This window comes from Macrotis lagotis, chromosome X (genome assembly GCF_037893015.1).
Source record: "Macrotis lagotis isolate mMagLag1 chromosome X, bilby.v1.9.chrom.fasta, whole genome shotgun sequence".
In the NCBI taxonomy this organism is placed as follows: Eukaryota; Metazoa; Chordata; class Mammalia; order Peramelemorphia; family Peramelidae; genus Macrotis; species Macrotis lagotis.
The window spans coordinates 332,032,837-332,104,925 of NC_133666.1; positions in this window are offsets into that span (position 1 = coordinate 332,032,837).

Sequence of the window (72,089 nt, forward strand, 5' to 3'; positions counted from 1 at the left end):
TATATTTTCAGTGAGTTTGTTGCAGTGGAATGCCCAAATGCAATTTTTCTTCCATTGCTTGCTAGTTATGCACAAAGAAGTTTATAAGTTTAATCATGTGATCAAAAGATTTACAGTTTAAAAAATTACATCAACAATTTGGCAACCACTTCCAACTTTCTTTTCTTTATCTTGGACTTGACAGGTACTAAAAAAATACTTTCTTTTATAACCCTTCATAACCTTATTTTTATTTTAAAAAATTCACTAACTTATTTTATCTATTTGCTTTCCTTACCTTATCATATTTACTTTGCTTTCCCAGCTACCTTTCCCTTTTTCTTTAGTCCTTTTTACCCCCAAACCTATCCTTTTTCTCTTTAGAACTGAGTCTTTTATTATGAGAGCAAAGATCTGGAGCTGAAAAGGAACATCTGGTTCAACATCATCTTTACCAATGAAAAAACTGAGAAGCCTCTAGTGGTTAAGTGGCTTGCCAAACGTCACACAGGTTGCAGTGGCAATTATAATCCAACCAGTAAGTAAAGATTTTAGTTAGAGATTCTTATTATACCACACTGACTCCTTAAGATTTGAGACCTTCTTCAACTCATTTTTTTTCTTTAGCTTTTCTTGAAGCTCTTTCAAATTTCCCCTCTCCAAATTAAATTTCTTATCTTGAAATCATCTTCACCATTTCTTCTCCTTATTTAGCTCAGTTCAAATCCTGGTTCTGACACTTATTTGTTTTGTGACCTCGAGTAGGTCATAAATTCTCTAAACTTCAGTTTCCTCATTTGCAGTATGACCTTAAAGTCTCCTCTGTATTTATGATCCTGTGATTCCCTCCATTCTCCTGAAAAGACTCTCTAAAACTACAGACATTTATGTGGAGCTCTCATTCAGTCCAATGATATGGATCTCTTTTTTGAACTGGGAACCAAAAGTTCTAGAGAAAATGAAGCTTTTCCCAGTTCACAAAGATGAAAGATGGCATAAAAAAAAGCAAACACTTGTGAATCAGTTCTAGATAACAGCAGGAAGCAATGGGCTAGATTTGAGGATCTGATAATAAAAATCAGCCCTTAGGAGCTTTCACACCATTCTTGCCTTCAGGACAATCATCTTGAATACTAAACTAACCTCTGAGTCACTGCACAAGCCTTTGACTCAGTGTCTGACTTGCTGATGCCATCTGCCTAGAACTTTCCCTCTAAAGTTTGACTCTTCTGTGTCCAGCCCTGCTCTATCTATTTACTGCCTATTATAAACTCTAAACTAAATAACTGATGTGAAACTTTGAAGAAAAGGAAGGAAGTCCAGATTAGGGTCATTTAGTATAGCAATTGAAGTGAGTCTTGGTTTAAAAATGAAAATAAAATGATCATTTCTCCTACCTATTTCTATTCTCCTAATAGCAAATGTTTCTCCTTGAGGTAATAACCCAGTATCCACAGTAGGAAGAGAAATAAATAGGCACCCATGCCTAAGATCCACATATTCCAAAACACTTTATTTAAGTATATTATTTACAAGACTAATAGATACAGGAGTTGGGAAGTATAAATCTCCAAATTCTGTTTCCAGATTAAAGTGATTAGGATGGCAGTTCTATTGACTTCAGTGTATGGCAGCCTTAAAGATGGTTTTCTAGGTTTCCTATTTTGTATAGGAAAGCACTATTTCAGATGTATATTAAAGAGGTTTCCTCTTTTTTGGGGGGGGGAATTCCAGAATGAGGTTGGTGGGGGCCAAGGTGCTATACACATTATTATTATTATTAACTCCATCTTTAGAGCAATTTTTGGATCTTTAGAGCTATGTTTTTGGATCTTTGAGCTATATGATTGCTTGGTGGTGGGGAAGGGTGGGAGTATGAGGAAGGACATGTGAATCACACGAACCTTCATGGATGGGGCAGCATCAGTACTAAGATCTAAAAAAATAAAAGACGAAGTTAAAGAGAGTGTGCTTTTTAGGTATGGGAGATTGTGTAAATTCATGGAGTTGGGAGGGCAGGTGATATTCAGAATGAAAGGGTTGTGAACAATTACATTCTGTGCAAAATGAAGGCAATATCATTATCTGACAAAAGATTGTTTATTTCCCGTTCAGTCTTTTCCTGGCCCTGACAGGAAAGATCTAGACTGATGAATGGGGTATTTAAAATTCTTAACTCCTTTTCCATTGAACTTAAACTGAAAAAAAAATTGTTACCACCACAACAATTGTTTGCAGTTTTGGTCCTAATAGTTCTCATCCAAAGAAATGAACTTTGACCTATAGCCCAAGTTTAATTCTGAGCAAAATTTTGCAAAGGAGACTTTTAACACCTTCTATCTTTTGATGTACTTTTTGTTTTTATTTTTATTGTGTTTTTTTTTTTTTGTGAAGCAATGGGGTCGCTTATCCAAGGTCACACACACATAAGCTAGTAAGTATCAAGTGTATGATTTGAACTCAGGTTCTCCTGTCTCCAGGGCCAGTGCTTTATCCCCTGAACAACATAGAAGCTCCAGTAATTTTTATTAAATATTCTGTCAAATTGGGTACCTTACATCCAAGCTGATATGGGTATATTTTGGGTGAGCGTTTTGCCTATAATCAATATTTACTTGAGTAGAGGCAAGATTAAGGAAAGAAGATTGGTTTTACTGAGGTCTGGATACACATTTCATCTCTGCTAAAGACTAGTTATGTTCTCTTGGATATGCCACTTTTCATTTGTGATTTAGTTTCCCCTCTTTTATATGAAGATGTTTGATTTAATGATCTCTTAGGTCCCTTCCACTTCAAAGGACTAGGATCCTCTAGGACTAATTCCTATGCCTATTATCTGTCTTTGTAGGTGGTACAGTGGATAGAGTACTAGCCCAAGGACAGGAGGACCTGAGCTCTAATGTGACCTCAGACATTTGACTCTCACTAGTTGTGTGACCTTGGGCATGCCACTTAACCCTAATTCCCTCAAAATTAGGGCCATTTCCAGTTATCTTAATCCATATCTGGCCATTGGACTCAGATGACTCCAGAAGAGAAAATGAGACTAGTGACAACACAGGACTCCCCTGCTACACACACACACAAATCCAACTCACAAGCATGTCATGGCATCACCTCTCTGATGTCATGGTTATCTTTGAGAATGAAGCACAAATATCATCTGCCCTAGATGTGATGTGATGTGTCTGAATTAATACACAGTCTATATCCTTTACCTGCCCTGATTTGGTCAAGGCTGGTGATTGGATTCCTGATAGCGTGATGCCTCAAGAAAGCGATCCTGATAATGAAAACAGCAATAATGAAAACAACACATTCACAAGATAGTGTATGTTTCAGTTTATAAAATGTTTTTTTTCACAAGAGTCTGGAAGTAATGTTTGTTAAAATATTTGAATGCCTATTTTGTTGCAGGAAGGTAAGACAGTTTTAATTGTGGAAACATATTAATTCTTGGCTATTTATTTTTCTAACTAGCTGCAACAGTAGTTTTCAACAATCATCTGTTTGCAAGATTTTGAGTTTCACATTTTTGCCTCCCCTTCCCTTCCTTCCCCCATCCTGACAAAAAGCAGGCTATTCATTGCATAACCATGATAAACATAGATCATATTGTGAAAGAAGAATCAAATCAAAATGGGGGAAACAGAGAAAAAAAGAACATAATTCATAAGACTATTTTAAAAAATTGATGATAGTAAGCTTTGTTCTGCATTTAAACTCCACAGTGCCTTCTCTGAATAAGGATGGTACTTTCCATCACAAATCTTTTAGACTTATCTTTGATTATTATACTATTGAAATGAACAAGTCCATTATAATTGATCCTCACCTAATGTTGCTCCTAGTGTTAATGTTCTGGTTCTGGTTCTGCTTACTTCACTCAGCATCAGTTCATGCAAGTCTTTCCAGGCTATTCTGAAGTCCTGCCCTTCATAATTTCTTATAGAACAATAGTGTTCCATCACATTCATATACCACAATTTGTTCAATCATTTCCCAATTGATGGGAATCTCTTCAATTTCTAATTCTTTGCCTCTGTGAAAGGTGTGGCTATAAATATTTTTGTATATGTGAATTTTTTTATCATTTTTTGTGATCTCTTTGGGATACAGACCAAGTATTGCTGGATCAAAGGATAGGCCCAGTTTTATTGTCCTTTGGGCATAATTCCAAATTGCTGTCCAAAATGGATGGATCGGTTCACAACTCCACCAACAATGCATCAGTGTCCCAGTTTTCCTACAGTTTTTCCAACATTGATCATTTTCTTTTTTAGTCATATTGGCCAATCTGAAAAGTGTGAGGTAGTATCTCAGAGTTGTTTTAATTTGCATTTCTCTAATCAATAATGATTTTGAGCATTTTTTATGTGACTAAAAATAGCTCTAATTTCTTCATCTGAGAATTGTCTTTTCATATCCTTTGACCATTTATTGATTAGGAATTCTTGACTATTTTTAATGAAACAGGTCCTCATCTATAGCCACAAGATAGGGCAGGCTAGCAGATTTCTCATATAACTGCTATTTCTAAGTCCTAAGCTCTACATTTAAATGGGTATAAATAACACAGATCATTGGTCTAAGTGAGTGTTTCCAGAGAAGATATCAATCGTGATTTAATTTTCTAAATGGCTTTGAGATTTACAAAGTACCTTTCTCATGATACTCCTGTGAGTGATTCATGTATCCCTATGTTACATGTAACATTTCTATGTTATTTATAAGTTCCTAGTGTCCTTTTGGAATATAATTTCTATTTCTCAGGAACCCTTAGTTTCTTCCAAGTCGTCTCCCTCAAAACTAGAGCTATATTCATACACACACACACACACACACACACACACACACACACACACACACACACTCTAGTAATATAAAAAAGGGAAAGGGTTTAAAAAAAGAAATGCAAATTTATCCTTGAGAATCCATTGCTGGGACCACTGGGTTGGGGTAATTTGCCCACTCCCTGTACTCAGATATGAGGTTTGAACCCACTTGTTAATAATGAGAGAGATGTTTTGTAATTGTCAATTTGTTAAGACCCCAATCTGGCATCTCAAGGAATAATTTTTTTGTGCTTTGTCAACTATGGATTACTCAACGATTTCCTTAAATGGAAGGAATTAGTCATCAAACATTGATTATTAAAAACAAATATCAATCACTTCCAATTTTCTAAGCACTGTGCTCTGTTAGGGGATACAAAGAAAGGCAAAAGCATAGTATTTTGCCCTCATTGACCTCACCATCCAATGGAGGTGATAAGATTCAAATAACTATTCAATGTATAATACAAATAAGGTATTGGGACAGATAGTTTATTTCTACATGCAAAAAGAAATACAAAGGACAATCAAAATTGCATTTTTGAGAAAAATAAGTGTAAAATAGGATTCAGTAGTTCAGTTAGTAACAACTGTTAAAATAGTTGCTATTATTGATTCTTAAACCTAATCATCAAGTTGCAAGGCTGATAATTAGGCATTTTTAAATTTCACCTCAGCTGTGCATTGTACAAACACTCCAGATTCATGAATGCTAATAAAAATGACAAGACCTAGGACAGTCCTCTTGTTGGTAGCTGTTCTCCATAAGAGTGCCAGAGTGATTTCTGGAGATTCTTCAGCTCTGCTGCCATTGCTAGGATTTCCTCATTATCTCTAAATCTGGACATGTTGATATCAGGATAGGTATTTTTTCCTATTTTAGTTTAAGGTTAGAAAATCACAGAACAAGCAGCCCAAACCCAGTCTCAGGCTTGACTAAGCAGGATGTGTGCTTTAGAAGCCATGTGCTCATGACTGCATGGAAACTCCATGGGATAAGAGGAGAAATACAACAAACCATGTCTTTCTCACTCTCCTTTTGGGAAGTAGTTCAAATTAGTTTTGATCTGAGTTATAAGCAGAAAGGAAGAGATAGAAAGAGGGGGACCAGATCTTTTTATACATCTACTGAGTCAACAACTTTTTGTGCTCTGTAGTCCATGAAGAAACTCCTCATCTCAAAGTACAAATCCCTCAGGAATGAGTCATTCATGGTTGGAATCCCCATAAGCAAAAAAAAAAAAAAAGAAAGAAAGAAAGAAAGAAAAAGAGAAACTTTCATGTGGTTCCTTGGAACCAGGAATGCATGACCCATAGGATGCACCCCACTACATTGGAAAGAAAGATAATTAACACTCTCATACTACCTCAAAAAAAAACCTCTTTCAGAATTCCAGGTGTCAAGTTCAGTCACATTCTTTTCAGTACAACAGGAGAGATTCTGGAAGTTTTGTCATCTCCTAATTACCTTTTTTGTCTTCTCCAACAATTCAGGCAGTTACTAGATGGAAGTGATAGGGGAATCTTGATGCTGCTTTCAGGTTGTGTTAAATCTAATAAACATTACAAATGACCAAAGGGACTTTGATTATTTCCCAAGACTGATCCCTTGCAACTCCACTGCTCACCCTAAGTTGCCTGTCACCTTGCTTTTTTTCTTACCCCTACTTTCTAGTATATAGGCTAGCATAAGAGTAGCTAACTATTCTTGTGGACAAATACCTGATTGTCTTAAAATTTATGTAGGAAGAGTGATTGCTTAGGTGAAAAGTCTCTGAGGCATTGTGTTCCTAATTTCTCTTCTTTCTCTACTACTATTGACACTTCTTTTGAACAGTCCCCTTCTCTTCTGTTTCCCTCCCATGCAACTTGATGAAGCCTGTACAGAACTCTGGGATTATCATTTCCAAAGAGAAATTCTCTTGTCCTTGAACAGGCACAGAATAACATTCTTCTTATTCAGAAGAGAAAAATAGAAGTCTAGCAAACATAAGTCACTTGTCAGGGGTTACTCAGCTAATAGGTGATAGAACTGAAACTTGAAACTAAATTCATCACTAAAATCAAATAGGGAATCAACTCATGATAGCTTTGATCATCCACCTGCTACTTTCCTGGAAGGAATAACTGATTGCTATCTTTTCTCATGACTTGGATTTCTATAATTCTAAAATATTCAAATAGAATTGAATTGGATCATTTATAATTCTAATCTATTCTGACAATATCTCTTGCAGAATATTTGTTCTTTATTAATTTATATACTTACATTTTATTGCTATGACCTTTTAAAAATAATCTTTTTTAGTTATATCAATGATTGGTTACTTTCTGTCTATGTTTTGGTTAATTAAAGACTTGATCACTAGTTGCACACAAGTTTTTTGTTTCATAACCTTCTCTTTTAATATGCCATTGACATATTTGCAAAAAATGTGTTTAAGAGCTCATTTTTCAATTATGATTCTGTTAAGATTTTACATCTGCAGTCTGGTTAATTCATCCATACTTGGTCATATTTGTGGAATCACAAATTTTTTTTAAAAGAAAGAAAATTTTTAGTAAGAAAGCTAGTTTAATGTAGTTAATAGTTCATTTGATTTTAAGTGAAATTAAAAAATTAACTGCACATTCGTTAATACTTAAATTAATACTCTGTCTCTTCTTACATGTTTTTCAGACTGAAACTGAACAAAATTTGCACAGAACAAATCACAAAGTGCGCTCTCTTTCCTTTTTTTTTCACTCCCTTTTCTCTTTGGCTCCTATATACTTGCATAAATCTTGTTGTTTTTGTAGATAGGTTTACTTTAGAAGGGTGAGGTTGGATAGAATCATTGTCTATTGTGACTATCATAGTTGGGTCAATGTTTGGAGTCATTGCTTCAGGAATCATGGTAACCTCGGCAATTCTTTGCCTGTTTTATCTTTATATAAAAGATATGACTTACCCAGAGTTTACTCTGAAATCAATGACATGGAGAACAATCTAAATCAACATTTCTCTTTCCCTTTTGTTCTCAGAAGAATACTTTTATATAAACCACTCTCCTTATAGAATGAAGTTGACTTGGGACCCTGATTTTACTTAGGCATGGGGTAGAGATACCACTTCCTATCAAAAAGCAAAAAAAAAAAATGGGAGCAATGAATTATGTTGGAAAAGCTTTTTCTTTTGTATCTTCCTAAATAAACTGGAAAAGGAAATGACAAACCACTGTAGCATCTTTGCCAAAGAAACAAATGGGGTCATGAAGAGTTGAATATGACCTAAATGACTCAACAAAAATAGTAAAGGAAGGAGAAATAAAGAAATAAATATCACAAGGCTATAGGATACTTTAATAATAGCTTATATTCATCTAACTTTAAATCAGTTATTTTATTTGGAATTCATAATAGCACTTTGATGCATGACACATCAAGTCTGTTTTTATGCATGACTAAGATACATTACACAGAAGTTAATCAACTTGTTTACCATCACATAGGAAGAGCACTGTAGAAGTGGAATTCAAACCCACATCAATTACCGGGCTATTCCTTTATGCCATCCTGATTGTATGTACAGGGAGATAGCACCAAAATGTTTTTTTTAACTGTCAAATATAAATAATAAAAGCAGGAATGGGGACTAAGTGGGTGGAGGGCAATAACCCTGCCTCTTAATTTTTATCTCTTTTGAATAATACTTTCCTAGATTCCTTGACTTTCTTCAAGTATTAGTTAAAATATCAAATTCTAAGAGAAGTCTTTCCCAATGCCCTCTTAATACTAATGTATATCTTTTGATTATCTCTGATCTACCTTGTCTATATCTTGTTTTTACATCATTATTTTTATGTTCTCTCTCCCCTCTCTCTCCCTTAGATTGTGAGCCTCTTGAGGTCAAGGACTGCTTTTGACTTTCACTGCATCTCCAAATCTGAACAGAGTCCCTGGGATATAGAAGGAGCTTAAGAAATGCTCATTAACTTGAGGTTATGTTAGGATGTGATCTGCAGCCATTTCTAGGAAATTTGTTTTTGCTTTATTGGAAGAAAGTAATTTAGAATGCAAGACAATTCAGCAAGTGTTTATTGACCACCTCCTCCAACATTTAAAGTTATGGGAGGCAACATAAAATAAATCAGACATAATTCCTAACCTCAAGGAAAATGCAAACATAAACTACAGACACACCTTTAGTAAAGTTGCTCCAATATTTATTTTAGCAATTAAACCATTATGCTCATAGTGAGCATATTGCCCCCATCAATGGCAATTTGCAACCCTTCCACAGTTTAGTAAATACTTGAAAATTCTAGCAGCCCAAAATAATGATTATCCTCTGGTTAGCTTGGTGACACACTTCCCCATTCCAAGGACTCCACACTCTCCACACTCCTTAACCATCACACACTTCTTCACACTCCAAGGTCTAGGCTGATTCTTGGGCAGCAGGAGCATACTTCATCTCTAGTCTCTATTTGATGCCTTTCCCAGTGGCAGGAAATATCAGCTTTTGTTTTACTGGCATAGCCATGGTTGAGGACTCTGGGTCACCTTCATGCTATGATGACGCATGAGAGTAGGGCTGTGCTGGAGCATTGATGTAACCACTTTATTGTAAACAAATGGAAACAGAACCCTGGAAACTCCATTGCAACACTGATGGAGATTTCATTTGAATAGTCCAAGCAGTACCTGATCATGCCAAGATAATTCTACTTACTATCTAATGTTTACTGAAGTCTGAAATAGGGAGACAAGGACTAGCCTTGCAACTCAACAGGAGGGGTAATCTAGGGGGCAAATGAGTGAAGTCCATTATCTGGGTTGCCATCAAAGTAGCCCCCATTCTTTAATATTGTTCTCTGATGATCATATTTTGGGTAATCTATTACTTTGTACCTGGGCCCTAGGAGCATCATAAAGTTTGGAGAGGAAAGAGATCTTAGAGATTTACAATCCAGGAGTTCTCAACTTTTGGGGGGGGGGGTCATGGATCCATTTGTCTGGTAGAAGAGCTTTCAAAGACTAATGTTTTAAATGCATAAAATATATAGAATTTTAAAGGAAACTAATTATATTAAATACAGTTTCCAAAATATTTTTGAAAGAAGTTCATGGTCCTCAGGTTAAAAATCTTTCAGACTGAAGACAGAGTCTGACCCATTTGGATGAGATGGCTCTTGAAGTACCTTGCAATTGGGAGAGTCTATAATTCTTTGATTTGGAAATTTTGATCCTCTAACTAGAAAACCATTAGGAACATTTTTAGTGCCATTTAATAGAAGACCTTTAGAAACATTAACCATAGAATTCTGAGTCAGGCCCTATACTGCACTGCTCTCCCCTATAGCAGATATTTTGGCGAATGTTTGCTATTTAACTACTGAATGATTTCAAAATGGCACAAAGTACCTTTTTTTGTATTTTTTGAAAAAGGAAAAACATATTCTGTTCCATCCAAAGCAAAACTGCTTTCACCTGAACATTCTTGGCAAGTACAATCTTTTATCATTTAAGGGATATTTACTTGTGCTGTTCCTTAACAGCAGGATATAATGAATTGCCTCAACAAAAATTGTGGGGTTTTCAATGATAAGAATTAATCTCTTTTTAGGTATATGATTACATTTTCTCTAGAAATTTTATTACACACTTTCAGAAAACTTTTCAACAATAATTCTCCCTCCTTATCAATACAGTACCAAAGAAACATGGATACATGGCAGTATACTACCAGCTGGAATTGGAAAATTGTGTTTTTCTCCCAACTGTCTTGTTTTTCTGAAAGCTTGAAGGATGCTGAATTCTGGGCCAATTATCCAATTGCATGTTTCAAGAGTAATGGTCATTTTTTCCCTGCCTGCCTTCCTCATGACTGCTCCTCTGCCTGGTTCCCTTCCCCCATCCTATTGTTCTTTGTTCTATCAGCAACAGCTAGTATTGTAAACAAAGGATACTGAGGAATCACCAGGCTTCTTTGGATCTTGCCCAATAAACTGGGAGGTGTTTCAACAAAACTAACCTGAGACTTTCCTCTCAGGAGATCAAACATTGGTTTGAATAAATGTTCCATCTTTAAGCTTGTGCTCAAGTAGCCAAACCACCCTTATTCCTCAGGGATGGCTGCTTCATCACATGGCACACCTGAAAAGGGAAACCTCAGGAGACCCAAAGCAAAGGGTTTTATTCATATCCAAAAAATGATACTGGATTTGATCTATAAAAATAAAACTGGGAAGGACACATCAGTGGCCATTGATAATTAATACAACATTGCTTGGGAATTTACTCTTATAAGGGAGATATGAGCTCCTTGCAGGAAGGAGGACCAGTTGGAGCTTGTCAAAGATCTTTTCTTCTTGTATTCTGAATACTTGAGAAAGGAAAAGAAGTATTGGAATCCTTTCCTAATCATGGCTTATAAGCACTTATTATGCATATACTTTTATTATCCAAAAAAAGGGAAGAAAGGGAGCATTTATATTATGGAATAAACACTGGGATAATTGCTCCCCAAATATATGATCTCATTTGATCCTCACAGTAACTCTGTGAGACAGGTGTCATTACTGTACCAATTTTAAAATTTGGGAAATTGAAATAGTCAGAGGTTAAGTCATAAAGCTAGTAATGTCTGAGGATCAATTTGAACTCTTTCTGACTCCAGATCCAACCCTCTAGCCACTGCTTCAGATAGTTCCCAAAAGGCACAATTAATTCATAAAAAATGACAAAAGTACAGAACATCAGACCAATCACCTTCTAAAGCCTGAGCCCACTCTCACCCAAATAAACACACACACACTCAGTGACAAGTCACCTCCATAGGAGTCATAGATGGGGTATATACATTTGAAAAAGCTTAATGTTCATCTTAGCTAGCACTTCTGTAATTCTTTAGGGTTTGCGAATTGCTTTACAGTTGTTATCTCATTTTATCCCCATCACAACATTGTGAGAGTGATGATATTATTATTATTCCCATTTTGCAGATGAAGAAACTGAAGCTGATAGAGGTTAAGTGACTTGCCCAGGGTCACCTGACTAGATAGTCTATAAATCAAGATTTGAACTTAGCTCTATCTATTGCACCATCTAATTGAAATGACACACCTGGGGAACACATGATCCATGATAGGATCATTCAGGATTCCAATGCCACAAAACTACCAGTGTCATCTGATGTTCTTATCATTCTACTTTTTTGACAAACTTGTCCCCGTCAGGGGTCTGTTCTGGCTGCATAATTCTAGGGGTTATTTTTCCATTTCCTGCTGATCTTTGGCTATCAACTAATCATCAGGCTTTTAAAAATGCCTACTATGTCCCAAGCATTGAATTGTGTGGTGGGCACAAATTCAAAAAGAAAATAGACTCTTAGTTCAAGAGTTTACTTGAACTTGACTTGTGGGGCTATCTTACATATCTTACAAATCCGTCAAGCATTTAAGTGCATGGAATGTCAGTCACTTAACCCATTCTCAATGGCCTGGATCCTCAACATGAAAATTAGTCATTTCAGTGAAGTATGATACACTGACCAGGATATTTTGACACATGAAATGTTGATTGCCTTCTATGATAAATGGACCCAGGATGCTATGGTGATTTCTTTTTTGTAGTGTTTCTTTAGGAATTTCATAGAGTTTCCCCATCCCTCCCCAGTTCCTATCTTAATACAGTTTTTTGATTCTCATTTCTTGATGTTAAGAGTGAAAGTCCTTAATGAAAACAGCATCCCTGATACTCTAGTATGACTTGAAGGGAAGTTGCCAAGCTTATTAGAATTGCTTGTGAAGCGGCGGCTGGGTGGCGTAGTGGATAAAGCACCAGCCTTGGAGTCAGGAGGACCTGGGTTCAAATCTGATCTCAGACAATTGCCTAGCTGTGTGGCCTTGGGCAAGCCACTTAACCCCATTTGCCTTGCAAAAACCTAAAAAAAAAAAAGAATTGCTTGTGAAATAAAAGATGAGGAGCTATGAGTTAAAACTGAAGGACTTTCCTATGAGACTAACCTGAATTTTAATAAAAGGGATGGCAGTAGAATTTTTGGATGTCCACAGACCTTTTAAAGTGTGACTTCTGGATTCAAGGATGTGTTACTAGCTAGGTGAGATGTTAAGGTATTATAATATCCTTAAATCTTTGCCCCAATTTCATTTTCCAATGTTACCCATTTCTACAAAGTGTTAGACCACTCGTTTTTATAGGTCTAGAATAGAAGAATATTCTGAAAAAATGAGCTGTGTATATTGGGGGAAATATAATGAAGTCACTGATATTTAAAGTTTTTCCAAGGTAAATGCCAGGTAAGTGTAAGGATACCCCTAAAGATTTTATTTAGATCTCCAGAGGACTTTAAATATCTTTAATTGAATCCATCAAACATTTATTAAGTACCTTCCAGGAAATACAAAGAACTAGGGATACAAAACAATTTCTATCCTCAAGGAGCTACAATCTTATAGTCTACTTGAAGGTATATAAGAACTCACAAGTAATCATAGTAAAAAAAAAGGTCATGGGGCAAAGAGGGGGTCCAGATAAAGTCCTGTTAGGAAAATAGAGAAGAAAATTTTGTTTCAATTGGAAGTAATGGGAAGATAAAAGAGAAGGCTTTCTGTAGGATACTGCATATGAACTGGGCCTTAGAAGAAAAGAAAACTAAGTGGATTTCAATCCTTTGGCAGACATATAGAGGTGAGGGGGATATAGAATTTGGGGAGTATTTTAGCAACAAGACTAGTTTGAATAGTACTTGATGGTGAATAATTTGAAATTGAGCTAGAATGTTAGGTTGGAACCAGAGGACCTTGATTGGCAGGTTAAGGTTTGTGAGCTGGCTAATGATTTCTTCTTCCAGAAAGTCACTTGGAGGCATTGTTGGCTATTGCTACCTGACCAATAATTCTTGAGATCTGTAAGCAATGGCATTAGGACACTGGACAGTCTGAATGCCATTGAGTAAACAAAAGCAATTTTATTTTAGAAAGGCAGAAAATTAAAGAGCACTTAGAGATATATGGACTTTTAGGGAGACTTTCAGTTTGGCACAAATATGTAAATTTATCCAAAACAACATTTATACAGTGAACATTTGTTTTATTAGCAATCATAAAGACATAGGCATACAAACAATCTTATAAATAGAATGGAAGCAAATGATTTCTCTTGGACCTTGTTGGGTTTATCTTGATACAAGATCTTGAAGGCCTTTTAGCTCCAAACCAAGAAATAGCTAAAGTTTGAGACAATGCTATTTTCTGCTCCTCTGCTAGAAAGGAAGAATAGAAAGAAAAAAAAAGGCTGGCTACTGCTCCTTCTACCAGAAAAAAGAGGAAGGATAGCTAAGAATTAGTGTTTATAAATTCTTCCCCATACTTCTGAATTAATTAGATCATAAGCAATTGCCTTTTAATTAGGTTCTCTATACCTTATGTCTCATCTTACCTCGAAGGCTGTAGACATGATCACATTCCACATTCCAAGTTTTGTGTTAGGTCTGAGGGCCTTTATTGATGCTGTTTTTTTTTCCAGTTTGAAGTAAGGTGATCTAAGCCTGGAAATAATTAGAAAGATGCCTCCTCAAACCAGTCACATGACTTGTTCCTTTTTTTTGTGAGACCAATTGCTTTAGCCTGTGCTGATCAGAGCAGTGATGCATTATTGGAATTCTGTATGCAATTAGCTAAGGGGTAATCATGTGTCATCTATGGTCATACCATCCTGAATTTGTTTGATCTCTGAAGCTAAGCAGTGTTGGATCTAGTTAGTACTTGGATAGGAGATCACCTAGAAAATTGGCTGCCCCAAAATAAAATGTTAAAGCTTACATCAGTGAATAGTGTCAGACCTGGGATCATGAAAACCTGAATTCAAATTTAGCTTCATACACTTACTAGCTATATGAATCTAAGTCACGTAATCTTTTTTGCCCTAGTTTCCTCATTTGTAAAATGAGCAGGAGAAGGAAATGGCAAACCTCTCCAGGGTCATTCCCAAGAAAACTCTAAATGGGAGTGGGAACTAACTGAAAACATGCAACATTTGAAAGCATAAATTTATTATGCTGACTTGAAGCGGGAATGGTGAGGAGAGGGACTTGAACAATTTATAATTTTAACACAATAGTGATGCCATTTATAGAAATAGGGAAGTTAGGAAAAGGAACAGATTTTGTTTTAAATATGATCAGTTCATTTTTTGATCTGTTGAATTTAGGTGTTAGTAGTATAACAAATGTGATATCTAGGTAACAACTGAGAACACAACTAGAGCTCAGGATAGAAAATAGTTAAGTTTATGCAGATGTGTTTATATATGTTTCTATATATCTATATATATTTACACACATGTACATATATATATATACCAACATAAAGAAATAGGAAACATAAATATATTTATAGAACTATATACAATACACATATAAGTTACATAGCAAATGTAAAATATATATTTATATATATCACATACATATATTACACACACACACACACACACACACACACACACACACACATACATAGATATTTTTATAAAACCTTGGAAGTGAATATGATGACCTAGGGAGATAACATGATCAAATAGAAGAGGGCATCCCTTGGGCTACTTAGAGGCTGGGATAAAAACAGTGAATGATCCTGGAAAGGGATGAGACCAGGAATGAGACTAGGAAATGGTGACTTCATGAAAATAAAAAAAAATGCAATGAATATAAAGGAAGGAAGGGTCAGCTGTACCAAGGGCATCAAAAAAGGAAAAATGAAGACTTAGAAAAATCTGTTTTTTTATTTGATAATGAAGAGGCTATCAGTGACCTTATAGAGAGAAATTTTAGTGAATTTCAATTGTAGTGGATCAAAGAATGAGTTGGTGTGTGGAAGAAGGAGCCGAGAATGTAGAGAAAAGTCTCTAAGGGAAGGGGAATAGAATCAAGAATCAGAATTATATTTGGGGGGTCTAGCAGGTCAGAAGAAGGTTTCTTTTCCCCATGGGATCAAGAAAGAGAACAAGCATTAATTATTCATCTTACTATATGTCAACTACAAGCATAGCTCATTATCTCTTGGGGAGACAAGCAGGGGCCAAGGAGCCTATAGAGCTATAGAGATGAAAGATGAGTGAATGTGGATTATTAACTATATTAGAAAATTATTATTGATGAAGAAGATTTCAGCAAGTAGATGGAGTTAAAGTTAGGTTTGGAAGGAAGATCTTGCCTTGGCAAAGAAGAGGACAGCCTCACTCTGTGGGATTAAGGGACAGAGAAATAGGAGAAAATGGACGAAAATATGCAGACATTTTTGTTGTGGCGAGAAATCATGATGGATGGCCTCAATCTTTTCTATAAAGTAAAAGGTGAATCGATTGCTAAGAAGGGAGAGTTGTAAAGGCAATTAGGAATTTGATAACAGAAAAATTAACACAGTCATTGAGGACAGTTTGATAGGACATATCACAGTGTTGGGGGTTCATTAGAAATATCTGGAATTACTATTGTGCAGTGGCCAGGCCCAGTTGAGTTTAGATAACATAAACTTGTAGTGGATTGTCAGCACAGTTAGGAGTTTTTTTCCTAGTGACACTATTTCAGTATGAAAGCCCCAAGCCAGAAAGAAATGCTGAATGAAGCCATCATCAGCAATATCTTAGATTATTGCATAAGCTACAGATGAGCTCTCCAAGGTGCAGTCATGGATGTTTTAATGTTTTCTCTAATTGCTATATTTGCTACATCCTGAAAAACTTCTACCATCATAAGCTTCTTCCTTATTAGTGACATTCAGGGGAGTTGACACAAAAACTACTAGCAAGAACAACAGAGCATTGAGAATTTTGCTTCCAGAAAGTATGAAGAGGAAGGTGAAAGGCACAGGGGGTGTAGCATTCAACTTATTGCCATACCCAAGAAATTATTTTATGTACTCAAAATATGGGGTGATCTTCCAGCAAGATACAAAGGTAGAGGGGTTTGGTACTTACTATATCATTTTCCAATTTATCAGAAATTAAGGATTACAATATCATGGAAGAACTGGAAGGTGTGATTGCAGGCCACTATAGGTGATTTTTTTGTAAGATATAGAGATTGGAAAAGGAGGTACAGAATTAGAAATGAACAAATGTTCTAATTTTCTGAAAATGGAAGAAAAGGAAGAGAAAGGGGAGAAAAGAGAGGAAAAGAAAGAAGACTGTGAAATTGAAAAACGTACTAAATATGCCCCATGTGCAGTTTTTAATTTTTTTGTATGTCATGGTCGCATTTGGTAACAAGCTGAAAAAGCCTATGACCAGTTTTTCAGAAGTGTCTTAAATGCATAAAATCAAATCCATAAAATTTACCAAATCCCCTCAATTTTCTTGAAAGATTGTCAAAGGTTATTATATTTTTTAAAAATTTCACAGACTTCAGATTAAGAATATGTCTCTAGTACAATATTCAAAATAGATGAATGTCTCTATTATTTAAAGGCACAAAAAAAAGGAAGGAAGGAAGGACAGAGGAGAAGGAAAAAGGAAGAGGAAACTCAGGCCTAAAAACTATAATTTTGATCCTCTCTTCAATTATTAGAAAAATCTAGAAGGAATGATTAGTGAACATTTGAAGAGTGATAATCACTAAATGCTAGCCTATCTTGATCAACAATAGGTCCTGACAGACTAACCTAAATTCCTATTTTAACAAGTAATGAAGTAGCATATAGAGAATACTGTAAATATTACTTATCCATATCATAGTAAAGTGTCTACCAAAGTCTTTCCAGTTCTTGAGAAGAAGAAAGAGACATGGGACCTAGACAACAATATGTTAAGTGGAGTCAGAAATTGTTCAGAGTCTGTACCCAAAGAATACAAACTAAGCTACTGGTGCAAACTAAAGCAATGACAGCACAGTGGATAGACCACAGGCTTGGAATCAGGAAGACCTGAGTTTAAATCCACCTTCAGACTCTTACCAGCTGTGTGACCCTAAGCGAATTACTAAACCTCTGGATGCCTAAATTTTTCCAACTACTAAATGGGGATAATAATAATAATAATAATAATAATAATACCTACTTCTTGGAGTTGTGAAGATCAAATTAGCAAATATTTATAAAAAAACTGAGCACAGTACCTGGAAGTAAGTGACATGTGTGCTAGATATTTATTATAGTTATTATTGGCAATAATAATGATTATTGGTAGAAATTTAGTTAGAGGTCTCTAGTGGAGGTAGTCCAGGGATTATTACCTTTGGAAAATTTAAATTTTTTAGCAATGACCTGGATAAAGACACATCTGGCATGCTTATCAAATTTGCAGATTAAAAAATATAACATTAAATGACAGAAATAGAATTAAAAAAGATCTCAAGCTAGAGTGTTGGATTAAGGCAAATGAGATAGAATTTAATAGGTATAAATGCAAACTATTTCCTTGGGTTTGAAAAATAACAATTTCAGAAGTACAGAATGAGAAAGTCATGACAAGAGAACAAATTGCTAAAAAAAGATCTAAGACATTTATTGGATTGTTATTTTAACAATAGAATGATGTGATAGTCAAGAAAACCAATGCAAATGTTGGTTACATTCAAATGCTTTCATCTCAGTGTTTTGGGGTACATTAGAAGGCTTTAGAAGGGAGTGGCTTTTATTTCGGTTCTTAAGTTAAATCTATAACAGGCATGTTGTATTGAGCATTATTTTGGTGGGCACGGGTTAGACTAGATGATTATTGAAGTCTCTTCTAAATTTGAAATTCTCTGATGAAGAGAGAGACATCATGCTTAAATTAGTGATTCACTTTCCTAGATTACTTTATGAAGCACCTTTAGAATATGATGTTTAATTCTGTGTGCTGCATTCTAGGAAGAATATTGATAAATTGAAATATCCAAGAAGGGTAACCATCATGATAATGAGAGGTATTGAAGAGAAGACAATGATGTCTGCCTTCAAATATCCAAAGGATGGCCATTTGGAAAGAATACTTGATCCCAAAATCAAAGGTAGGCATGAACACGATGAAAACTGTACAGAGAAAGATAATATAGGCTTCATGGAATGTATTATCTTGGAAGATCACAGGCTTCCCTCATTAGAGGTCTTCAATGAATCAGAGAAATGTTAGTCACATATTGGGTATATTTTGCTGAGAAAATAAATATCATCTTTCATATACTTCCTTATTCTTTTTACTTAATATTTCAAAGTCCCTTGGTATAATTTCCATTCTCTCCTCCTTTGCTCCAATCTTTGATAAAGAGGTGGATATTTTTCTTACTTCTGCATGGACAAATGAAACTACTTGTGTTCTGATTCCTCTTCTCTATTTTCTCCTCCAGGAGAGAGCATCATTCTTGCTCTTTTATTAACTCTCTACTTATTCCTTGGCTATTTTACTACTATCTTTTACTACTATTTACTACTATCTTTTACTACACGGTTCCATTCTTTTTTTTTAGGTTTTTGCAATGGGGGTTAAGTGGCTTGCCCAAGGCCACATAACTAACTAATTATTAAGTGTCCAAGACCAGATTTGAACTCAGGTACTCCTGACTCCAGGGCCAGTGCTCTATTCACTGTGTCACCTAGCCGCCCCCATGATCCCATTCTTAAAAAGTGAAAACCATTTCTGCTATCCCCACTCCTTCCTAGAAAGCTATCTATAATCATCTCCATTTCTTTGTCCCCCAATTTACTTCTTAGACTATTATAAACCAAGTTTCAGTCCCACTCAAATAAAGTTCCTCTTTTTAAGATTGGAAACAATCTCCTAATTGCTTTCCTTATTTCCTCATTCTAAACTATCGATCACAGTCTGTTTTGGAAGTTTCATTCTTCCTTTAACTTCCATTGCAATGATTGTTCTTGGTTCCCCTCCTGTCTTGCCACTCCTAGTCTTCTTTATTGGATCACCATTATTCATTTCCTATCCCCTAATCATTGCTTCAATTCTGTCTTGAACCTTCTCTTCTCTCAATACAATTTCTCTGGATGATCTTATCAATTCCATTGTATTCAGTTATCATCTTTGTGTAAATGACTTCCAAATATATATGACTACAAATGTGTACATATATGTATCCACACATATATTTTGGGGGTCCTATACATGTGTATGAATATATATACACATATGTACACATACATTAAATCTTTAATCTACGAAGATTACTCCCAAATATACACACACACAGATGTGCTTACAGATGCATCCAGCCCCAATTTCTTTCTGGAATTTCAGTACTCTATTTCTAAAGTGTTTATTGGAAATTTTACTTTGAAATCTTATTCAAATCTCAAACTCCCATATTCAACATCCATAGAGATGACTCCCAAACATACACAAAACATACCTACATATATCTAAACCTGTGTGTGTATGTATATATATATATATATATATATATATATATATTTATATTTAGGAGTCATATTCATAGAGATGTTAACTGAATACACTTATATATGTGTGCACATGTATGTTTTTGTATATATATTTTTATATAAATATATACATATATCTGGATGTGTATATCTCAAATTTCTCTTTTGAGTTTCAGTGCCTGATCTCCCCACAACTCAATGGACATCTTTACTTGGATGTCTTGCTGGCATCTCAAACTTTAGTACTACAGATCCAATGGACCTTTGATCTTATTGGTGTGAATACCCCCCTCCACTGGGGCAGATCCAAGCCTATTCATACCTACTCATTTTGTGTAGCCCTTGTTCATGACTTTCCACAAGTTTACAAGAAAGGATCCTGGTGGATCTTCATCATGATCTCTTGTTTTTATAAGGACATGGTCATCCCTGACCCTGCTACATAAATGACCTGTTTTAGGATATTTTCATCTTCTTGCTCTGTTTTATCTGTTTAAGTCTTTGATTGTGTAATGCCTTAGCCTGCTCATTCCCTCCAAGTACCTCTCCACTGCCCCATTAGTGATCTCCAACTTCAGTTCATCAACTTCAGTACATTAAAGACTCCCAGTCTTTAAACATTCATGGAAGAACATTTTTGTTCAAAAGGTGTATTTATTTTATTTAACTATGTACATTTGTTATGAGTTTTGTTTTTCTTTTTTCTTCTTTTCCTAGTGAGAGGACATAGGAGGGAAAGAAAATAAATGCTTGTTATTTGAAAAAATATATACAATCTAATTCAAACAAACAAAAAGACAGTTCTTTGTTTTAAAGAGAAGCTGGGATCATTAAAAGATTTTTGCAGTTCCTCAAAGAGAATAGTTTTCCCTTCTTCTTCTTCTGTTCTTTGTCCATTTGCCATGTCTGTGCAAGATGACATACTGCTGGCAGAAGTCTATGGATTGTCTGTCTAATTGCATATTCCAGTCAGGACAATAGACATTATTTATTCACTCAGCTTTTCCCGGGACAAAAATTGAGCCAAGTGTTTGAGTGACCATGGAGCTCATTTTTTAGGATCTTCAGTGTGACTTGATGCAATTAGCATAATATCATCTGCAAACAGAAGCATCTGGACAATTTCACCATCTTTAGGAATCCCTCTTTAGTGGGGACTGTTTTGTCTCACTTCTATGATAATGAAGGACATTTTTGGGAGGAATAATCTCTTTATTTGTGTCAATTCTATTTCATAATCCACAAATTCTGAGTAGGATTGAATTGTCTATATTTTCAACAAATTGTGTAATGATAAAAATGTGGTATGCTATAGAATATTCCTCGTCAAAGCCTTCCAATTCCATGGTAATAACCTCTTGAGAATGCTGTTGATGAATGTGCAAATTATTATCATTAAAAATTTATATATTATATTCAACATCTTCACAACCAGAAATCAGATTTCCCTTCAAACATTCTTCCAGACTTCTGAACTTCTGCTGAGGAACTGTCATCTCTCTGTTACCCTAGTTTGTAACCTCAAAAGCATTCTTAACTCCTTCCTCTTTTTTACGTTTTCTGTTACCACATCTGACTGAACATTTGTCTGCAACAGAGCAGGTACCAATCTGCAATGGTAGAGAGAGTTTCTTATGGCCATGAAATCATAGGTCTGGTTCACGTATATTCAATAATGAAACTGAGTCAATAAAATCCACAAAATGTTTCCAGAATATGTTGTCCAGTAGAGGATTTCTGAACTTTTATAAATAGATAAAAATAGTAACAACAATTATCTATAAGTGAATCATTCTAAAGAATGTGAAAAGAGATTTTTCTTTTAAGGTTAAACATTTCATCCTAAATTAAAAAAATACTAATATGTTCAGCAAATCCTTTCTCAATGAGATATTCATAATGGGGCTGGGCTGAATTGAATTGCATTGAATTATAGTTTACCTTGATACTTTCATAAATTTTGGATTAGAGAAATACTAAAGCAATGAATTTTTACTGTAGTTTTTTTTAACCCACTGTAACTGCTCTTGCCTGTTATAAACCTGTGACCAATGTCTGAAACTTAGTGGCATCTAATCAGTGAAGCCTTTTTTTCTACTTCCTGTTGTCATTATTACCTGATTATCATCAATGAGAGGCAACATGGTAGAGTGGCTAGAACACTAGATTTGGAGTCAGTGAGACCTGGGTTCAGATGCCATCTAGGCTACTTGCTAGTAGTGTTACTTAGAGCATGTCATTTAAACTTAAAATGTCAGTTTTATAGATCTGAAAATCAATGATCCTATCAGTTTTCTCCTAACTGACTTTGAAATTACTGCCTTAGAAAAGATATCCTTGAGAGATATATTTTAAATAAACCCTTTTAGGAAACTGAACTTGACCATTTTCCTAATTATTATGATCAATTATATAAGCATTAAAGTAAAATAATATGTTAAACCTTAACAAGAGAAATAGCCATTCAATTCAGAACAAATGGCAATCCTAGACACCTCCTATGTCCTTGTTATGGAAGACACCAAGACAAAATGAAGTAGTCCTTTTAAGGAGTTTGCATCTCTGAGCAAATAGAATGTTCTGACAGATAGTATAATTTTAGGTGTCTTGAGAGGGAGAAATCATTAACTAGGTAGAACAAGAAAGACTTCTTGGAAGAGGTTGCATCTATGTTGACTTTTGAAGGAATGTAAGGATGTTGAGAGATGGAAAAGGAGACAGTCCAGGATTAGCAAACTCCTTGTGCACATGCTCCAAGAAGAGAAATGAAATGTTGGCATCAGGAAATAACTTTTAGTTAAATTGGACTGAAACACCAAGTGCATGAAGAGAAGTGAGTTAAGTTTAGAAAGATAAATTGGAGCCAGTTTATTTCATCATGAATTTGTATTTCATTCCAAGTGAATCAGGGAATTACTAAGACCTTTTGAGCAAGAAAGTGTCATGATTAGAATTGAACCTCAGGAAGATTTCTGGAAATGGCTGAGAATTTCTAAGCTAGTTTTTGAATAGAGCTGCTATTTCAGATAAATAAGGTAAAAATTCAATTCATTTAATTAGATGTCTAGGGATTGAGATGTTGATCTGATAGAAAATTGAAGGTGTGTACCTACCACCTCATGGAGCAGTAATCTAAGGAGTAATTACTTGCACTACCAATATTTAAAGATCGTAGAAATTGGGAAAACTGTGGGTAAATGGGAATTTCCTAAATTTGGAGACTGCCTCTTGCTTAGTAGTGTAGAATGAATACATCTGAATATCCTCTGTGGTCTAGAGTAGTGAAGTATTTTACTCAAGGTCACATAGATCATAAGATCATAGATTTAGATCTGAAATATATTCAGAGATCATCTATGCAAGTTTGTCCCTTTTCAGGTCAAGAAACTGAGGTCCAGAGAGGTGACATGTCCTTGTTCAAAGTCACATAGCTAGTAAACAGAACTAGAATTTAAACTCAGATTACTTGACTTTAAAGCTAGAGCTCTTTCCATTGTATCACACTGCCTTAGCTCCGAGGGAGTAAAAGCCATGGTGAGGGAAGGAGAAGGAAGTTAAAGAATACCAATAACAAGATGCACTTTCTAACCTTTCCCAGGGTTTCAACAGTGCCTAGCTAAAAGACAAGGTAGTGGACTGTACATTTCTAATGTCCAAGCCGTCTTTCTATATAATGAGCTTAATTTACATCTACAAAAGCATTAAGTGCAATATTAGCTCTTCGTCTCTTAAGTACATTAATGAACCTCTCTGGCATTCCACTACTTCATCAACAAACTGGTCAGTTTTTAGTTTATACATCTGAAGGCAAGAATATCACGTGGTTTCTATAGATCCTATCTGCTAAGAAAGAATATCATGTCTATAACTGTATATTACTACTGGTAATGCATATCTTTCATCTTAAGGCTTAGTTTGTTGAATCAGTCATAAATCAGTCATAAAACTAGTCATAAAACTCAATATTTACTTATTTACCTAAATTTAAATTTATTATTTAATTATTTATTAGCATTTTTCTTATTATATTTTGAGTTCTAAATACCTCCTTCCCTCCTACACTCTCCCCTAAGTTTTGAGAAGGGAATGAAAATGATAGCTATTATAAATGGGAAATCATGCCAAATATATTTCCAGCCATAGTCTTTAAAAAAAGCAAGAAAAGCAAGAAAAATAAGAAAATCATACTTCAATTTGCACCCATAGCTTATCAGTTCTTTCTCTGGAGGTAGCTGAAACTTTTACATCATGCCTCTTTTGGAATTTTCTTGTATCATTTTGTTGATGAGAGTAGCTAAGGCTTTCACAGTTGATAATCATTACATTGCAGTTATTGTATACAATGGTCTCTTGAAAACTTATTATATAGTCATGGTATGATTTTATAGTAAAAGAAAAATAAATATAAGCTAAGGATAAACTGAAAGTATCCAGCAAGAAGGAATAGTGAAGGATTATATTTGGTAGTATATAGTGAACAATTAATAAATGATTTTTGATTGATCAAATGCCTGACAGCACTTGATAAATGCTTCTTGGAACAAGTAATGAGTGGAACCTTATTTTTTCCCCTTTTTGATTTTTATGATCTTGGGAAATTTCAACAAATGTGAACTCCTCCCCCCATAAAAATTATGGAATTTCCACTGTGCACAATGCACTTTTTAAAATGTGTATTTCATTCACCTATCCATTGTCATGAAAAGTATCTCACAGCTCTTGCAATTTGCTTATTATTATAAGGCAGCAGGACATGGAAGACAGATAGCTGATCTTAGAACTAGCCATACCTGAGTTCGATTCCTGACTCAGGCACATGCTAAGTATGTGATTGTAGACAAGTCACTTTACTTTTTGGAGCTCTCCTTAACTCTAAAACTCTAAGTTGCAGAGTAGATGTTTTCCTGCCTTGGTAGAGGGAGTTTCTTCTGGTAATTGTCTATAGTACCAATGAAATCACAGGTCTGGTCTCTAATTTTTTTAGTATAGGTTAAATATTCATTTGTAGTTTAAGATAACGTATCATGTAAGATGTTAGTCTAACTTAATTTTAGCTTCTTCCCAGAAATGTTTGTCATATTATGTGCTTATCTCAATATCAGTTGTTCTTGGGTTTATTGAACACTATAGTTTACTACTTCTGTATTCGGTGTGCCTAATTTTGTCCACAGTTCATATTTTTGTTTTAAATTAGTATCAAATAGGTTTTTTATTTTTAGTTCTTTTTTTTTTGCAAGGCAATGGGGTTAAGTGGCTTGCCTAAGGCCACATAGGTAGGTAATTATTAAATGGTTGAGGCCGAATTTGAACTCAGGTACTCCTGACTCCAGGGCTGGTGCTCTATCCACTGCACCACCTAGCTTCACAGTACCAAATAGTTTCGATGGCATTTTAATATACCTTGAGATCTGGTACTGCTAGGTCTTCTTTCTTTCCATTATTTTCTCCATTTTTTTCCTTGAAATTCTTGATCTTTTGTTTCTCTAGATAAATTTTGTTTCTAATTATTCTGGTTCTATAAAATAAACTTTTCACAATTTGATTGGCCTGGTATATAATCTACATATTGATTTTGGTGGTAATACCACTTCTGTTATGCATGCTCCAGAGCATTTAATATCTCTAATTGAATTAATTCAAAACTCAGCTATGACATCCTCCTTCTCAAGAATTTTCAATGGTTTCATAATGATTCTAGGATAAAATAGAAACTCTTTTTTTTTTTTAACATTCTTTACATTGTGGTTGTAGCCTACCTTTTCAGATTTAGTTCATATTACTATTTTTTATATATATGCTGTTCAGTCATTGTGGCCTATTTGCTGTTCTATAACTGGGCAGTTCATCACCTTTCTTTGAACAGGTATTATTCCGATTTTTGACTCACTCTACTTTCTTACATCTACCTTTGACTTTCTTCAAGACTCCATACTCCATTTAGGTGTTCAGTTCAGTTCTGTCATTTTTCCAATCATGTAAAACATCATAAATGTAGGCAGTATTTATTTGGTGTTTGAGGTGAAAATCACTGTTGCTAACTTGGTGTTGTGTGAAATACAATTGAGAGCTTTCTCTTATTTTCAGGAGGTAGATGCATGGTATTTGACAAGTGAAATTATCCAACACACGATCAGTACAATGAGGACAGGTTGCCCTGGTAGGGGAGGGAGGAAGAAGGAGAGACAGATAGAATGAGAGAGAGACAGAGACAAGGTGGAAATAAAGAGATTGCAGTTCCCTCAGTCACTGGAGGAGGGGAAATCTATTTTCAGAAACTGAGCAAAGGATTCTACAAAAGATTATCATAATTTAAGAACTATTTTCAGCTTAGTGAGTTATGTCTCTAGAGAACAGGTAGAGGAAACATCAGGATTTTGAATAAATGAGTGAATGATGAGATGAAGTGCCATGTGCTCCAAGGATTGTGCCACGAACAGAATAAAAATAGTCCCTACTATCAAGAAGCTGACATTATAATAGGATCCAACTTGTATGAGGGAGTGGTGGCCAGAAAGAGGTGTTTTGGTTTGGAAAGTTAGTGGGAAGGTGATCAGAGCTTAGTGAAGAAGATTGCCACACCTTTTCCAAGGGCAGTGATGGTATTAATTTGATTACAGTTCCAGAATGGGAAAGTGAGACCAAAATGGTTAGATGACTGATGAGGAGACTAGAGGGTAAAATGAAGCATAATTGTAATTATCCTAATAACTGGGACCTCAGGATGAACATTCCAGAGCTGAAAAGCATAAATATGTAGATGTGTATGTATCTATACATTTTTATACATACATACCATATATTATATGTATTATATTAATAATTGAATGGATTATACAGTAATTTATCACATAACATTGAATAATGTGTCATATTATTATATATTATAACATATGAATTGTGTATAATAAATAGAATAATTGAACAAGGGCATTAATGAATAACCTAGAATTACATAGAAATAGGGATCCATTACAGTTAGAATCTTAGTCAATCAAATAACAGTATTTATTAAGTTCCTACAATGTATCAGGCATTGTGATAGGTGCTGGGAAATCAAAGACAAAAACCAGATCCTTACCTCAAGGAGCTCACATTCTATTGAGGGAGACAGTATATACATATACATGCACACAAGTAAATTCAAGATAATTAGAGTAGGCACTGGCAGCTCAAATAAGAGGTGGCATATGAACTTAACTTTGAAGGAAACTAGGGATTCTCAGAGCTGGAGGTGAAGTGGAAGGAAATACAGGTGTAGAGAACAGAGTTGGAAGAACCTTAGAAGATACACAGTATATATCTGCCATATTATGCGAAAACTTACTCCCTGCCAAGAAAGCCCTATCCATTTTTGGACAACTCTGTTAGACAGCTTTATGTAATTTAATTTGGAACTGTTCATCTTGTTTGATGCTTGTTAAATTCATAATAAAAATTGATTTAGTTATTTAATCAAATTAAAATCATTTAATTCATAGATCAAAATAAAAAATTCTCCCAGACCATAGCTTTCTCATAGAAGAGACTCAAGATTACTTGGAACCCCATATATCTTATCTATACTTTTTTTTTGCTTAATAGTATTTTATTTTTTTCAATTATGTATATAGTTTCATTTTTGTAAGATTTTGAGATCCAAATTCCTTCTCTCTCTTCACTCCACCCCAGAGCAAGCAATTTGATATAGGTTATAAATGTATAATTATGTTAAACATATTTCCACATTAGCGATATTATAATGGAAGAATCAGAACAAAAGAGGAAAATCATAAGAAATAAAAACTCAAAACAAAAAAGTGAAGATATTGTGTTTTGATCTGCATTTAGACTCTTTCTCTGTATATAGATGCATTTTCCATCATGAGTCTTTTGGCATCATCTTGGATCAGAGCTAAGTTTCCAGAGCTGATTATCATACGATGTTGTTGTTAGTACACACAATGTTTTCCTGGTTCTATTCACTTCATTCAGCATCAGTTCATTTAAGTCTTTCCAGTTTTTTTTTTCTGAAATCCCCCTGCTCATGATTTCTTAAAGAACAATAGTATTCTAACACATTCATTTACCATAACTTGTTCAGTCATTCCCCAATTGAGAGGCATGCTCTCAATTTCCAATTCTTTGCCATAACATAAAGAGCTGCTTTAAATATTTTCATACATGTTAGTCCTTTTCTCCTTTTCGTAATCTCTTTGAGATATAGACCTAGTAAGTGATATTACTGGATCAAAGGATATGCACAGTCTGATTATCCTGTGGGCACAGTTCCAAATAGTTTTTTAGAATTGTTGGATTAGTTCATGACTCTACCAACCATATATGTGTTCTTATTTTCCCACATCTTCTCCAATATTGATCATTTTCCCTTTCTGGCATATTAGCCAATCTGATAGGGAGGAGGTGGTACCTCAAAGTTATTTTAATTTGCATTTCTCTACTTAATTATATAGAGCATTTTTTCAATATTATTATAGAGGTATTTAATTTCCTCACTTGAAAACTACCTGTTTGTATCCTTTGACCATTTATCAACTGGAGAATGAATTGTATTCTCATAAATTTAACTCAGCTCTCTATTTATTTGAAGAATGATATCTTTATTAGAAACACTGACTGTAAAATATATTTCCAGCTTTCTGTTTCCTTTCTAATCTTGCATTGGGTTTTTGTTTTTTGGTGCAAACCCTTTTTAATTTGTTGCAATCAAAATTATCCATTTTACATTTCATAATATTCTTTATCTTTTGTTTAGTTAGCTATACCTCGTGCCCCACAGGAATGGTTGGGGAGGTGAAATATCACTGTGAGCATCTGTTTTAAAATTGTAACTTATTCTGGCCATCCCAATCAACACCACTTTCTAGTCAATATAGTAAGTTTTAGGATTGTAAGTAAGGATTGTTTTAACTGGAAATAAGATTGCAAACAGGAACCTTCCCAAAGATCAAATGGGCATAATTTACAAATTGTATCATATAGTAACTAAAATTCACAACTTTATAATATGAGCCAAATCAGAGGAAATTATCCTTGTCCAGGTTCTGGTCCTATGACACATAAATTCTATACAAAATTCAGGCTTCCAGACCAGCAGAATATCAAAAAGGTACTGGTAATTTTTGAATGACAACTTTGAAATTTTACCCATATCTTTGAGATGATTTGGATATGTTAAGGAATTAAGCCCAGGTGGTACAGATAGGGTTTGTCTGTTTCCCCCTCCCTCCCACCCCAAAACCTATAAAAATGAAAACTCAAACTCCTCTGCCTCAACCCTTTTCCATCTCCATTGCTGTGTGTGCCCATCTTTAATCCATGGTTATATAAGTGATATTCTCTGCCTATCTGCCTCTGCCTCCCATCCTCTTCCCCATGCTTCCTTCCTTCACTATCCCGTTCTCTGTTGCCATACCACACCATCTGCCTCTGTGCCACTTTTTACTGCCTGAGTCTGCCTTTTTTGGGGTTTTTTTGCACCCATTCCCTCTGTGTTTATTTAAAGCATGATTGCTGCCTCATTTCCTGTTGCAAATCATGGTATTTCCTAGTTGATACCCAAAGAATGCAACATAACTGCCCCTATTTCATAATTTCATAAATTGATTATCAATTCAGGATGCTAGAGTTAATTTTTGCCCCAAGAGGAAAGAAATCTTAAAAATGTTTCCTAGACTCCTTTTATAAATCTGCACTGTCAAGGGAACCGATTATAGCAAATAGCAGCATTCATTGCCATTGTTATTATTGATATAATAATAATAATAATCTAAATCAGGTTTTAATATCTAGTTTTCTATCATCTGGAACTGTCTCCAGGAACTTTTTAAAGGAATATTATAAAAGATGTACATGCTATAAATGTTTTAAGTCACAGAATGCTTCTTTAGGCTCTAGAATGAATTATACATCTTAGAACTTAGAAAGAACCTCAAAAGATTTTGTCCCAAATCAGACAGCCATGATACCATTCTCATTTTATTGATGAGGCAAGTGAGAACCAAAGAAGTTTTGTGACTTATCACTGTCTAGAAAGCCATCTAGAAGTTCACAGGGGGAAAAAAATTCAAAAAAGGAGATAGTAACAAAATATATGATTTCTCATTGCCAGACACTAATGACCAAGGTTTAGAAAAAACCATGAGGTAGCATAATGGATAAATTTCTAGAAATGGAATTGTTCTTGTTCTTTAGTTGTTTTTCACTTTGTGAACCATTTGACATTTTCTTGGCAAAGATACTGAAGTGATTTACTATTTCCTTCTCCAGATCATTATATAGATGAGAAAACTGAGTCAAAGAAGGTAAAATGATTTGCTTAGGATTACACAGGTTACTAAGGGTTCAAGACCCAGTCTGAACTCAGGAAGATGTCCTGACTCCAGACTTGTCACTCTCTCCCCTGTGTTACCTAGTGCCCCAGGAAGTGGCAAGAAGACTTAAATTCGAATCCTACATAAACATAAAAAGCTGTAGTCCCAGGCATTAGACTGAAGGTTTCTAGACCCCACTTCATCAATAAGTGGGACAGAATAATAGTGTTCATCTCAGAGTTGTTAAGAGAGTCAGATGAGATAATATATCTGAAGTGCTTTATAAACTTTAAAGTTTTATATAATTGTTCATTATTGCTCTTACTCTTGTGTGATTGCTATGACACTAGTAAAAGTGGGTGGGATGATGAAATTATTAAAGGTAGATGAAACTTTTAGAACTCTATGAAGAAACTGGGACAGCCTAGCTAGTCTGCTTAGTTTTAGATTAGATTGACTGAATGTCCCTTTTCGGCTGATGAGCTGAATCACTGATTATCAAAGAATATCATCTCAACTTGAACAAAGACCTGACCTGACTTTTGATGTCTTTTTTTCCAGTCTTTCCTATACCCTAAGGCTTCATGCTTTGCTTTTCTCCCCCCCCATATTTATTCATTTTATTTTTGAGTTATGGAATAAAACAAGCTTTTCCATAACGATGTACTAAAAAGATGATGGAACATGAAACAACTTGCTATTCCTTTAAAAACTTATCATGTAAATTTTTTTCTTTTTTTCATTTTTCCCTTTTTTTCTTCCCTCTCCACCCTTCCTCTTTCCCCATCCTACAGGTGGCTACCATTAGACAAAAAGAGTTATATATATATATGGGTATTTATAATAATAAAAATAACTTATTCACTAAAAATTGTTATTAAAATAACATTGCTATTTTCCTATATATAATGCTCTCTTGGTTTGGCTCATTTTGTTGTACCATCATGGAGATCTTCATTTCATATAGTTCAGTAGTATTCCATCACAATAATATACCACAACTTATTCATCCATTCCCCAATTGATGGCCATTCCTGCAGTTTGCCACAAGTAATAAATAATAATAACAATAATAGTTAACCTATATGCCAAGAATTCTGTTAAGTGCTTTACAAATATTATCTAATTTAATCCTCATAATAACCTTTAAGGTTATTGTTTTCATTTATTATCCCCATCTTACAATTGAGAAACTGAGGTAAACAAGTTTAAGTGATTTCCAAAGTCAAAAGGCTTGGAAGTATTTGAAACTTGATGTGAATTCAGGTTTTCCTGACTCCAGCCCCATAACCACCAAGTTCAGGAAAGAATTAGGAAGAGAGTTTTCCAGAAGGGTGGAGTCAGCCCTTTAAAGGGTTACTGAGTTGGAGAATGGGGACTGCTTTTCCAGGTTCTTTACTCAACTGCCTTTGGGGTGTTTTGACTCAGCATTCACCTCTCCCCTCTCCCCACTCCTGTGTCAGAAATCAAGGGATTGTTACAATATCCAAAAGTATCAAGTCTTTCAGCATTTTTCAATCTATCAATGGATTTAACAGAAACCAAATTTGTTTTTGACTCTGCCAAAGTGGAATTTATTATCAGAATTTTGAAAGAGACTGTCATATTATGTGGTAAAAGATAATATAGCAAAAACCAATAAACAGATAAGTAAATACAAGATATTTTGGGAAGAGAAAACTCTAGCATTTGGTATTCAGGGAAGGATTCAGAGTACAGGGGCTACCTGAACAGAGCCTTAAAGAAAGACAAGGATCATGAAAATCATCTGTGGTTTATAGCTCATAATTATGCATATAATTGTCCTACTTTAGGTTAGAATTGTGGCAGAATTCTAAATAATTCAAACAAAATGTGATTTGAGGGTAAGTAGAATCATACAGAATATTAATTCAAATATTTAATTTCCCTGAAGTGACCTGCCAGTGTTCCTTTTTCTATCTCTGGTATATTAGAAATAAAGTTAGAAAACTTGGATTCTAACCTTAAGTCTATTTTAAAGTCAGGCAACTAACTTTGGACAAATCATTTCAACTCTATAGGTCTCTGGATTTTGTTTGTATGTTTTTTAAATCTGTGTAATGAGGAGCTGGATTAGATAACTTTGGGGGGGGGGAATGCAATGAGGGTTAAGTCCAGACTCGCATAGCTAGTTAGGTCTGAACTCAGGTCCTCCTGACTCTAGATTTGGCCCTATATTCATTGCACATCTCTTTCTAGGGTATGCCATGAAATATATATAAAAGATATACTACTGTGCCTATAGAATTTATCCTGTCTGAGATTGAGCTTGGAAGGTTTGACTTAATAATTGTTATAGTATAAAGAAATGGTTCTTCTAGTTCTGCTCCCTATGCATAGATTTTTTTTTTAGTTTTGGCAAGGCAAATGGGGTTATGTGGCTTGCCCAAGGCCACACAGCTAGATAATTATTAAGTGTCTGAGGCTGGATTTGAACTCAGGGACTCCTGACTCCAGAGCCAGTGCTCTATCCACTGCGCCACCTAGCCACCCCTATACATAGATTTTTACAAAAGTTTTTTTTAATGTGAGAAAATATTTATTCTTTGAAAGAAATAACTGCAAAATAAAAGTCATATCACTCAAACACCCTTAGATTAGAGAGAGATGGAGGAGGTAAAAAATGATATATTCATAGTTGCAGAATAAGTTAGTGATAAAGCTGAGATTAGAACTCAAAGCTTTCCCTCTCTGTCCTTTAAATTGTTGTTCAACTTTCTTCTGGTTGCTAAGTGACTGAATGTAGTCTGATAGCAAGTGAACTGTCTGACAATATTTCTAGGCAGCTATCTCTGAGTTTAGTCAGTTTGATTTTTTAGAAAGAGAATTTCTCTCTTCCTTATTTCAAACTTATCTTTTTCTTATTGGGAATGACCCACTAAGGGGCCATTTAAGGAAGAATTTGCAATACCTACTTGAGGTCTTGGGTCAGACAAAATGATACTTGGTTTAATATTTTGGGTAGTTCACTACTCACTGAAGTCATTTCTCACCAGAACTTCTGCCACTGAGCACAGGAAAAGTCTGTAGAGGAGCCCCCATGGGCCAGTTATCTTTGCCCAGTTCTATGATCCTTAACCTCAGTCAACAATTTTGCAAATGCTTGTTGCTGACCAAAGGAGATGAAGCAAATAAAATGCGGCTAGATATTTCCACATGAAGAAAAATAACACAAAAACACAAACTCTTCTATTGTTCAGTACTCTTGGTATGAGAAAATAACAAATGATTATGAAATCATGATTGTTATCCTTCATAACTGAAGAAGACCATGGCATCCAATGAATGATGGCATGACATGCACCTTATCTTGATTATAGTGAGAAGAATGTTGTGCAGAGACTTCCTTCTCACTGTCTTTTCCAGAACTGTTATCCCTACATGACTTGATTTAATAGGAAACAGGACTTCTAGTGATGGTTTGGATGCTATGGGAGTCCTTGGCTCTATGGATGTGGGTCCATCATCAAGGCCTCATGGTGCTTCAGGAGTGCCCAGCAAAGCAAAATATAGGATTTTCTGGCTACATATAGGTGACAATATGGTATATCCAGACCTATGTCATGATGGTATAATCATCAGTATGATGGCTTTTTTGATGATAGTCTTTCAACTGTCTCATGATGGAATACTCATCTGAATGGTTTAATTTATTTAGTGACAGTTCTGTTACTGCTGCTTCCAAAAAAATCTCCTCCAGTGGTAAAGTAACTATGACTTGAAAGAAATGGGTTAATTTGAGAATGTCAAAGCTTTGCTGAAAAAGTTACAACTACAATAAAGAATAAAATCCATCCTTATTTTTTGCAAGGCAATGGGGTTTAAGTGGCTTGCTCAAGTCCACATAGCTAGGTAATTATTAAGTGTCTGAACTCAGGTCCTCCTGACTCCAGGGCTGGCGCTCTATCCACTGTGCCACCCAGCTGCCCCCAAATCCATACATATTCTAAGCATTAATTCATTTTAATAAATCAAAAAATCAATAAATCAAAGCTCATTTTTTTCAAATCTGACTTTGGGAATGGGACTGGATACAAAGAGAAATGGAAAATTTCATTGAGTGTTATGAGGACTGAAAAGATTTCATTATACGAAGTCATTTTTAATCTATCCTTGGGTCTATTGAGGTGACAGCAACTTGGGAGTACTTGAAAATTAATTATAACTGGCTTCCTCTACTCCACCTAAATATATATAAATACAAAATACAGTAATAATGTAATTTATATGCCCCATAACAGATCACCAGGATTATATTAGTTTAAATTCCTGTCATGGTATAAGCTGCAGTGACTTGGAGTCTGGGGACCTGGGTCCAAATTCTAAGACTATCATGTGTTACCAGCATAAACCTGAGCAAGCCAAATCACTTCTCTGTGCCTCAATTTCCTTAGATCCTTGAGAGGGATTGTTTGATTCTTTGCACTTGCATTCTCAGTGTTGTATCCATAGAAAAGCACTCAGTCAACAATTATTTAAGAAGTCTTTACTATGCTCCAGACAGTAATAATACCTGTTTGTCAATTGACTTTGTCAAATGGGAAGGTTGGACTAGATAGCCGCTGAGATCCGTTCCAGCTTAAAAGCTTTGATCTTCTGATCCTATTACAAATATGCGGGAGTGCGCTTTCCAAATCCTTTTTAAATGATAGAAATGGAGTTTAGCAGAATGAGCCCTTCTTGGTAGCCTTTGTAATTTGCTTCTGAAGTGCGATGGTTTCCCTTTATTCCCACAGATTTCAGCCACAGGCACACAATGAAAGAGAGAGCCAGGAAATCTTATTCATTTGTCGATGGGGAAGCTACATAGTAGGTAGTCTTCTCCCACATGCACAGACTTTGAAATGATGTTGGGGCACAAAGGAGGCAATTATAGTGTCTCCCATCTGAATCAGGCTTTCAGCGCGGCTGTTCCACTTGGCTGCCTCACATCGCACTTCCTCTAAGCTGGTTCTTTGAAGAGCTCTCTCCCTGTTTCAACACAAGTCTTTAAACCTCAGCCATGCAGCGCTGTTTGCTGTAGTTCTGGCAGCATGGGAGACATAGAAACCTTTGAGTCCTCAGGGCCCTGTGCCACCGGGAAGGAGGCAAGACATGCCCGTGTTCTTTCTTCCCTATCTTCTTTCCTGGCTCCTTTCTCCCTGAGGCCTACTGAGCTTTGAGTCATTGGGCTACTGGCTGAGGCAGCTAGGTGGTAGGCACAGTGCATAAAACAATGGCCCCAGAGTCAGAAAGACCTGAATTCAAATATGGTCTCAGACACTTACTAGTTGTATGGTTATGGGCAAGTCACTTAACCCTGTTTGCTTCAGTTTCCTCACCTGTAAAATGAATTAGAGAAGGAAATGGTAAACCATCGCAGTATCTTTACCAAATGGGGTTACAAATAGAAATAACTAATTGACTAAGTAATAGTAAGATTCCTAAAGTATTGGTGGATGAGAGGAAACCCTCCTCTTTAATCTAGCCTCTGGCCACCAAATGCTGCCTGTTCTCTATCATCTTGGGATCATAAATCATAAATCTAGAGCTAGAAACGACTTCAGAGGTCACTTAAATAGGGGTAGGATGGATAGAGGAGTAGAATGAATCATTGGACCAAGTTCATGCATGTAATTAGTATGAGAAGTAGGATCTGAATTTAGCTCCCTTGACTTTTAAAGTTTAATTCCTAAAGTTCTTTCCAGTTCTGAGATTTGTATTTCATGGTCACAATCCACCCCATACACTTCTGCTCTATTTCTCCTAACCATAACCTTTGGGAATTAGGATACAGGACAGGAAGGTAGGAGGACAGAAGATCTGAATCCCATTACCTTCTTTGATGCTTGCTTAACTTTTTGGTGACATGCAGACCTCTTTATTTCAATCTCTTCTTCTAGCTATGACAAAGGTATAATATGTGACTCTCTTTACCCACTTTGTCTTTTCAGAACAGAAAAATGCTGGAAAGACACATGGATTAAATAGTGAACATGGTTCTCCCCTACCTAGATGGATGTAGTAGGGCAAGCTTTATTATAAGTAAGCTTGAATTCTTTTACATACTCTTTTACATACATTTTTTTTATATACTCTTTTTTCTTTTTTTAGTTTTTGCAAGGCAATGGGGTTAACTGGCTTGCCCAAGGCCACACGGCTAGGTAATTATTAAGTGTCTGAGGCTGGATTTGAACTCAGGTACTCCTGACTCCAAGGCCAGTGCTCTATCCACTACACCACCTAGCCTCCCCTTATATACTCTTAATCTTAGGGATACTACTGGGCTCCTAACCCCAACATCTCTAATTTAAAATCTCACCATTAGAAATATATCCTTTGAGAAATTATTTCCTTGTTAAGTTTTAAATATTTCTGGGAAAGGTAGCATATTATGGCATTACCATGGATCTTTGAATTAGAAAGGGACTTTGCAGCCCCATTTTATAGATGAAGAAACTGAAAGAGTACTCACTTGCCCAAGTTCACAAAGGTAGTCAGAAAAGTCATCAGTATTCAAACTATTCAAACTCTGATCCCTAATCCCTGGTTTTCCCACTAGTTCTAAAAAGATCTTTGCCAAGAAGTTTTTGGGGGAGTGTCCACATTTTCCATCAAAGTTGTTAAGAAGATTTCTATTCAGAATTCCCAAAGAGAGAAAGTCCTAAAACACAGACGTTTTTAGTTTGATAATTGTGCATCTTGAAAAATTGCATTCAGTGGTGGTTTTTCCTTCAAAATGGGGATGTACAAAAAGAACTACCCAAAATTATTTATATTAGTGAACTTTTACCTCAAAAATAACTATTTGAATCTAAAAAACAATTCTTGTGGGAAATTTTGTCTATTGCAAAATCCTAACCAAAATTAAGGCTATAAGGAAGCAAATAGAAACAAAAAAATAGTATTATACATTTAGAAGAATATTACACATTTGGGTGAAACATTTGACCATCTGATCAAAAGTTCTAGATGTCCCAAGGTCTCAAGACAGGTTTTAATAATTCCCAAGTAAGGTCAATGGAAGCAGTCTTCTCTGGAGGAAGTTGTCCTTTGAAAACAGTAATTGACTGGGGCAGATGAAAACCCTCGATTCTGACAGCACTGTTTTCCATAGAGAACCTCACACCTATTACAGGGCTATAACTCTCCTGGGAACTTTCAGTTTAAGGAACTTTTGATTCAAAGTTCACTCCTTTCTTTGGACTTCTTCCAATGTGTCTAAGGCAAGATTTGAACTCAGGTCCCTCCTGACTCCAAGGTCAGTACTTTATCCATTGCACCATCTCTTCAAAGAAGCATTCCTCTCTGAATCTGCCTTGTATAGTTATTTCAGCTCATATTAGTATCTCCCATTGACAGATCCTAATGACATTTAGGATCTAAATCACACACTTAGAAAGAATACAGCAAAGGATAAGAATGGGATATTATGAAGAAGCAAATGGTGAATAAGAGTTTGTTTGAAATTGTAAACCCTATAAAGGAAGGGGTAGTGAAGTTTAGGGCATGATATTAGATGTCTGTTGTTTTTTAAATTCTTTCTCTTTTACTGTTATTCTCTTCTCTTGAAAGAATCTTGGCAATTATCTAGTCCAAGCCTTTTACTGGTAGAAAAACTGAGGCTGGAAATGATTTAATCTTAAAGATTTTCCCTCTCCTTTTCCTTGCTCTATAGTCTTCCTCCTTATCCTTTCTCTTCACTTACCTTGAAATTCTCCCTTTCTTCTCTCTGTCTCTGACCACCCCACCTCTCAATTGTGTTTAGGCAGACAGTTGTACATGTGTGTGTGTATATGTAAGACACACACACGCACACACACACACACACACACACACAAAGAGATAGAGACAGAGAGAAAGATAAAGAGAAAAAAAATACAGAGAAAGAGAAAAACAAAGAAAGACAGACAGAAACAGTCTAATAGAAGGTATCACATCAGTTAAGTACATTTTGATATTTCTGTTTTAGGGAAACATTTCATAATTTAAAAAATACTCTATTATATTTAAATTATATTTTAATGCAGAGAAAGAGAAAATTGGAAAAGAAAATGGCTTTTCCTGAAAGCTAAGGGGTGAAATGACTCAATGCTGACTAACCTTTTATTGGGAAAGGGAGAATTCAGGAGGGGAAATCCAGGTAAGGAATAAAGAGAAATAGAAATGATGCTGCTGAGGAAGCTAATTTTTTTTTGTTGTTGTTAGAAGAAAATCAAGTCAAAAGGACTATTGACAGTTGCTAGGTTGCCTCACCATTTTGGATTCTTCTTTTTCTCTATCCCAGTTCCAACTTGCTTTCTCCACCACTGAAAGGATAGGATACCAAGCAATGAAATATTGCAAAGAATGATAGTTACTCCTCAACAAAGTCAGTTCCAGAATTTCATGCTCTATGACTGGTAGGACACAGGCTGATGAAGGTTTTTGCCAGAATAATCAGAGTAAGTGAGTAATTAGTCATGACAGCAAGCTGTCATGCTAGGCTGAAGCTGTCAGAACAAGACATTAAGTGCCAAAGCTATTGGAAAATCAGTAGAGGGAGAGAAAAACTGAAGATGCCAAAACCACTCTAAGTGTGATGAAGCAATGATTTTTCCTGGGAAGATAAAAGAATGTCAACTTTTTTGGATTTTCAAGATTAAACAGTGATTAAGAGAAATTGAGTTAAGTATAAGAAGGAATCATGGTAAGTTCTTGGATGTTTATATTTCTTTGTGATCTTTTTTTTATTATATTGGTTAATATGGCTTAAGATTTTCCTATAAAAGAAGTGTGAGTCATAAATCCCAGGTCATTATCTACTGGTAGCTTTTATAATTTCATCCAGAAGTGCTGAAAACAACGTTTACTGGTGTAACCCTAGTCCTCTAGGATGCATATACATCCAGAAGATTTGGCATAACCACCACCTCCAGACTCTTGCTAGATAACACAGTGAAAGTTAATCTACTTCCATCCTTGTGCCTCATTCCTCTCTCCTTATTAAGCAATTTGGGAAATACCCTCATATACTACTATTTTCACATATACATAATGGAGCAATTTCTTATTGGTGCCAGCTGGCTCCTTGTCTAAAACTCTTTACAAGATTGAGCTGGGAAGAGTCTTGGACTTTTCACTGCAGTGTGAAAACTATTGTATCATTCCAAGTCTGGACATTACCCCACTGTGTGCTACACACTGAGACTCTTCCCCATTGGCATCTGTTCTCATTATTATGAATGGTGATACAATTTTGTTAATTTTTATCCCTGTGTAGCACTGCTACTCTTTATTTGAACTCTCATGCATTACCGAGGTATAAAGAAAAAAACAATCCCTACAGTGAGAATCTTTAAAGTTTTTTATACTAAATAACTCTTTAGAAGTCTGATGAAGTCTATAGACCTCCCTCTCAGAATAATTGTTTTTTAATTTTTAATTTTTATTTAATTTTAAATTTGTGAAATAAAAGTATAAATAAAATAAGCTATTTCATAACAGTAGAATAAAAATATGACTGCACGTGAAATTGCAATTTATCATATAGATTTCTTTTTTCCCTTCTCCTCTCCACCCACCCTAAAAATGGCTACCATTAGTCACAGATATGTATGTTTATGTGTGTGTATGTGGTATAAGATCCTTCTATGTATACTTCTACATATCAGTTCTTTCTCCAGATGTAAATTTGTCTTTATATGTTCATTGTAGTTAATTTGAGTATTATAATAGTCACAATGACTTCCTCAAAGTTGTTCTTAACAAAATATTGCTTTTACTGTATATAGCATTCTCTTAGTTCTGCTCAAATGACTAGAGGAAGGTGAAGTGCTATGAGGTCATGATGCCATACAAATATTGCATTGAAAAAATTGGGGATGACTAGCCTAGAATAAAGAGTTTGTAGTTGGGGCATGATAACTGCCCAGTATTCAAAGGTTTCTCTTTTAAAGGTAATATAGTATATTGGAAAGACTGGAATCTGAAAAATCCAGTTCTCTCAGTTCTCTGACAGAGTCAGAAAAATTGATTTCAAATTGAACTTTGGCTAACTACTATCCATATAACTTAGGGTCAATTACTCAAACTTTTTTGACCTCAATTTCTTAATCTTTAAATGAATAGGTTGGCTTAGATCATGGCTTCTTAATTTGGAGTAGATTTCAGAGTGTTTGTGAACCTAAATGGGAAAAAATTGCATCTTTATTCTTATTAACCTCTTATATGTGATTGTTTTTTCATTATGACTAATTTTTAAACCAGTCTCAAAAAGATCTTATAAGTATTCTTTTTTCATTCTGACATTTTTTTAGATTTTTTTTGCAAGGCAAATGGGGTTAAGTGATTTGCCCAAGGCCACACAGCTAGGTAATTATTAAGTGTCTGAGAACGAATTTGAACTCAGGTACTCCTGACTCCAGGGCCAGTGCTTTATCCACTGTACCACCTAGCCATCCCCTACTCTGACATTTTTAAATTAAAAAAAAATCCTCTTTTCTCATCACTACAATTACTTAGAGAGGCTTTTAAAGCATTTCCTTTGTTTCATTTTACCTAGACAGTACTTGAAGAGATCAATGATCTCTTGGAATAATGTAGGTTGCTACCCCAACCATGCTTGTCTCCAATATGGGTTATGTCCCTATCTTCCCCTAAGTTCAGGAATTCCCAAACAGGCTGAACTCCTCAGATTCTTTTATGAAGGCATGAAAAATCTATCTAGGTGGTCCATGGGGTAGACTGCTGGACCTGGAATTAAACTCTGAGTTTAAATCTAACCTTCTGCACTTACTAGCTATGTGACCCTGGACACATTATTTGTCCTTTGTCTTCCTCATCTGTAAACCGGTGGTCATGAATGTACTTACCTCCCAGGGTTATTGTGAAGATAAAATGAGATATCTGTAAAGATCTTTGCTAATCTTAAAGGACTATATAAATGTTAGTTATTATTGTTATTAAAATTTCAAAGTACCTGCCAGTCCCCAGTTGTGGGTAACTCTGCCTGCTTTTCTATAAAATTTCATTTTTTTTTCCTTTAGATTTGGAGTAGGGAAGATTGTGTTTATAGATTAGAAACTGACTGTCTGATTTGAGTTCTGGTAGCTGATTACTGTAAACATGTTAGCTTGAGTGATGCTCATGTATTTTCTCATGAACAACTACCTTTCCTGGAAGCCGTCTGTACCAGCCCTGCCCCACCTCCTTCCATCGTTAGTCACTCTTCATTAACTGGAAGGTGCAAGGGGAGGTAGCTGGATCCTTTAGGCTCAGGTGTTCAGGTTTAACAACATGGTAGAAATGGAAGCTGAATATCCTTGGTTCTAGAAGGAAGAAATTTCTCTTCTTTTTCTCACAGGCATGAGTGGGTAAATCTATTTTCCCAGAGAAACCTATTAAGAAAGCCACATTCTGTTCTTCTCTGAACTTGCAGGGCTGCTCAAGCAGAACAGGACAGATAGGTTGAAAAGTGCCTCTGTCGAACTGCTAATGAGTTAGTCATGCATGTGAGCCATAGATATTCATCTCCAAATACTTACACATGGTTTGTCTGCTTCAGGGTGATGGACATTCTTTTGAGTTAGAATTAGTCACTCAGACACTAAAGCTTTTTTCTAGCCCTTCTCCACTCACTTGCAAGGTCTGTTGATCTCCTGAAAGATTAACTTGAACAACGCAGGTCAGTAAATGCTATTTTAAGCCTTAGGTAATAATTAAGAATATGATTTTAGAAGTATCTCATAGGAGAAGGGAAACACTTATTGGGGGATTGTAGATGATGTAAAAACAAAATATAGAAATAAAATTTAATTTAAAAAAGAAACAAAATGACTTGTCTATCATTTGATGTCTAGAAGATCAGTGTATTTTCTATTGTGCTCAAAGAGGTGTTGTAGTGGATACAACTCTGGGCCTGGACTCATCAAGACCTGAGTCCAAATCTGCCTTCAGACACTTCCTATCTATGTGACCCAGGCCAACAAGTAACTTAATCTCTGTGTATCTCAGTTTCCTCAATTGTAAAATGTGAGGACTGGTGTGAAGAATATTTAAGTGGTGTTGGATACATAGTAAGCTCTTAATAAATGATTCCTCCCCCCTCATTCCCTCCTTTCCTTCTTCCCTTTTTACCTTTTTCTCTCCTCCTTCCCTCCTTCCCTACTTTCCCTCCTTTCTTTTTTCCCTTTAAGAACAGAAGCTGTGGACAGCTAGGTGGGTAGAGCACCAGCCCTGGAGTCCAGACACAATAATTACCTAGCTGTGTGGCCTTGGGCAAGCCACTTAACCCCACTGCCTTAAAAAAATTTTAAAAAAAAGAACAGAAGCTGCCCAACAGGATATACATATGACCACTATCTAATCGATCACTCAAGTCCTCAGTCTGGTATTTAAGTCTTTCCCAAAGCTATTTCAACTTACTATCTGGCCCTATTTCTTATTCTCCCTTACAAGAGAGTGAATTCACTAGAATAGTGAATATCAGGCCAGCTTAGAAACTGGGAAAGCATATGTTCACCTCTGGCACATAGGGGCTTTGGAAATCTGGGCAAGTCCTTTAATACTCCAGTATCCTAGTCAACACTTTAATACTCATAAACTGCAGAGAAGATGCCACTCTGTATTGACAATCTGCATTTCCTCACTTAAGAGTTTCCTGTGCAATCAAGTCACAGAACTAATCCCAATCCCTCTCCCTATCACAAACTCCTTGGCTAGAAAATACCTTCAGGAAGACTTCCAACCAAGGTGGTCGAGAGAAACCAGGCACTGTGTTATGCTCTCCTGACTCTCCCTTGAATCAATAGATTTTGGATCCACAGAACGCACTGAAGAACAGAGTGGGATATCTCCTAGCAATATCTGTCAGGGGGTGGGGGGAGTGAGGACATGCTCAGGGCAGAGAGTAGAGACCCAGTACAGGGGCAGAGGGGTGAGACCAGGGACTAACCTGAGAACCTAGATGGAAGTGTTTGCTGTGTGCATAGCCAGCAGGAGAGCTCCAGTGTGGCTGCCCAGACATCTATTCCAGCAACTTGACTGGTCTGGAAGACCCAGGTCATGAGCCCCAGTGTTTCCAGCAGAGAAGCCCATGTATTTCCAGCTGAGCCCCCCCCCCCCATTATTACTGTGGGAGGGCCTGACTTTCCCAGGAACAAACAGAAACAACCCCAGGTGTTCATACCTTGCCCCAAGGCCCAAGTATGAGCCACAGATTTTCCCCAACAGGGATTATGTTGATTACCTGGAGACTGAAGCTCTTCTAACCTGAGGACCCACCCATATTGTGTGAGGACAGCCCAGATCCAACCCCAGGCTTAGGGAGTGGACCACTGACATCACCAACACAGAGGATCCTGAAAGGGAAAGTTCAGTTTTGCTCAATAGTGAATTCTTGGTTGTAATCCTAGCTCCCTTGCTCTCCAGAATATCATATTCCAGGTCCTTTGATCCCTTAATGTTGTTGCAGCCAGGTCCTGTGTAAGACTGACTGTAAGACTTTGGTATTTGAATTGTTTCTTTATGAATGCTTGCAGGATTTTCTCTTTGATCTGATAGTTCTGGAGTATTCCTTGATATTTTCATTTTGGGATCCCTTTCAGGAGGGGATCGATATATATTCTTTCAATGACTATTTTTGCCTTCTGGTTCCAGGATATCAGGGTAGTTCTTCTTCAGTATGGATCCAGGCTTTTTTTCCCTTCAAGATTTTCAAGTAGTTCTATGATTCTTAAATTGTCTTTCCTGGATCTAATTTCCAGGTCACTTGTTTTTCCAATGAGGTATTTTACATTTTCTTCTATTTATTTGTTTTTTTAATTTTAATTTTAATTCTTGATGTCTCATGAAGTCATTAGTTTCCACAGATTAAAATCTTTCTTTTTAGAGAAAAATTTTCTTCAGTTATCTTTTGCTTCTCCTTTTCTAAATGGTCAATTCTATTTATTTATTTTTAGTTTTTGCAAGGCAATAGGGTTAAGTGACTTGCTGAAAGTCACACAGCTAGGTAATTATTAAGTGTCTGAGGTCAGATTTGAACTCAGATCCTCCTGACTCCAGGGCCATTGTGTTATCTACTGTACCACCTAGCTGTTCCCAATTCTATTTTTGAAGGAGTTATCTTTTTTTCTTTGGGCTATGAAGGTCTAGGTAGGCAAATGTTCAAAAAAGGAGGGTGTGCAATCTTGCCATCCTGTAATTACCTGGTGATTCTAGGAGATGAAAATGTTTGCTTGGAGTTTTAGAGAATAATGGACTAGAGCAGAGCTGTTTTTTTTAAGGTTTTTGCAAGGCAATGGGGTTAATTGGCTTGCCCAAGGCCACACAGCTAGGTAATTACTAAGTGTCTGAGACCAGATCTGAACCCAGGTACTCCTGACTCCAGGGCCAGTCCTTTTATCCACTACACTACCTAGCTGCCCCCAACCTTGTTTTTTTTAAAGTTTTTAATTGAAACAATAGACAATATATTTTTATTTGTCGTTTTAGTGAGAGCTCTGTGGTAGCTTGATTTCATTTACTAAAGCATTTCGTAAACCCACAGGTGGGCCACCTAAAATTGCACTGTGGGCTTCATTTTGGACAGCCTGCATTAGAGTATTCTGTTCCATTCTGGAGAAATTTTAGGATACAAAAGGGACATTGCAGGGGTTGGGGTACTGAGATCATGGAGATAATAGAATTTAGATCCTGTGAAGGTATCTTAAAATAATTTAGTATAGCCACCTAAATTTAGAGGTGGGAAATAAGACCCAGAGAGATTAAGTGACTTTTCTAACAGTAGTAAATAGAAAATATGATCCTTAGGGATAATCAGATAGATTCATTGAGCAAAGGCCTAAAATCAATGTACCCAGGACAAAAGACTACTGAGGTTTTATAAAGTAAAGGAAACATTACTGAACTCCTATTCAGGGACCAGCAGAGCACAATTTTGACTTAGAGTAGAAAGGTAGACCAGGAGGAAAAGCCTCCTAATTCTTTGATAACAAAGGAAACAAAAAATATGTTTGATCTTACCAGGATGGAGGGGGGGGGGGAATTAAGAGTACAATACAAAGACAGTAATACAAAGGATTATTTTAGAGGAAAACCTTGAATATTTTGAGAAATGTCATAAGCTGAGTCAAACTTATTGAATAACATAAGGTTATATTTCTGAAATTTATCTGTTCTCTTTCTGAAAAAAAAAGGCCAAGAACTTTCTGGTTCTTATCCCCAAAAGGCCAAGAGGTGAAATCTGTAAAGGTTTACAAGGAAGTATCAGAGTCTGAAGTTACAGGGTTTATACAGCAGAGCTTTCTGTAACTTGCAGTAGAGAGAAGACTGAGATAGAAAGGTAGTTGCTTCAGTTGCTAGAGGGTTTCTGCTGCTTTGAAAAATATAACATCCCTGTTCTAACTTTCCAACCCTGCCTGAATAATCAATCCCTTGGACCTGATCCCTGATGGTATTCTCACAGTGAATTTTCTCTGGTGGGGGGACCTCCTCCCGACAGAACTGGGAGAGAGGTTGAAAGGGATGGGACTACTGCTTGGACATCAAGAATAGAGGTAAGTGCAGTGGTAGAAAAAGTCAATTTAGACATCCTAGTGAATAGAACTGTACAAAGAAAGGGTAATGGTAGTAGTACAATCTCTCACTGGAGGTCTTCAAGTAAAGACTGGAAAATCATTTTACAGATACATTGTAAAGGAAATTCATTTGCATATATGAGTTGAACTCAATGACCTCTGAAGTCCTTTCCATTAGAGGAATAATTGGCTATGTAGCTTGTAGGTACAAGAAGATTTATTCATTTATAATTTTCAGTCTCCAAACTTCAAGGTTTTTAATAAAGTTAATTCCGTTATGGAGTTTTGTGTTCAGGTGTCATTATTGTATGAAACAAGCTTGTCAAATGTTGGTAATGGTTTTCTACAGATTTAAATTTGTCATTATATGGTGTCAAAGCTACATAATTTTTTCAAAAATATATTCCCTTCATAACATGACCAGCACTTTGGATATAACTGTTTCTAGCATGTCTTTCCAGTTTTGCTTTTCCCTTGTCTCTATGAGGGATTGCATGGGGATAAAGGAAAAGAATAGATAGTAAAGGAAGAGAGAAGAGGTCATAGGATTGAAATTGGAGAAGCTAGAGAGATCACTTAGTTAAACATCTTCATTTACAGATGAGAAAATGAAGCCTTAGAGGTAAAATGGCTTTTCTAGTCACATGGCAAGAATAGCAGAGCTAGGATTTGAACCTTGACCCCCTCTCCCATTCCAAATACAGTACTCTTTCTATTGCACCATTCATAGGTGTGCACAGCATACATTGCTAAAGTGTGTACTCAGGATATTTTAATTTTTTTAAGTTGAAAATTTATTCAATTATCAGTTATAAAGGATGTTATTTTTATTCCTCAAATAAAAGAAACTAAAAACTGAACTAAATTTATGCATAATACAATAATGCAAAGTAAATAAAGGTATCATACGATTAAATTTAAATGAAAAGCCACTTTTCTTTTTGAGACAATAAGTATGACTGGGCATAACTGACACACCCTACAGATTACCTCTGACACCTTGCTACTCTGTACTACAGACTTTATAAATGAAGTCATTAGATGCTTTCTCAAAGCTTCAGTCTCAAATAGTAGGCAAACCTTCCCAGACCTGAGACTGAGCCTTATCATTTCCTGTATTCCCTTCCTAATCTGACTAAGGCTTGTGTCCCAGAAGACTACAAGTACATCCAGGAGAAACAGGAAAACTGTGATATGATTCAAGATCAATGTGTCTTGGGAAACTGATGTTAGATACTGCTCTTTGACAAAGATTTGAATAGGAAATTTTCACACCAATGATAAGTGCTTCTTTTTCTTTGGGGAAAGTAAAAGGTGCTAAAAGCTATAAATAAATGAACTAGCCAAGTGTGATGACATAAATCTGCTGCTGAGGTGACTGAATCTGGATCATTGAGTCTGGCAATTCTGAGCTGCTATCAGATTAAAAATAATTGAGTGTCCACTCTAAGTGTTACCAATATAGTTAGCCCTCTCAAGCACTAAGTTCAGAAGAACCACAGGTTGCCTAGGAAGATGCAAACCATTCCAGATCAGAAAAAGAAAGCAGGCAAAATTTTTAGTGGTGGAATCCTGCCCAGGAGTGGCCTTTGTATTTCCATATAAAAAGGAGGGGGGGGGGATGAGAGAGGAATCCCACTACCAAATCTCCAGTTACTGTGCTTGACAATGACCTGAGGATCAATGGAGCAACTGAGAAACAATCACAGGACACTAGTAGGTTCAAGTTTGTGACAAAAATTATACTCAATATCAAACCTATGGGAAACAGGCCCAATGGAGGCAGCATACAATATCACTAGAAGATATTAGAGGATATTGTGTAGTATTGGAGACAAATTATCTTACTCATGTTTGATCCTTTTGTATATGCTTCCCTAGAATATCTTCATTGCATGTGTTTATTCTTATTCTCTAGGTCTGTCTACTCTTCCTAGTAATGGTTTATGTTTTTGTGGGATACAGTTGGTTGGTTGGTTGGTTCTTGTACTTTATTATTGAAGAAGACCAAAATGATATCACTATGTTTGAGACAAAATGCAGCGTGTCCAATTGTGATTGATCAGACCAATAAGAGCTCAGGATACTCTAGGATGCTCAGGATGCTTCAGGTTGGACACACGTAGTCCATATGAACACCTGGAGTGAGTCCCCTAGTTTATAGGAATTCATTTCATTACTGATTTTCTTGCTTTACTATTTCATTAATTGTGTTTTTTAAATTAAAAATGTTTTTTTTTAAATTCAAATTGATCGTGTCCTCTAGGTGACTAGAAAAATTGAGGACATTTGAGCTTGGTTTTGAGTGAATATGGACTCTCAGAATGCCTTGAAGCAGAGGGAATCTGTATATGACTTGGGAAAGTTCCACAGATACTACAATTATACTTGATTTAAATCAGTTTTAAAATTTTATTTATTTATTTTTTACATTCATTAAAAACATGAGCCCTGGTCCTCTTTCTTCCTATCGCGCCCCCCCCCCCCATCCAGTGAAAAGGCAAGAAATGTAATATCAGTTATGCTTATTTCCATATTAGCTCTGTTACAAAAAAAAATCAAATCAATTTAACAAACATTTACTAATTTGTCCAAGGCATTGAATGAATGGCATAGCATGATTCTCTGATATCATTTTCTCCTGTGTTAAGCTACTCCTTAATTATATTTTTGTCATTATTGTTCAATTGTATCTGAGTCTTCATAACCCCTTTGGGGTTTTCTTAGAAAAAGACATTGGAGTCCTTTGCCATGTTTTTTCTCCAGTTCATTTACACATGAGGGAATCAAGATAAACAGGGCTAAGTGACTTGTCCAAGGTCATACAGTAGTAAGTTTCTGAGGTCACATTTGAACCCAGGTTTTTCTGACTTCAGGCCCAGAACTCTATCTACTGTGCCACATAGCTGCCTCTTAAGTATATTACAGAATGAAAGAATATGCATACTAATTATAAGAATTCATTTAACTTTGTCTTAAAATTTTTGTTAAATTATCTCTTAAATTTTTAATGAAACTTTGATTTGCACATCATAAACTTTTATTGCTATCATTTGTTTTTACTTTATCATCATTTTTAGATATATCTCTCTCCACTCTCCTTGTAGTAAGCTATGACTTCTAAGAAAGAATAAAAAAGAAAGAAAAATATTCAACAAAACTACATCTAAAAAAAAGACTTTAAAAAGGCAAAGTTAGGTTTTCCCTTAGGTCAAATTTGGTGATTTGATTGAACATTTAAGTGCTCTTAGGTTCTTTTGATTAAACTTTAAACCCATAAACCAAAAATCTATACCTTTGCCATAGCTTTCAAAAGTAAATTAATGAAATAGACCTCATTTTCTGCTGCTAATAAACCACTTCATGACAAAATACTGCCCTATTTAAACATAGATGAAGGCAACTCTTCGATGCTTGAATGAAATATTTACATTTGATCAAATCAATATATAGATTGTTAACTCATTTTAGCTTCCTCTTTAGGTCATTTGGGGATGTGGAAGTGGGCAGTAGATAATGATATCTTAAAGCTATCCTAGAGCACTGATTCCTTGGTAAAGAAATTTCTACAACTTGGTAAAGTGTTTTCCATAATTTAGTCTTAAGTAAAACAAGCTATACATAATTTCATTATGTGTTCATTATTTTGGTGCAAAATTAAAACTAGTTCCCAGAAATTTGAATGTCATGGCTTTTTTGACTATCACACTATATTATTAGAGGTTATTTAGTATCTGTGAGAGAGGCCATTTCCAGATTTCTTCAAAAAGTACTGATCACTAGAGTAGATCATAGTTAAAAATGGAATTTAGGAGTCAGGGAAATAGTGAAGAAATTTCACCACTCTCAAAGTCCTACTGAGATCCTGTCCTCAACCTATCCCAGACTTCTCTCCCCTTCTTGCATTTTAGTTTGATTGAGCAGCTTGATCATCCCTCTGCTCACAATTCCTGCCCCAAATTGTTTTAGGTTTACTTTCTCAAAAAAACCTTCACATTAGAATCTAACTGTGCACTTGAGTACAATTTTACCATCCAGTCATTGTTATCATTGTTATAGCTTCACCCAGTCCATAACTGGTATCTTATGTTACAATCTGGTCACATAATATGCGTTGTAATGACCTTGAAGTGTTTATCTGGTAAACTAGAAGATAACAAGATAGGCTCTCCATTAAGTCTTAGTTCAAATGCCACTTCCTCTGGGGGAAAACCTTGATGTTCCTAGTTGTTTGTCAGATTTTCCTCTATAAATTGATTTTATTTTTGTCTTGTGTGAGTCTCTTTTCAAGAGAAGACATACATAATTCTAAAGTCCCTCCAGAGAGAGACTTCTAGAATGATATGTCAACCTGTAGAGGAGCCAGTGTCTGTCCCCAAACCCAACTTGGCATGCCAAAGAATTCAGAGTATTTCCCCTTGATAAGATCAGTGACAATAATTTTCTCTCTGTTGAGATGAGATTTTTCTTTTCATGTGGGAGATAGTCACTTGGTGTATAGTCTGATATATTTTCATCTGCATAACCTCTAGATTCCATTTTTATTTATTTCAATAAGTGACTTTATTTGCTATTCCCAAATTATAGTTTCCTCCACCAATGGGAATCATGCAAATGCTAGGCTGAACCATAGGTCATGTGTTTTTTTTACTTAGTAGAATTGTATAAAGGGCAGCTTGGTGGCACAATGGATAGAACACTGGGCCTGAAGTTAGGAGGACCTGAGTTCAAATCTGGCCTCAGACACTTAATAATTACCTAGCTGTGAAACCTTGGGCAAGTCACTTAACCCCATTGTCTTGCAAAAACCACAAAAAAAGTTTATACTCCTGGAAGGTAGGCAGAATCATACTGATGTTCTTGTATCTTTAGACTACCCTATATAGTATTGCTGATTAAATATTTGTTGAATTGAATCTCTGGAATTGCTGCCAAATGATATAGTATCATGAGAGTTTGCAGTAATTTTTTTTAAGTTTCTTTGCTTTTTGCAAGGCAATGGGGTTAAGTGGCTTGCCCAAGGCCACACAGCTAGGTAATTATTAAGTGTCTGAGGTCAGATTTGAACTCAGGTCCTCCTGACTCCAGGGCTGGTGCTCTATCTACTGTGTTACCTAGCTGCCCTAAAGTAAAATTTTTTGAAGATAGAAACACAGAAATGGAATATGCCTTATAGGTCAAACCTTGAAATTTTCAACATAAAAGTGATCTTTGAAACCATGAAAGTGGGTTAGTTCATCAAGCAAAATAATAGAAGAATTTAAGACTGAGCTATGAGGGAAATCTAGATTTATAAGGTAGAAAGGTTAGGATCCAGTGAAAGATACAAAAAAGTAAATGGGAGTAATTTCGAAGTAGGTCATTTCACAGAATCTAAGGAAAGAAAACTTCAAAAAGGGAGGGAGGGGAGAGTACAAATGCTGGTGTAGAATAGAAGTACAGTGGGCTCCACTTCCCCCCCCCATCCAAATAGATCCTGAAAGTACCCTAGACTGAATCTTGTTAGAGAAATCCAAGAAAAGGTCAAAATGACTCATTTGCCCTCCGAGGTTGACATAGACAACACACACACACACACACACACACACACACACACACACACACACACACACACACACACGGTTGTTAGTAGATAATGAATCTGGCCAAGAATGGCCATGAGGAAGTACTCCAGGCTAAGGGAGAGACTGTGTATCTGGGCAAGCAGAGATCCTCAGGAAGGAGATGACTGTTATCTGACAACTTTGTAATTCACTGCCCAGTTCTATATCATAGATCCAGGATAGACTGTGGACAAGCTGTCTTCCTGGGATTGGAGTTTAGTTCAAGGGTAGTTGCAGGTTCTAGGCAGTATATGGAAAGAAGGACAAATTCAGAAGAAATGTGTGGTTTGGATTCCAGGAATAGATTAGAATCTCAGTTCCAGTTTCTAGTCCAGTCTGAAGTCTGCAAAGGAATAACCAGGGCAGGAATACTAGACCAAAGACATTTCTGTCACTGAATCAGCAGAGATTTCTAATCAGATGAGAGAGGTTGAGTCCTAGAAGACAACTATTTTGCTCAGACACAAACCTAGGTCATGAACTAACAGAGCTCAGACTGGGGGGGATTTTTTCAGACTTTGCCCTGGATCAGACTATTTGAGAGCACTGAAAGCTTGCAGTTTCCCAGTCTGACCTATCTCTGGGACCAACCCAGCCTTTTCTCTAGAAGTGCACAAAGTCAAGCCCTAACAACAATTTCCATGTCAGGAAGTTTTTTTTCTTTTAGTATATTTTCCTGATTCATTTATTCTTTTTATCATATGACCTTTCATTTTTATAACATCCTCTTAGAAAATCTTCCTGATTCTATTGTATTTTTCCTCCACTTTATCTGAATAATTTTGATGGAAAAATCTTCCTAAAGCATATATTTTGTCATGTCTCTTCCCTAAACAAGTACTTACAATCATTCTTGACTTTCTGTTATCAGTTTAACTCAAGTTTCCTCTTCTTGGCATTCAGAGTTTTCCATATTCAGGTTCTACCATAACTTATTAAGCCCTATTTCTTATTAGTTTTTATTTATATCTACCCTTCTACAGTTGGATTTTATAGTATGATGTCTATTTGCTTTTTACTCAGAACCTTAATTCACTTATTCTTTTTTCCTTAATTCACTTATTTCCCTTTCCTCAATACCAATTTAAATTCTATTTTTCCTTCAAGAATCAACTCAAATCCCATTTCCTGACCAAGATTTCTCTAAATGTCCTATCACTTATTGTTTTTAAAGGCTCACATCACTCATTGTCTCACTCATGTGATGCTAAACTTGTGCTCTTTGATATTATCTACTTATCTATGTAACTAGGGTTGAATCTGAGCATTTCTCATGAACCTGAGCAGTTGCTTTGGCCCAGTGCTACAGGACATATATGAATAGCTGTACTGTCAGTCAATAAGCTTTGATTAAGCATACCATATTTGACAGACAATATGTTAAATGCTGGGATTTCAAAGGAAGGCAAAATAAAACATTCTTTCCTTTCAAAGAGTTCACAATTTCATTGACTTGGTCTGTTGGTCCTTGTGATTTAGGGATTGATACTTGGAGATCAAGCTAGGGAATGCTTGCTGTCTATTTTCCACAAGAGACATAGAAAATCTCTGGCTCCCTCTTTTTTGTTAGCCCCCCTCTTGTTAAGCAGATCCAGTGCTTGGTTCTTTCTTGTTCTCAAAGCTAAATAGGAAGGAGAGAATTTTTATATTGTAATTTGGTTCAGAACTTAAACCCCTTCAGAGATGGCTCTGGAACTCCTGTCTCAGGTGACTCTGCTAAGAAGTCAACCAGTGGCTGGCAATGGTGTGAACCATGAACAGGAAAGAATAAAGTCATTTGATAACAATATTCGTCATCAGCTCATGACAACTCATTCCTCAAACTGTTTTCAAAGATGTATAAATTTTGCTGTTAGTCCTTTAGCTATATTTGGTTCAATATTAAAATACAACCTGAATTTCTGTTACACTCTATCTCAGATAAGGGAATTAGAGTTTTTGTAGGAAGTCTGTGTGTGTGTGTGTGTGTGTGTGTGTGTGTGTGTGTGTGTGTGTATACACATGCTTGCCTGCTAACTAATATTATAAAGCAGTTGAAAAAATTGCAATATTTGTAATTGGGAACTGACAGATTAATTACGGTGAAAACAAAACTTAACTGTCTCAATAATTTTCAAGAAAATAACCCTTGCCTTCTAATACTAGGGAAGAAACTTTTGTAATCATAGAATAATTTTCTTTAGGATAGGAAAAAAGTGAAATGTTACTTAGGATAGGGAAAAAATGAAATGTTTCCCAGTATAGCATGTATTATGGAAGTTAGTTTCTCCATGTCAGTTCACTGAAAGTAAGGGGAAAATAATAGAAATAAGGAGATAATAATATGTGAACAAAATATAAAAATGTATCTAATCTCTGTCATCACTAGTTTGGCAAAAACCTCTGTCTGAATTGAAAAAAGATCTTGTTCAACTGCCAGGAAAAATAAACTGGATCATATAGCTTTACTATCCCTCAAAAGATAAGTCAACCTGTCCTAAAAAATTTCTAGAATTTGAGTCATTCAGAGCATGGAGAAGTTTTTACAATGTGACCTCTATACGTTTATCAGAGGGTAGCAGTGGAAATGAAGAGAGTTAGTTTTCTCTCCAATAACAAACCCCTTCAGTCATGGTCAGTCTATCTTTTAATGGAATGCATTCATCATGTAACAACAGTATGGAGAACTAAGTGGTTCAAAGAAGGGAGCAAAGATACTCTCCAGACAGACATAGACATAAAGGTATCCAAAGCAGGAAGAAACTTCATGTAGTTAGATCCCTGGCAGCTGAGAAGAGAGCTGACTTTGGATTCAAGAGAGACTCGGCCTTGGCAGTTGAAGACAGTCACACACCCAAGGGACCAAGCTAAATAATCTTCCCAGCAGAGATGTTGTGTCTAGGGTAGGTTGGATGGGAGGTGGAGGGGAAAGCAGCATGGAAACTCCAAGGGAAGAGAAACTCTCTCTGGATCTATTAGCATCTGAGGCAAAAGTTAACCTAACCATATGCAGTTTCTTTCATATATACCTCACTATTAATATACTTTGTTCTCATTCTTCTCACTGGCACTCTCATTTTGTGGGAGAGTGTGCCCTATACTTATGGAGGGAGGCAAGTTTTTAGCCATTGTTTTTCGTATGACCTCTTAGTAAATACTTTTATTTTGAGCTAAATATGTCTACTGACTGACTATTAAGGGTACCATATTTCCCCATATATAAGATGCATCATTTTTTGAAAAATTTGGGATCTAAAAACTGGGAACGTCTTATAGAGTGGTTGTGGATTTTTTTACTTACATTTCCCTCTTTTCCTGTGTTTGTTGTTTGTGCGCTCATTGTTTCACATTTATTGCCAGTATATTAGGTTATGTTTTGCCACGTTCTGGCCTGAAATGGCTCAGAAAAGATTTTTGTACAGTATAGAATTCAAGTTCAAAGTGATCCACTTGGTAAAAATGAATGGAAACTGTGCCACTGAACTTCACTTTGGTCCTCCTCCAACTGAGAAAACAATTCAAGACTGGTTACTGGAAGAAGAAAGCCTGCTGAAAACAGCACAGTGGAAGAAGGCCATGAGAGGCAAGTCAGTCAAATGGCCTGATTTAAAGAAGGAATTAAAGAGATGGATTGAAGAGCACAGGGTCATTGGAATTCCTAGGTCCATAAAGATGGTTCAACATGAGGCAAGAAGAATTGCTGATGAAAAAGAAGTTACTGATTTCCAAGGAGGACATAATTGATGCTTCAGGTTCATGAAATGGAATGGACTAAGCAATAGTACCTATACCAGACTTGCCCAAAAGATTCCTGACAGCTATGAGCAGAAGGTCCTTGAATTTCATGATAAATAAAACTGGAGTTCAATATCTTTATGTAATACATTTTTTTTTCAAATTTGGGGTCCTAAAAATTCAGGTACATCTTATACATGGGGAAACATGGTGTATATTTTCTGATGGGAATTTATTAGCTACACTTTGGGGATGTTGACCCACACTGGACTACTAATGAGGTAGTAGTCACATAACTGGAGACCCAATTTGCAACATATAAGAATATGTTGTTTAAAATAATATTGTTTACTAAACTATTTTTAATTTTGTAAATGCAAGTTAGCCTTGATTTCCAGAACCAAAGTAAACCAAATCACACCCAAACAAACATGGAATAATGTTTTTTCAGATTTTTATGGTCTTTATTCTTTCTATCTGAGAGAACAGCCTGTATTATAACCCTCTTTTTGAAATGCTGATACAGAAAAAAAAATCATTTAGCTTAATGGATGGTCAATAAATGTTAGAATCTGGTAGACATCTCAACTTAATCTGTCTTTGGATAAAGAGAGGTGTTCTTGAGGCTTCCATAGATTTAAATATATTTATCAGAACTCACTTCTGAGCATAACATTACTGGAAAAGAGCAGTGGGAAATATACTGACAGTAAGTGCAAAAAAATCTTTATATTTCCTTCCTTCTTGAGAGGTTGAATGCCTTTTAAGTTTCTGAAGAGTTGTAAACTTGATCTGTATCACCTAAATCTATGTATTGGAGAATAATGTTTTTTGCCCCTAAAAGTGAATAAATTATTCAAGATTACAGAGAGATAGAAAAACATTTAGGATTTTTATAAAAGTAGAATATTTCCTCAAATATTTTTGGCTGCACTTTTTATCTTTTAAGGGGTACTTCAGATCCACTGTTTTTTTTTCAAGATTATTTAAGTGTTCAGAGCAATTAGGGGGTCTTCCAAAGTTTGTTTCAAAACTTTACAAACAATGAAATAGGATTGATTGGTGTCCTGCTGAAAAGATTTTTTAAGGCACAGAATCACCTATGAAAGTTTGATTCCTAAGAAAAACTGAGAATAAAATCTTAATAATAAGACTGCTGTTGAATTCTGGAAGATAGATTGAAATACCAGAACTCAATTGCACCTTTTTTATCATCTGGTTGCTTTCTTTTGGATTCTCTCTATTTTTTCAATGTCCTTGTTTTAAGAAGGACATTAATGATCTGCAGAGTATCCAGAAGAGAACAGCCAGGATGATAAAAGATCTTGAGTTCTTGTCAAGTGAGGGTCAGTTAAAGAAATTAGGCATGTTTATACTAGAAAAAAGAAGACTCATGGGGAGTATGATTCAAGTATTGGGCTTTCATGTGTTCTTCTTGGTTGAAGAAGAGAGAACCAGAAATAGTGAGTGGAAGTAGCAAAATGCTCAAGTTGGATTTGATGTCAAGAAAAACTTCCTAATGATTAAAACTGTCCAAGAGTGAAATGGGCTGCCTTGAGAGGTTGTAGGGTTTTCCCCTTCTTGGGAGGTCTTCAAGCAGAGTTAGATAGCAACTTACCTTATTGATTGTTGTGGCATTGAGGTCCCTTTCTTTTCCAATTCTATGATTTTTCTATGAAAAAACTTCATAGTGAATTCTCTCTTTTTTAAAAAAATATTTATTTTTAATTTATTGAATATATCAAGAATTTTCATAACATACTATAATAAAAAGATTGCACATGAAACTGTAAATTTATTACAATTTACTATTCTTTTAAAATATATAATAAAGTTGTCTTACAAATTTCTTCTTTTAAAGACATCCCTAATAAAGGACAATTATATCATTGTCCCCTCTACAGCTTTTTAGACTGTTAGATACAAATATGTATATGTATATTTAAAATAATTCTTTGCATACTTCTACTATTTATCAGTTCTTTCTCTGGATTACAGATAGAATCTTCCTTTCTATGTCCTTGGAACTTAATTTGGCTATTTTTAATAATCAAAATGACTTCATCACTCAAATTCTTAGAACAATATTGCTTTTACTGTGTACATTCTCTTGGTTCTGCTCATTTCACATTTAATTTTTTCCTGCAAGTCTTTCCATCATTTTCTAATATCATCGAGCTTATTATTTCTTATAGCATATTGTCTTCCATCACAATTACATTCCATAACTTGTTGAATACTTTAAAGAAAAGAGTAAATAATTATATGTTGGGAGCTACACATCAGGTGATTTATTACATTAGGTAGGAATTTGGATTGAATGACTCCTAAGATTGTTTCCAATATATTGATTCTATGATTTTGTCTAGTGAGGGGAAACAAGTGAAACCAAGATTAGCAAGCTGAGTCATCTAGGGCTAGCCATTATGGGAATGGTTTGGAGTTGGTAGAGAATTGGGGGACAGGATTAATGGGCAAAAATAGAATTGAGGGAGTGGGAAATCAGAGTGGGGTTTCTAATGGATGATCTTTAGGCCATGGCAAGAGAAGGTGATTAATAATCCCATGAGAAATGCCCTCCAAACTTTGCATATTTGGTTGAAATTGCTCCTCCTAATAGTGTGTGTGTGTGTGTGTGTGTGTGTGTGGGTGCATTCAGTGCAGGCAAAGGAGCATTTTATACAGGAGTTTATATAGAGGAAGGGAAGGTCTTGATAACAAATATCAGGCAAGTTTCCCATCTATGCTGTCACAGCAGAGGTATGTAAAGAATTTGAATAGGCAGACTAGTTGATTAAAGCTTGGAGTTGAAAGTTTCTAGTAAAAGCTAAGATAGAAGCAGTTAATGAAACTAATCTAGAGAAAGAACAACTGATTATATGTCTTATATATCTCAAAGTAGTCTGACAAACCAGATAGTGTTTGTATTAAGTGCTTAAGAAAAGCTTATTGATTCATTGATTTGTCCCTTCTCTCTCATGTTCTTTGGCTATGTTTGAATCTTCCTCACTGGTTTCTTATCAGCCTCCTGGTCTTAGCTGAGTCTGTAATTTTAAAGCCTTCCTGAGACTTCATAGGATAGTATTTCTGATGCCCCCCCTTTATAAAACTGTCCCATCAACATCAAAAGTGGTTTGAGATCCCAAACATAATCCTATATGTGTCCAGTACATGCCATTTTCAGTACTAAAAATTACTTTCCTCAAATAACTTAGTGTCTTTATGTTCTCTATGCTGAAAATGAATTTGTAAAGGTAAATTCCGGTCTTAAGAAATGTCTGAATTAATATCGAGAGTTCAAGCAAAGAGAAAAGCTGAAAAGAGCAAAATTGCTTAGAAGAATGGTTCTTTAGAAAATCTAAAGCAAATTTCCCTCTCCTCCATTACTACCTCTAAAAGTTCATGACCCATATTAATTAATCCTTTATTATAAGTTTTTAAAATTCCTGGGGAATGGCTGCACAATGTATAAGATTATGATGGAATACTATTATGCTGTAGATAATGACTTTATATATTCTCAGAAATAAAATGATCCAAGACAATTTCAAAGGACTTTTGATGAAAAATGCTAACCATCTGCAAAGAAAGCTCTGATGGAGTCTGAATCACAGCATACATTTTTAAATTTTTATTTTTCTGGATTTTTTATTTGTGTTCTCTGTCTTCTTTCACAGCATGACTAAATTTGAATATGTCTTGCATGATCACATGTATAATATATATATCAAATTGCTTGCCTTCTCAACAAGGGAGAGAGAATTGAAGGAGAGCATTTGGAACTCAAATTTATAAAAAATGTTAAAATATTTTTACATATAATTAGAGGAAAAAATAAAATATTAAATAAATAGCTTTATCTCCTTGGGACTTTTCTAAATGTTATCTTTTCCAATCTAAGGAAATATAAATTTCAGGGCTGAAAGAGGCCACGTGAAGTTCACTAAAATGAGGCAATTTGCTCAGTTACGCAGGGGTCAGCAATAGAATTTAGGCTTCCTGATTCTTGAGCTGGGGGGGGGGTTTCCCCCATGCCATCTTTCTAAATTTCAAAAAGAATCCCATCTCTCATTCATTCTCAATAAGGAAGGAAAGCTACTAAACATTTTTCAACTTGTCTTTTGAAGGGGTGTAGGAAAGGGAGAAGGAGGTGGGAAGGGAGAATATAAAATAAGAGAGTCTTCACAGGAAAGAGATAAATAAGTTTGAGAGCCACTGGTCCTGGCTAAAGTTAACTCATGAAAAGTCCACTTTATGTTAAGATAATTTTTTAAGTAGACAAATGAGTTTCACCAAGTATTTACATGGTAACTAGGTGGTACAATGAGTAGAGTATCAGTCTGGAAGTCAGGACAATTTGAGTTCAAATCTGGATTCAGACACTTACTAGCTCTGCTTCAGTTTCCTCATCTGTAACATGAGTGAGACAAAGAAATGGCTAACCCCAAAGCAGGTCTCAAAGAGTCAGATATGCCTGACTAAAAAAAAAAAAAAAAAAAAAAAAAAAAAACACTAAAAATTTTCAACTGTAATTTCTCAGGTGTGAGAAGAACTGAGCTTTAGAAATTGAAAATGCAGTGTTTTTCTGAAAGTGAGATTTTACTTCAAAGAGGCCCATATAACAAGAGTGGTTTCTGAGGTTCTTATTTATAGCTGCATTTTGAATAAAGTTATTTAATTCTGGTTTAAAATTACTTAAATGGGTATTAGGTGAGGCCTTCCTGGGCCACTTTATGTCTATATCTCCAACCTTGCACCTGAATGTTCAATTGTCTCTAGTATCTTGTGATTTCATTTTCTGGTATAGGAAAGATTAACATCTCAGAAAGCCTGGAAAAGGCTACCATGGAGTAAGTCATGAATGATAATGGGTAGTATATGTTAGCAAATTGTGGTTTGCACAGTTGAGTGGGACAGGAAGTAGAATATAATATAAAGGAGATTTTAACATGAGAAATAAATTAACATAAAATATCAAGATAAGTTAGATTTTAAAATTATTACCTTTGCCATATATCTTTGTATTGCTTTTTCTGGTTTTATTTTGGTGAGGATTCTTTTATAAGTTAAATTTTAAGTAAATATGCAATGTAAAAATAGATAAAAGCAAATAACAATTCTGTCAGTACAACAGTAAAATATCATTACTGTTTCAGGTCATATTTTTATTATCATTAAATTGTATGAAAGTATAATTAAAAAGAACATTGTCATATAATGCTTAAAATACTTTTAAAAGTCTTTCCCACAGAACTTTTAAGGCATATTTAGGGCATATGGAATATGAGCACCTCAAACAATTGTTCATTATACAAAATATATAGTCAGTGACACTGAAGATAAACATTTGTAAAGTACTGCTGCTATGTGCTAGGCACTGTGTCGGGATTGGAGATTCACATTTTAAAATGAAACTCCCTTCCCTCAGGGAAAAAAATGTTCTGTCAGAAGAAACAATGGATACCTACATAAGCATATACAAAATATGAAAAAAATGTTATTGTTCAGTTGTTTCAATTGAGTCTAATTCTTTGTGACTCTACTTGGATTTCTCTTGACAGGGATACTGAGTGGTTTGCCATTTCCTTCTCCAGCTCAATTTATAGGTTAGAAAACTGAGGCAAATGCAATTAAGTGACTTGTCCAGGGTCATGCAACTAGTAAGTGTCTGAGGCAAATTTGAACTCAGGAAGAGAAGTCTTTCTGGCTCCTAACCCAGTATTATACCCGCTGTGCCACTTAGTTGCTCCCACCCAAAAAACACACACAGATATGTACATATAAATATATGTGCGAATGTAAATATATATGACAATGGAGATCTATATAAGTCTATATAGAATATATATTAAATAAAATGTGGGTATATGTATATATATGTGGGTATATGTCTATAAAGAATACATATAAAATAAATATGAGATCATTTTTAAGGGGAAGTCACTAATAATTTGGGTGATCACAAAAGATCTCATGAAGAAGATGATCTTTTGACTGAGCATTAAAAATACTTGGGATTCTTTGAAGTAGAAGTGGAAAAATATGGAGAAGGGAAATAAACTATGCTGTCAGAAGTCCAATAAGGCCATTCTTATTCTTGAAAAGCACCTGTAAATAATAATGTTGAAAAGTAGGTTGAAGTTCAATTGAATGCCTAATACATAATACAGGAATTTAAATTTGATTGTAGAGATAAGAGGAGGCTATTGGAGTATGTTGAACAGGGAGGTGACATATTTTAGGCAAATGTGTAGAGGATGATAAGGATAGAGGAAAGATTTGAGGGGGAGAAGCTCTTTAGGAGGCTATGGTAGTAAGTCCAGGTGAAAGGTGATGATGAGGGTCTGAATTTAAATGGTGACTATATGATCAAAGAGAAGGAGGTAGTTGTAAGAAATGTTGTAGAGGTACAATCAGTAAGATTTGATCATTTTTTGGATATATGGGCTGATGGAATGTGAGGAATTGTGAGTGACTGGGTTTGAGAACATTGGTAACTGGGAGGATATGGGGCACTGCTAATAGAAGTAGGGAATTCTGAAAGTCAGCTGAATTTTCAGGAAGAGGTAATGAGTTCTATATTGGAGAGGTTTTAGATAACTATGGAACATTCCGTTTCAAATGTTCAAGCAGAAATTTGTGCTGTGGAATTGGAATGTGGCAGAGAAGTTTTGGTTTGATAGAGAAATCTACATAGTAATCAACAATTATACTGAAGTTAACTGCTAACACTACCAAGAAATAAGAGAGAAGAAGGGGAAGGGGGAGAGAAAGAGAGAGAGAGAGAGAGAGAGAGAGAGAGAGAGAGAGAGAGAGAGAGAGAAACAAGAAGAACAGAACAAGATCAAGAAGAACAAGAACTAGAAGGAGGAGGAGAAAGAGAATAGAAGGAAGAAGGAGAAGAAGAGGAGAGGAGAGGAGAAGAAAGGAGATGAAAAGGTCTAGGAATTAGCCTTGGAGAAGACTACAGTTAGGTGATTAGCAAAGAAGAGTGAAGACTTTCCAGAAAAGAACAAAGAAAGAGGATTGTCCCCTCCAAAAAACAGAGAAGTGAATAAACTATAAACTTTTTGTTCTATAAACCAAAAAATTATTATCCTTATCTTGATAAGTCAAAGTAATCAGCTGAAAAAGGGATCAGAGTTGGACAGGTCACCAATGACTCAGAAGCCAAATCCAAAGTTGAATGATAAGGATAAGCAGTGCCTTCCCAATAAGGAACATGAAAAGGATGGATGACTTTTATATGGTCAGATGGAAGGCTTCATGTCAAAGAATATTATGAAAAAATCTAGACTAGAAAAGTATCTTGATTATAAAGTGTATAAAGAAAGAAAAAGAAACTTTTTTATGTTGCATTTACCCTGATCTAATCCACTCTGAAATGTCAATAAAATAAGACTGACTCTTGAGCTTCCTGGATAGTAACTTGCAGGTTCCTTGTTGGCCATATTTGTATTTGGTTTACCTCATTGGTTAGAGAGCAGCATATTAATGAAGCTTAATTCAGAGATTCCATTTCTTTCTCTGTTCCACAGTCCATGCTTCCTTCTCCCCAAGCCTAGTCAGTCATCTAGCAAATATGTGTCTTAAGTCACCAGTGGATTGGGTTAAAAAAAATTCAACCACTACCAAATCCTTATTTTTCTACTTTTTAATGGCTAATTATTCTTCATTTATGCTTTCATTCAATAAACACTTATTAAATATGCAATGCACTATATACTACAGAAAGACTCCATCCATAAATAAGCTATGGTCACTGATCTCAAGGAGCTTACCCTCTAATAGGAATCATAAGATTTTAATGGAGTTTTAATAAAATGAAACAGGTAAAATTAGGAAAGTTTTTCTATCATCTTTAACTATTGTTAATCACTTTGTCTAGTAATGATTCAAATTTTAAAAGAAATTTTATAACTTAAACTTTCCTTGACTTGTTTGGAATTTATGTTGTGTTTCTGAAGCTTCATTGTAAATGCTTTTTAATGTTTAAGATTCTTTTAAAATAAAAAAACGATTTGATGATTAATTTTGTATAAACTAAGGGAATGCTTTTAGGTCATTTCATTTTGGAGGTCTGTTGTAGCTTCTCATCTCTGAGCAGTTTTTCTATTTGTTGATTTCTTTCCTCTTGATTATTCCTCATAAACTTTACCATATTTATCCCTTTCTTAATTCTTTAGTGCTAGAAAAATCAGTTTTTAATGAGAGAATCATGAGTCCATGAGTCTGTTCTTTTCTTTCCCTCATACTAACGTAGAATGGGAAGAGTCAAGCAGGATAAGATGATCCAAAGTATTCTTTTTGATGTTTTATTTATTGTTAATTATAATGCTACAAAACTCTGATTTCCTTAGAGGACAAATAACCCTGTTTGTAAAGACAAAGTGGTAATTATGGTTACTATTTTTTTTACATGTAGAGTTGAGATCCAGATTTCTTAATCTTCTTTTAAATATTTGCTTTATTAATGAAAATTATCTGTGGGTATGTGTGCTATTTTTGAGTATTATAGTTTGGGCTGTGTTACCAATATTTTAATTAGGATGAAATGTTTGATCTTGAGTTCCTAAGTTATTATGGCAATGAGAAACACCATTATTTGACTCCAACCATGTCAAATATATATAAGTGTATGTACAGAAGTGGGAAAAACAAGGAGGTGAGACAATTCTGGAGAGAGAGAATTCCATGTCTCTTGGGTAAAAGGGGAATTAAAGTGGCAAGGAGAATTAATTGATAATTGTAATAATAGTAATAGTAATAGTAATAATAATAATAATAACTAACATTTATATAGTACTTTCTCTGCTCCAGACACTGTGCTATGTGATTTAAGGGAAATTAATAATAATTATATCAACAATAGCAATGATAACTAACCTTCTTTTAAGGGAAAAGGAACTATTTGTTCAAAAAATATTTATAGCAGCTCTTTCTTGGTAACACAGCCCAAACTATAACACTCACAAATAGCACACATACCCCACAGATTAATTATTAATTATTAATTCTTTCCAACAATTGGAAATTGAAGGGCTGTCCATCAATAGAGCTGGGGCACTGTGCTAACTGCTTTACATTTATCACATTTGGTTGTCATTAAACTATCTAACCCATGCAGCTGCCCTTCTAGAGTTCTCAATATTTGAACTGAGCATAATTTCTCTGTCCTACCTAGAGTCTGTGAGGAATTTGGGAAATGAAAGGTAAATCAGAGAAGCAGCTATGTACTAACAGACAACATCTGGCAAACTGGCTTACAGTTTCATAAGGGAACTAGTAAAGATGCTTAATTGGTCTCATGCAAAAATTTGGCTAGTAATAAATGGACACAGGTTTTCAACACAAAAATAAAGTAACAATATTTCAAATGTTGCTTCTTTGTTAGTTCTGGTCTTGGGTTGCATCTTTTGTGTTAGTACCATTCATAGATTCAGAGTTCAAGCTAGGTTCTAGCTGTGAATCAACAGTACCCTATCACCTCAGAAAAAAGCAAAGTTATGAATTATTTAAAAGTCAATGGATAGACTTTTAGTGTGTAAAAACAGTCTGCAACATTTTATCAGTGATGATTGCACATAAGTAATATATAAGTTCCAAGCTAGGAAGTATTCTGGCAGAAGAGGAGGTACAGGTACTAGAAGGTATCTTTCCTGCCTACTGGCAGTTCTTTAGTTTCCTATAATTGCCCATGTTTCTTTCTGGTATTTCACAGCTTTTGCATAGTTTCCTCTGACTCTGTCCCCTTTCCCCCCTCCACCCCTCAATACATACAATAGCTCACTGAAGGATCCATGAAAGTTCCTTCTTTATCTTCTACCTTCCCATTACCTTACCAGTTGTTATTTTTTTCCTCCCTGAAATTTATCTCTCACTTTACCTCTTTCCAATCCTCAGATGGGAGAGATAACTTGACAGTACAGATGACCAGGATCTGCAAAGGAGATAGTCTATACTGATTTTTTTTCCTTAATGATCACAAATAAAATATCATTGCTGTATATTAATATATTAATCAACATTTATTTAACACTATTATATCCTAGTCACTGTTCTAAGCTCCCAGGATTCAAAAAGAGGCAAAAAGACAGTCCTGTTCTCAAGAAGCTTTTAGTCTAATGGGGAAGACAACACAGAAACAAAAATATAAAAAGTAAGTTAGACCAAGATAAATAGAAAATAATTAACAGAGAGAAGGCACTGTAATTAAGAGGGGTGGGAATTCATTTGGGACTTAAAGGAAGTCAAGGAGGTCAGTAGGTAAGAGTGAAGGAAGGAGAGCAATCCAGGAATGGAGCAGTCAGAAAGAATACCCAGAGCTGAGACATGGAATTTCTTGTTCTTACAACAGGCTGAAGACAAGTTCACTAGATTGAAGAGTAGGTGTGGAGGGTAGGATATAAGAAGATTGGAAAAATAGGAGGAAGCTAGATTGTGAAAGACTTTAAATGACAGAGCATTTTGAATTTGCTCCTGGAGGTAATAGGAAATTTATTGAGTGTGTGTGTGTGTGTGTGTGTGTGTGTAGGAAAATCACTTTGGCTGAATAGAGATTACATTGGAATGGGGAGAGATTTAAGGTGGGCAGACCCCACTGGCAGATTCTACAGTCCAGGTGTAAAGTGATGAGAGTCTGCACTAGAATGGTAGCAGTGCCAGAATAATGAGGTATATTTGGGAGATGTCACAAAGATGAAAATGACAGGCCTTGGCAACAAGCTTGGACATGGAAGGTGAGAGATATTGAGGAATATGGGATGATTCCTAGGATGTGAAACTGAGGGACTGGGAAGTTGGCATTATCTTGTACAGTAATAGGGAAGGTAGGAGGAATCTAGGATTTGGAGAGAAGATAATGAATTCTGCTTTGGATGTACCAAGTTTAAGATGTCTACTGGACATCCATTTCTAGATATGTGTGAAAGGCAGTTGTAGATGTGAGACAGGAGGTCAGAAGAGGTGTAAGGGAAGAATAGTTAAATTTGAGAATCATCAGCATGGAGATTGTAAATTAAATCTACAGAAACTGATGAGATCCCTAGGGGGGGAAATGTAGAGAGAGAGAGGAGAAGAGGGCACAGAATAAGACTTTGAAGGCTACCTATGGTTGGAGGCTGGCAATCTGGAGAAGGATCCAGCAAAGGAGAGAGAAGAAATGGTCAGAAGTAGGAGGAAAAAGTGTTCTGAACACCTATATCAAAAAGGAAAAGTGATCAACAGTGTCAAAGATTGCAAATGCATAGGATGAAATAGGATCATTGATAGTTTAGAGTTGAAATAGACTTCACAGACAATCTGTCATTTTACAGATGGTTAAATCAAGATGCAGCCCCTTGCAAAGTGGACACCCAAAAATCATTCTGCCAATCCTGAGGGGGTTATTCCATTCACTTTTGACACTTCTGACTGGGACTGAACTTTCTTAATTGGTAAAGGAAGGTAATAGCACCCCGCCCACTGTAGGAGGCCTAGATCAGCTATCACCTAATATCCTATCAGATTTTCCCCTTAGGGCATTTTGGCATCTGCCCTAACTATGCATATGTATATCCACCCCCTCCCCACTACAGTTCTGGGTTCACTACTCAAGTCAATACTACAATTGTTTTGAGAAAGGGAATGCTAATCAGCTACCCTCTGTATAGACTCACCAATTTTGGAACTACCCAAGAGAAGACATAGTCCCTTAGTATATTTTCTTCCCCTTTGACAAAATGTAAACTCTATGAATTCAGCATCTCATGTTTTCATAATTTTTCATAATTTTCATAATTTCATAATTTCACAATTACTACCACAGAATGCTAAATAATTAGTTTTTTCATTTCATTCATTCTTTAAGTGACTCACTCAGGATCATGTTCTTGATATTCCTGATGAGGTCTAAGACAGAGAAATGAAAATATTCTTTTTCTTAAATGAGATTAATTAAGATCTACAGTCTTATTCTAATGCTGCATTGTGATCTGGAGGTAATCTGGAAGCTCAAAGGTTATGCTTAAGTAAGTAGACAAGCTCTGGCAGATCTTACCACTGTAGAAAGCCTTTGAGCGCCTGTATGATCTGTTATTTGAGAACTATTCTAGGTAAATCTTGAGAAGTTAATTGTTGGAGGATGATACTCAGGTGAAACTGTGTTTGACCATATCAATTCATACAGTTCATCTACAAAGAGCCTGTTGTCCATTTTTATGGAGGGAGGAGGGAGTGGCCATATTGAGGAAACCATGGGTCCTTGAAATACTGAAGTAAATACTAAAACATTTACTAACTTTCCATCTCTCATTGGCCTTCAATGCATAGACTGGACTTTGACAGGGTATATGATGATTCTTTGAAACCAGGTTTCTCATCTCTGCTTTACTGGTTTGTAGACATTAATCCTCCTTGTACCTCAGTTTTTCTATCTTAGAAAATTAGATGAATTTACCTTTAAGTCTTAAGAAAGTTCTTATCTAAAATGAAAATTCTCAGGAATATTAGAGCCAAATTTCAGAGTTCCCAGATCAAGTAGAAAATATTGTAAGCAGTTAAAAACTAACAATTAAATTATCATAGAGTCTCAGTCAGAATAACACAAGATTTAGTAGTGTCTACATTAAAGGATCAAAGAACTTGGAATATTATATTCCTAAGTACAATGGAGCTATGATTGCAATTAAGAATCACCTGTTCATTAAAACTAAATATAATCCTTGGGGGTGATGGATATTCAATGAAATAGAGAACTTTCAAGCATTCCTGTTGAAAAGATCAGAACTGAACAGAAAATTTGTCAAAAGTGAAAAGAAGCATAAAAAGGTAAATGGGAAAGAGAAACCATGAAGGATTTAATAAGGTTAAACTGACTACATTTCTATATGGGAAAATGATATTTGTAACTCCTAAAAGCCTTCCCATTATTAGGGTGGTTAAGAAGGAGTATAAGGCCAGATGGAAGTCAAAAATGAGAGAATGTTTCTTAAAAAAAAATAAAATTAGGGAATGAGGAAGAAGAATGTACTAGGAGAAGAGGAAAGGGAGAAATAGAATGGGGTAAATTATCTGACATAAAAGAGGTATGAAAGCTAATTCACAGCAGAGGGAGGAAGAAAACATGTAAATTTTACTCTCATCAGAAACAGCTCAAAGACAGAATAACATATACTTGGTTAGGTGTAGAAATATATCTTATCATCTAAGAAAGCAGGAGAGGAAGGGGATAAGAGAAGAAGAGGTGATAGTAGGGAGGACACATTGGGAGAGACACTTTTGGGAGAGATACTTTTGAGAATGGACAAGAGAAAAGGAAAGAGAAAAAAACATAAATGGGGGAAGGATTCAGGGAAACACATAGTTGGTAATTATTATAGTGAAAAAAAATTACCAGTTTCTCTGATGAAGACATTACTTCTCAAAGGTATAGAAAACTTAATCACATTTTCTAGAAGAGTCATTACTCAACTGAAAAGTGGGCAAAGTATATGAACAGGAAGTTTTTAGATAAAGTAATTGAAGTTCTCAATAGTCATATAAAATTCTTTAAATCACTATTGATAACAGAAATGAAAATTAAAATACCTCTGAGCTACTATGGCACATTTAAAAGATTGACTAATATGACAAAAAAATAAAAATGTCAAAGGCTGGAGGGAATGTGTGAAAATTAAAACACTAGTGCACTGTTTGTGAAGTTGTATATTGCTTCAACCATTCTGGAGGGCAATTTGGAATTATGCCCAAAGGGCTAAAAAACCCATGCATCTCCTTTGACCAAACAATACTATTTACTAGGCTTGTATCCCAAAGAGATAAAAACAAAAAAAAATGATTTATATCTACAAAAATATTTATAGCAGCTCTCAGTGATGGCAAAGAATTGGAAACTGAGGGGAAGTTCATAAATTGGAGAAGGTTGAAAAAGTTGCATATGATTGTGGTGGAATACTATTGTGCTATAAGAAATAATCAACAGAATGATCCCAGAAAAACCTGGAAAGACTTACATAAACTAATACAAAATGAAATTAGCAGAACCAGCAGAAAATTATATATAATAACAGCAATATTGTATGAGGTTCTTCTGTGAATAACTTAGTTGTCCACAGAAATACAATGATTTAAGACTATTCTGAAAGACTTTTGATGAAAGGTGTGGTCCATCTCCAGCGAAAGAACTGGAGTCTGAATGTAGATTGAATATTTTTTTTTACTTTTTTAAAAAATTTGTGTTTTCCTTCCCAGATTGATTTACAAGGAAATGTGTTTTGTATGACTACACATGTGTAAACTATTTCAAATTGCTTGCCTTCCAAATGAGGAGAGCTATAGAGAATTTGAAACTCAGCATTTGGAAAAAAAGAATGTTAAAATGGTTTTCATAAGTAATTAGGAAAAAATAAAATATTAAATTAAAAAAGCTCTTAGTGTTCATCATTGGTGTGAAGTTGGAAATAAAGATGCAAATCCAAGGTACAAATTTCTAAAACTATATTATGGAAAATTGTGATTAAAATTTCTTCTCCTAGACATTAGATTAGAATATCTCAATGGTTTTTTGAGTCTGGGGAGTAAGCTCCAAGGTGTTAGCTCATCATTTCCTGACATCCATTTTCCCTTGCCTAGTCTCTTTATTTTCCTATTTTCAAATTTAGGATTGAAGTCCTAAAACTGTGAACTAATTTCTCTTTCTTTGAAAGAAATTTAGGAAATGGCAATAGCATATAATTTGAGATATGCAGCAAATTATGTTAGATATCAGTCCTGCCAGTTTGATTTATTTTATGTAATGATTTATTAGTGAATATAAAAAGGAACAGCATATTACATGAGTGCTGTGATTCTGTATATTTCAAATGAGAATGAATCATTGATATAAGGTTCAGTTTTATCTTTGTTTCAGATATTTTAAGGTAAACCCACTTAATTCATCCTTGTATAGAACCAAATATCAGAGTAAATACCAAATGATTTATGCAAATTATTGGCAGATTTACATATAGGACCAGAGAGAGGGAAAATGTTGGAGTCAGAAAGATTTTGGATCAAGCCCTACCTCTCACATATGCAGACTGCTTAAGATTCCAAATTACAGAGCAGTTGCTGCATGTCTGATGGAATGGTCTTCTTTGAGAAATCACAGGGATATTTTATTTAAATAGTAAAGAACAATGATGTTTTATTCTATGTGCCATCTAGGATATTGAAGAGTATGGAAGATTTTTTTTTAAAAAAGTAGATGTCTAAATTTCACAGTTTCATTTTTTAGATTTTATCTGTGAATTTGGGTTATATTACATATCTTATGCAAATTCTATGGTTATTAATAGAATATAAGATCTCCCAAATTCTTAATTTCCCCAAAACTTAAAGTTTTAACTTATAAACAATTTGAAAGCTGAATTATTTAACTGTCCTCTGCACTTGTTAACTTTGGAAATTTTTGAATAATTTAAAAAAAGTTTTAACTAGATATGGAACCCTGACATTATGTTTTATATATATACATTATATATATATATATATATATATATATATATATATATATATACACTTTTTCATATCTGTGAATCAGTAATAGTGGTACTCTTGCTTGACCATCTTGTTCTCTTGATCTATGTCAAGTAGACTTTTTCTCATGGGGTCACATCAAAACTGCCATGTATGCATTGAAACCTCATTCTCTGCATTATTGATGCAATCCTTTCAATCACTGAGGGACAGCTAATAAAAGTTTTAATAATTAATTAATTAACAATTAATTAATTTTTCTAATTATATGTTGTAAAGATAGGTTTTGGGGTGACTAGGTGGCACAGTGGATAGAGCACTGGCCTTGGAGTCAGGAGTACCTGAGTTAAAATCCGGCCTCAGACACTTAATAATTACCTAGCCCTGTGGCCTAGGGCAAGCCACTTAATCCCATTGCTTTGAAAACTCTAAAAAAAAAAAAGATAGGTTTCAGCATTCATTTTTGTAAAGTTTTCTTCCTCCCACTTTTTCCTATCCCATGGTCTAAAACAGCAAGAAATTTGGTTTACATATACATAATTATGCTGTGCATGTTTCTATATTCATCATGATGGGGAAGAAGAAGAACCAGAACAAAAGGGAAAAACCAAAAAAAAAAAGTCACAAATTTTTTTAAAAAGTATGCTTTGATCTGTAGTCAGACTCCATAGTTCTTTTTCAGGATGTAGATAGTATTTTTACATCTCAAGTCTTTGAAATTGTCTGATCACTGTATTGTTGAGAACATCTATCAAAATTAATCATTAATCATTACACAATGTTGCTGTTAGTGTGTACAATGTTTTCCTGGTTCTGCTCAGTTTTCTCCACATCAGTTCAGGTAAGTCTTTCTAGGTTTTTCAAAGATCAAATACACACACACACACACACACACACACACACACACACACACATATATACACATACACATATTACAAGGTGGTAATTATGTTGAATTTTATTAAGTTATATATCTATTTTTAAATTTTAAAATAGTTTTTCAATTTTTAAATGTTTGTACCTTTAGGTTTCTAAATTTATTGAAATTTAAAACTGAGCTAAGAATTTTGGAATACCCTGTCCTATTTTAAACAGTCTTGAAAATGAGTATCAAAAAAGTTTATTAGGAAATCTTTCTATTTGGAGTAATTCTTTTATACCTTTGAGCTTCCTAAAGTGCAATTGGAACCATGTCACTCTTTTTTTTTTTGAGAAGTTTCAGTGA